Source organism: Triticum urartu, chromosome 4A (assembly GCF_056163025.1).
Source record: "Triticum urartu cultivar PI428250 chromosome 4A, HENAU_Tu73, whole genome shotgun sequence".
NCBI lineage: Eukaryota > Viridiplantae > Streptophyta > Magnoliopsida > Poales > Poaceae > Triticum > Triticum urartu.
The window spans coordinates 178,606,999-178,679,087 of record NC_141876.1 but is presented as its reverse complement, the minus strand read 5'-3'; the positions used below and the strand labels follow the sequence as shown (position 1 = coordinate 178,679,087).

The 72,089-nt window shown below is 44.2% G+C and overlaps 2 protein-coding genes across 2 annotated transcripts; one reads left to right on the top strand and one right to left on the bottom strand.

Annotated features, from left to right (window-relative positions):
- Nucleotides 1–29,798: 29,798 nt before the first annotated feature.
- Nucleotides 29,799–30,472, top strand: LOC147975301 (uncharacterized). The gene is made up of 3 exons (XM_087519639.1): nucleotides 29,799–29,849; nucleotides 29,933–30,109; nucleotides 30,194–30,472. The coding sequence occupies exons 1-3, from the start codon at nucleotides 29,799–29,801 to the stop codon at nucleotides 30,470–30,472; spliced, it is 507 nt and encodes a 168-aa protein (XP_087375765.1).
- Nucleotides 30,473–30,759: 287 nt separating this feature from the next.
- LOC125551469 (uncharacterized) lies at nucleotides 30,760–46,385 on the bottom strand. The gene is made up of 3 exons (XM_048714723.2): nucleotides 46,102–46,385; nucleotides 31,223–42,162; nucleotides 30,760–31,116 (listed from the first exon to the last, which is right to left on the bottom strand). The coding sequence occupies exons 2-3, from the start codon at nucleotides 31,747–31,749 to the stop codon at nucleotides 30,843–30,845; spliced, it is 801 nt and encodes a 266-aa protein (XP_048570680.2). The 5' UTR covers nucleotides 31,750–42,162; nucleotides 46,102–46,385; the 3' UTR covers nucleotides 30,760–30,842.
- Nucleotides 46,386–72,089: the final 25,704 nt, after the last annotated feature.

Below are 72,089 nucleotides of genomic sequence, written 5' to 3'. Positions count from 1 at the left end.
TTTAAAATCAGTTTGAATATGAGTCGAAATTTTGGGATTAAAAACAGTTCGGACCGCACCAAAATATGCAAATTTTCGTGTATTTTTTTAACCGTGGCCACAATATGTGCTGTAATGCTAACAAAAAGAATATGGGCTCCAAAAAACCTTAAGAATTAGCAAATGGGCTGTAAATTATTAGAAATAATGGCAGATGGGCTGTATGCTATTTTCCACAGATTAGAGGCTTTCCTAAAAAAAGGTTGACGCACAAGCAGTGACTGTTGGATGTCCATCGAACGGCCGTCGTGCTTCTTCAATCTCTGCTCTTCCTGCTCCAGCGCCTCAAACAAGCGTCGGCGGGACTGCCTGCTCCCTCCTCCCCGTGGTCGGCTGTGCTGCCGCGCAGGCCTCACCGCCCCAACGTACTCCCATCGCTGGCCTAGCCATCCCTCTACTCACCCACACCTGCTGTTATTCTCCGGCGACGGCAGACGAACCAGTAAACCCTCGTACAGTCGTACTCCCCTCCGCGTGGGAAACAACTGCCGAGTCTTCCCTGCCTCCATGTCATTCCCTTCCTAGGCCTCACCGTCGTCCATCGCCCTAGTGCTCTCGGCGCGGCCTGGTCAACGTGGTCAACGACCGACATGCATCTGAAGTGGACTGTACGTGGAGAGGCCGACAGCTGGGTCCACGGCCGCACGCAAGGAAATGCCTCCTTATTACACGCAAAATAATGATTCCTCCACCTAACATCAGGGACCCACCGAAAGGGCCACTGTATTTTGCGAAAAAAACGTTACCGCCGCTGACAGCTCAGACCCACCAGCTATATCTTCGCACGCAAGGAAGTGCCTCCTTATTATGCACAAAAATTGAATACTCCCCTTGTTAGCTGGGACCTAGTATAGTGGCAGGCTGACTTGTGGACCTACTAAGTTGACGGGGACGGAGGGCTTTGTCAACTTAGTCAATATGCATGATTCTAGCTCCAGTGACCGTATGATGTCCATCCAACGGCCGTAGTGCTTCTTCAACCTCTGGTCTTCTTGCTCCAGTCGCCCAAACCAGCGCCGGTCGTGCCTCATGCTCCTGTCTCCCATGGCTGGCTGCGATGCGGCGGAGGCCTCACCGCCCCCTACTACTCCCACCGCTGGCCAGGGCATCCCTCTACTCACCCACACCCCCTGTTATTCTGCGGCAATGGCAGCCTCACACCGCAGTGAACCAGTGAACCCTCGTACTCCTCTACGTGTGGGCATCCACTGCCGCGTCTTCCCCGACTCCGCATCATCCCCTTCCTAGGCCTCGACGTCGTCCACCGCCCTGGTGCTCTCGGCGCGGCGTGGTCAACATGGTCAAGGAACGGCTTCCATCGGACGTGGACTATACGTGGAGAGGCTGACAGCTGGGTCCACGGCTGCAGCAAGGAAGTGCCTCCTTATTACATGCAAAATAATTATTCCTCCACCTGACAGCAGGGACCCACCGGACGGGCCACCGTATTTCCCAAAAAAACGTTTGCCCCTGACTGCTGGGACCCACCTGCTACATCTTCGCATGAAAGGAAGTGCGTCCGGGCAAAAAAAACGGTTTGCCCCCTGACTGTTGGGACCCACCAGCTACATCCTCGCAGGCAAGGAAGTGCCTGACAGTCGGGACCCACCTGGTCGAAGCGTACGTAGATTTGTCATTCTGGTCGCGAACGTGTACGTACATATATACTGGTGGATGTAGAGGCGCGCACGTGTCGTAGTAGAGGCGCGTACGTGTCGTAGTAGAGGCGCGCATGTAGCATGTACATGTACGTCCAACGGCCAGGGTGTAAGAAAGAAAATACGGCCACGTATGTGTACATACGGGCAGGGTCTCGAACGCCTACTCGCGCATACGTACGGCCAGGGCTCGTGTACATGGCTGGGTCGGAATGAAGAAACAGTGTCATCGTCATGTTCATGGGGAGGCAACGGAATGCGTCGTGTTCATGGGGAGGCAATGAAATGCGTCATGTTCATTGGGAGGCAACGGAACGCGTGGGAGCCAACCGGCTTTGTCGGAACGGAATGCGTGGTCGTGTTCATCGGGAGGGCTTGGACGGAACAGGCGATGGAAACGAGGCCTGGCATACCGCATAACGGAGGAAACAGACCTCCTACGTTCAAAACGGGGTCCTGTTGATCGGGAGGGGTCTGGCGTACCACAAAACGGAGGAAACGGACCTCCTACGGTCGAAACGGGGGTCCTGTTGATCGGGAGGGGTGTGGACTACCGCAAAACCGATGAAACGGACCTCCTACGGTCGAAATGGGGGTCCTATTGATCGGGAGGGGTGTGGCGTACCGCAAAGCAGACGAAACGGACTTGTGTTGGAGCCCTACGGTCGAAACGGGGGTCCTATTCATTGGGAGGGGTGTGGCGTACCGCAAAACAGGACTCCACGGGATACTGTTCATCTCCACCGTCGACCTCCTCCAGCCTCCACGGGCTACCGTCGACCTCCTCCAGCCTCCACGGGCTCCTGTTCATCTAGCCTCCACCACATGCTACTCCATCGGCTACTGTTCAACTACCCCTCCACGGGCACCCCTCCACCGTCTACTGTTCATCCAGCCCTCCACACCACGGGGTCCTGTTCAACCACCCCTCCACGGGCACCCCTCCACTGTCTACTGTTCATCCAGCCCTCCACCACACCATGGGGTCCTGTTCATCCAGAGGCAACGCCACCGCTCACTGTTCATCCAACCCCCCCCCCCCCCCCCGCGCAACGCTCACTGTTCATCCCAGAGGCAGCATCGATCGGCTTCAGTTAGCAGCAGTAGCGAAGGAATCGCTCGATCGGGTTCAGTTAACAGCCATCGATCGATCGCTCGGGTTCAGTAGCGCGTAGCCTGCAGTGCAATCGCGCGGGTTCAGTTAGAGCCCAACGCCTCGCTCGGGTTCAGTTAGATCCAACGCCTCGCACACACGCACGTATGTGTACGAGAGAAACGCGCATCGCTTGGCCCCCGACCTCCCACTGTAACCGGGAACTCCCCGAAATTTTCCTCCCCCTCGCTTCTACCATGATTTTTTCCGTCATGGACGGCCCAAAGAATGTCATGCAGCTGCGTCTCCGGCCCACCCAGGAAGAAAAGCCCATTTTCTGTCATGATTGTTTGTCATAGAAGTAGGAGCCCACCTCATCTATTATGATGCCGGGTTTTGTCACAATTATCATCATAGAAGTGTCATATGTATGACAGAAAAAAATTCGTTCGGCCCAAAATGTCACGGATGTGTCATTTTTTGTAGTGTTACTTCTCGTTTCCGAGCAGGAATCACGATGGGGGAACTACAGAGCTCAGCTATTCCAAACTCGGTCATCCCTTCCAATGTCAGATTTCTTTCTTATGAAAATATGAAAAAGAGTGTTACTTGTTCTCCCGCAGCTATGCAACATCCTTGGGTGAAAGGAGCTTTAGCCATCACTGGCAAGCTCCGTAAAGAAATAATAAACCTCAAGCAGCAAGTCAATAAGCTCGAGGAAGAGAATCGTATCCTGAAGGGCATCATCACCAAGGATATCACATCACCACCCCCGAAGGAGGCATAATCACACGGGTATGGGCACTCCCCTTGGGAACTGCCAAGCTTGGGGGAGTGCCCCGGTATCGTATCACCATCACACATTTTATCTTTACCGTTTTTCATAGTTTGATCCTTTTGATAATATCTTTATCTAGTAGAATAAAGTTTTAGTATGATCTAGTTGTGAGTTTTGCTTTATGATCCTTCTATGTAATCGAGTCCGTGAGCTATATATAATAAAGATTAGTGTTGAGTCAAGGGCTTGATGATTTTGCTATGATCTTGAGGGAATAAAATAAAAGAGAAGACATAAAAATAAATAAAGTGATCATATGGATCTTATGGAGAGTAATGAGCTCACATATAAAGAGTATGATGAATAAAAGTTGTTGAGAGTTTACAAACATAGTTTTGGTCATCGTTGCAATGAATAGGAATTAATAAAGAAAGAGAGGTTCACATATAAATATACTATCTTGGACATCTTTTATGATTGTGAGCACTCATTAAAGTATGACATGCTAAGAGTTGACGTTGGACAAGGAAGACAACGTAATGGGTTATGTTTTCTTACATCTGAGATAAATTATATTGTCATGGATCGTCCAACATGTTGAGCTTGCCTTTCCCTCTCATGCTAGCCAATTTCTTTGAACCAAGTAGAGATACTACTTGTGCTTCCAAATATCCCTAAACCCAGTTTTGCCATGAGAGTCCACCATATCTACCTATGGATTGAGTAAGATCCTTCAAGTAAGTTGTCATTCGTGCAAGCAATAAAAATTGCTCTCTAAATAGGTATGACTTATTAGTGCGAAGAAAATAAGCTTCATACGATCTTGTGATATGGAAGAAATAAAAGCGACGGACTACATAATAAAGGTCCATATGACAAGTGGCATTATAAAGTGACGTTCTTTCACATTAATATTTTGTGCATCCAACCATAAAAGCGCATGACAACCTCTGCTTCCCTCTGCGAAGGGCCTATCTTTTACTTTTATCTTCTACCTTACATAAGAGTCATGGTGATCTTCATCTTTCCTTTTTTACATTTTATCCTTTGGCAAGCACAATATGTTGGAAAGATCCTGATATATATATATAGCTAATTGGATGTGAGTCTTCATGAACTATTATTGTTGACATTACCCTTGAGGTAAAATGTTGGGAGGCAAAACTATAAGGCCCTATCTTTCTCTATGTCCGATCAAAACTTCATACCCATAAATATTGCGTGAGTGTTAGCAATTGTGAAAGACTAAAAGATGGTTGAGTATGTGGACTTGCTGAAAAGCTCTTATATTGACTCTTTCCTATGTTATGATAAATTGCGATTGCCTCAATGACTGAGATTAGAGTTTGTTGGTTCTCAATGAAGTTTATGATTCATACTTGAAATTGTTATTGAATTGTTACTTTAGCATAAGAGATCATATGACAATATATATATATATATGTTGTTGCTCTAAGAATGATCATGATGCCCTCATGTTCGTATTTTATTTTTATCGACACCTCTATCTCTAAACATGTGGACATATTTTTCGATTTCGGCTTTCGCTTGAGGATAAGCGAGTTCTAAGCTTGGGGGAGTTGATACGTCCATTTTGCATCATGCTTTTATATCGATATTTATTGCATTATGGGCTGTTATTACACATTATGTCACAATACTTATGCCTATTCTCTCTTATTTTACAAGGTTTACATGAAGAGGGAGAATGCCGGCAGCTAGGATTCTGGGCTGGAAAAGGAGCAAATATTAGAGACCTATTCTGCACAGCTCCAAAAGTCCTGAAACTTCACAGAAGTTATTTCCAGAATATATAAAAAATACTGAGCGCAAGAAGTACTAGAGGGGGCCACCCACCAGCCACGAGGGTGGGGAGCGCGCCCCCCTGCCTCGTGGGCCCCCTGGTGGCCCTTCGATGCCCATCTTCTACTATATGGAGTCTTTCATCAAGGAAAAAATCATAAGCAAGCTTTCGGGACGAGACTCCGCCGCCACGAGGCGGAACCTTGGCGGAACCAATCTAGGGCTTAGGCGGAGCTGTTCCGCCGGGGAAACTTCCCTCCAGGAGGGGGAAATCATCACCATCATCATCACCAACGATCCTCTCATCGGGAGGGGGTCAATCTCCATCAACATCTTCACCAGCACCATCTCATCTCAAACCCTAGTTCATCTCTTGTATCCAATCTTTTTATCCAAACCTCAGATTGGTACCTGTGGGTTGCTAGTAGTGTTGATTACTCCTTGTAGTTGATGCTAGTTGGTTTACTTGGTGGAAGATCATATGTTCAGATCCATTATGCATATTAATACCCCTCTGATTATGAACATGAATATGCTTTGTGAGTAGTTACGTTTGTTCCCGAGGACATGGGAGAAGTCTTGCTATTAGTAGTCGTGTGAATTTGGTATTCGTTCGTTATTTTGATGAGATGTATGTTGTCATCCCTCTAGTGGTGTCATGTGAACGTCGACTACATGACACTTCACCATTGTTTGGGCCTAGAGGGAAGCATTGGGAAGTAATAAGTGGATGATGGGTTGCTAGAGTGACAGAAGCTTAAACCCTAGTTTATGTGTTGCTTCGTAAGGGGCTGATTTGGATCCATATGTTTCATGCTATGGTTAGGTTTACCTTAATACTTCTGTTGTAGTTGCGAATGCTTGCAATGGGGGTTAATCATAAGTGGGATGCTTGTCCAAGTAAGGGCAGTACCCAAGCACCGGTCCACCCACATATCAGATTATCAAAGTACCGAACATGAATCATATGAACATGATGAAAACTAGCTTGACGATAATTCCCATGGGTCCTAGGGAGCGCTTTACTTCATATAAGAGTTCGTCCAGGCTTGTCCTTTGCTACAAAAAGGATTGGGCCATCTTTCTGCACCTTATTTACTTTGATTACTTGCTACTCGTTACAAATTACCTTATCACAAAACTATCTGTTACCGATAATTTCAGTGCTTGCAGAGAATACCTTACTGAAAACCGCTTATCGTTTCCTTCTGATCCTCGTTGGGTTCGACACTCTTACTTATTGAAAGGACTACGATAGATCCCCTATACTTGTGGGTCATCACTCCACTCACCCCCGAGGAGGAATTGGAGCATCGTGCCGCCAAGATTGCATCCAAGCTCTCTACCAAGGGTCATCTCATGAAGAATGTGATTGGAAGCATTCAAAAGGGGGTAAGCACTCGTAGACAATTGGCAAACTATTCTGGACATCATGTGTTTGTCTCTTGTGTTGAACCCCAGAAGGTCTATGAGGCGCTCGAAGATCCGGATTGGCTCAATGCCATGCATGAAGAACTCAACAACTTCGAGTACAACAATGTGTGGAGATTGGTGTCAAGGCCAACTGGGAACCATATTGTCATTGGAACCAAGTGGATATTCAAGAACAAGCAAGATGCTCATGGGACCATCGTTCGCAACAAGTCAAGATTGGTAGCACAAGGGTACTCCCAAGTCCAGGGTATCGACTATGGTGAAACCTTTGCTCCCGTTGCTCGCCTTGAATCCATTCATTTGTTGATTGCTTATGATTCTCATCATAACTTTAAGTTGCAACAAATGGATGTGAAGAGTGCTTTTCTTAATGGTCCTATTAATGAGTTGGTGTATGTCAAGCAACCCCCTGGGTTTGAGGATCCCTACTTTCCCGATCATGTGTATCAACTCGATAAGGCACTCTATGGCCTTAAACAAGCCCCACGTGCGTGGTATGACCACCTTACCGAGTTGTTGCAAGATCTTGGATTTGAAGTTGGGAAAATAGACCCCACTCTTTTTACTAAGAAGGTCAAAGGGGATTTGTTTGTGTGCCAACTATATGTTGATGATATTGTCTTTGGCTCCCCTAACAAAGCTTTCAACAAGGAATTTGCCGCTCTTATGACCTCAAAGTTCAAGATGTCTTCGATGGGAGAGTTGAAGTTCTTTCTCGGGTTCGAAGTCAAGCAAAGAAGAGAAGGAACCTTCATCAACCAAGACAAATATACTCAAGACATGCTCAAGAGATTCAAGCTAAGTGATGTCAAGCCGGCTTCCACTCCAATGCCCGTCAAATGCCAACTTGACATAGATCCCAATGGTAAAGCGATGGATCAAAACGTATATCTCTCCATGATTGGCTCCTTGCTTTACCTTTGTGCATCTAGACCGGATATCATGTTGAGTGTGGGAATTTGTGCACGGTTTCAAGCCGCACCCAAGGAAAGTCACTTTGTGGCGGTCAAACGAATCTTTTGATATTTGGCTCATACCTCAAACTTTGGCTTATGGTACCCAAGAGGAGCAAACTTCAAGCTTGTAGGATATTTGGACTCTGATTGGGCAGGAGACAAAGTGGATAGGAAGTCCACTTCCGGAGGGTGCCAATTTCTTGGTTGCTCTTTGGTGAGTTGGTCTTCTAAGAAGCAAAGTTGTGTATCTCTCTCGTCCACCGAAGCGGAGTATGTGGCGGCCTGCAGTTGTTGTGCACAACTTCTATGGATGAGGCAAACTTTAAAGGATTACGGTGTCATTTTTGACAAAGGGCCTCTTTGGTGTGACAATGAAAGTGCCATAAAGATTTCTATCAACCCAGTGCAACACTTCAAGACGAAGCGTATTGAGATTCGGTGTCACTTCATCCGAGATTATATTAGGCGAGGGGAGATCGAGCTCAACTATGTCAACACTCTTGATAACCTTGCAGATATCTTCACGAAGCCCTTGGATGAAGCAAGATTTCGCGAGTTAAGGCATGAGCTAAATATCATTGATTCGAGCAATGTTGCTTGAACCCTTGCACACCCCACCATACTCAACTTGTTATCTTGTTTAGGTGTAGGCATGGATATAGGGGGAGTGTTGTTCTCTCAATGAACTCTTCCTCCCCCCATTATGCATAGATTGATCAACTCTTTCAAATTAGCCATTGTTGAGGGTACTTGTGCTTCAAAGACGAGTTTTGGACATGGGCCCAAGGATAATTCTTCGCGGTGCCAGACCAATTGACTCAAACATAGGTGGCTCCGGCCACCGCCCTCTCTTTGGAGAGGTTGTGTTGCATGTTTAGTCCTTGTTGTCTCTTGTCTCTCTTTCTTCATGCCAAGCTTGTGTGTGTTGTCTCGTGTGTCACCGTTTTGGTGCGTCCGATCGCTTGAAGGTTGCTTTGCAAAGGCCCTTTGGTCTTTTCTGTTTTGAAACATGCATTTTCTTGGGCACATGGTACTACCGCGGATTGCCACGGTACTACCGCAGGAGCTGCGCATGGTACTACCGCACCCAGCACGGCAGTAATTTTTTACTGCCGCCTGGGGGGAGCGGTACTACTGCCCTCGGTGCGGTACTTCCGCCCAGGCGGTACTACCGCGCAGTCGAGAGCGCATGGGGGTTAAGAGCGGGCAGGGGGAGTTTGAACTCCCCCATACCCATTCACTCTTTCTCCCCATGCCGTCTCTCTCTCTCCTGCCCAAGAACGGCGCCGGAGACCGTCGCCGGATCTCCGTCTCTGGTCGCTCTCCTCGGGTTCCGTCCGGTGGGATCGTTCCCCACTACTTCCTCTTTCCATGGAACAAGGTTTCTCCCCAAATCCCTCTCTCCTTGGTTCGTTCTTTTGTTTCTAGGTTTTTGGGGAGATGCATGTTGTTCTTGAGATTTTAGGCCAAATCTTTACAAGAGTAGGATTATAGGAGAGTAGTAATGCATAGAGATGGTACTTGATATGTTGCCCCGTGGTAGATTTGATCAACCATAGTATCGCTTTGTTGTCAAAGTTGTGCTCAGATCCAGTTGAGGATTCGGATATGACACCGTGCTCAGGAGCGGTACTACCGCGCGAGGCGCAGAACTAAAATTCTACTGCCACTCCGAGACACGGTATTACCATGCCACCCTAGCGCGGTACTACCGTGGCTAGGAGCAGCACTAAAATTTTAGTACCGCGCAGCCATGCGGTACTACTGTTGTAGTCAAATCTCCTAAGTGGCAATTACCAAGTGCGAGTTCTACTTGTTTCTCCTATTTTGTTGTGGTCTTTGCATTGATCCTTCTCGCTTCTCGTGCGTGTTTTTGTGTTTTGTGTCTTAGGTGGTGGCTCCGGTGCACCTGCTCGCTGTTCCAATCCCAGCCGTGACACGAGCTCCAAGCGTCTACGCAACCAAGACGAAGCTCCAGAGGGCTCCAATGCCCCCCAACGCAGGACCAAGACCACCGCCACCAAGCTCAAGGAGCCCACAATGGGCATGGATGAGATACCTCTTGTGGAGTTTGTCACTCGAAGGAAGATTAACCCCTATGTGAATCCTCGTGCCAACTTCAGAGGGAATGGTCTGTTCTGGACTAAGCAGCAGTATCTCATTTATCTGGATGTGATCATGGCCAAGCAGAACATATATGTGGACGTGCACTGGATCGACATGCATCATATGAGGCAAGATAAACATAGTGCCTACTTTGGTGAGGCTCTAGATCTGGTGGAGTAGTTTGGCATTGAGGATGTGATCTCTTTCCATCTCGATTATGACCCTGAGATTGTGGCCCAGTTCTTTGCCACGGTCCACTTCCATCCTAATGAGGAACGGACCATGACATGGATGACCAACGGAGAGCGGATGACTGCTACATGCAAGGACTTCATCGATTTGCTTCGGGTTCCTGATGAGGGGCTCAACACGCCCGTTGGTGTTCGCCCTCATGCCAATTCCGACTCAGCCAGCGAGAACAAGCTTCAGCCCTACTATGTTGAGAAGTTGCTTCCTAGTGGTAAGAAGGTGTGGGTGCTGAACTCCTTCCTTGACATCATGTATCGCATCTTCTACAACTCCCTCTTTCCACGCATTGGTGACAAGGACAAGGTGCATGCCTATCTTGTGGATATGATGCTCATTTGTGAGGAGGCGCGCCACTCTCAGTCGCAACCACTTGATGTCTCACATATCATGTGGTGCGAGCTTCGGTTTGCGGTGTTCAACCGTAAGGTACCCATCTATGGACCTTACCTATTTCTATTGATCTCAAAGACTTGGGAGAAGCCCTTTCCCGATGAGTAGTTTCTTGCCCCTGACTGGACCCGTCATGAGCCCATCAAGCTCTAGGTCAAGACCCAGTGGGCCAACACTACTACCCGTGCTGAGGCAGCGGCTGCTTAGATAGATGTGGATGAGGATGAGCTTGAGGAGGAGGACGCTACTGAGGACAGCTCTGCTGGCTACTCGCCTTCATCTTCTGAGCCCTCTTGGGCTAAGAAGCCGAAGAACAAGATGAAGGCTCTGTTCTGCATGCAGGCCAAGGGGCAGTACCAGTCTCATGTTGCTCAGAAGGAGAGTCGCCGCCGCGACAAGAGGATCTTGAGGATGTTTGGCGAGGAGATATCCAGCGGGTCTGAGAAGGTCATCACGCCAGAGGCTGACTGGATGGCGAAGCAGGGCTACAAGTGGACTGATTCTGAGGAGGACAAGGAGGAGACCATCCCCGTTGTCGAGTCTGACGAGGACCGTGACGAGTGATCACATCTTCTTGAGCCACCACTTGTGTCGTAGGTGTCCTCTCTGCCTTTTTGGTGTCTCGATGCCAAAGGGGAGAGAGTGTAGGATTTGTGAGTTGTATGTTGTGTTTCGTCTTTTGCTTTGCTTTCGTTCCGTTGAACCTCGTTTTCTTTGGTTTGGTTTGTGCTTGTGAGACTTTTCTTTCATATGGTGTAAGACATATGTACTCTAGCGTACCTTATTGAGCCAATGCTATCTTGTGATCTTTACTTTATGCTCTTAGTTATTATCTTGCTTAGTGTTAGCTTTATTGTTGCAAGATATGCCTTGTCTATAAAATATAGGGGGAGTGTTGATCCTAGTATGTGTGCCGTGCAGTCCAAAGCACTTATCTAGATAGCACACATCTAGGGGGAGCCCATCTATATTTTAGAGATGTGGGGTTTGCTCATGTTCTATGTTATCTCCCTTTGTGCAAATCTCGTATTATCATCAATCTACCAAAAAGGGGGAGATTGTAAGGGCATTTTTATCCCTTAGTTGTTTTCGTGATTGATGATAATGCTTTTGTGGATTAATCGTGTGCATTGAGTATTTCAGATATATCATGACTAGGCACAAGGCAATTTGGTGCCCCCCAAAGACTATTGAAGACAGCGTTTCTCTACGTTTCTTTTCAGTGGTTTTGAGTCGTAGGAAAGTCATACTATTAAGAGGGGTCCGCTTTGGAAAGGTTTGGGTGGAATCATCACATACACGTCTTCTCCTTTTGCACCACCTTTCCTTTGGCACTTAGGGGCATCCTTCGTCTTTTCATGTCTATGCAAAATGTCATGATTGCTGAACTTGGGCATGCGGTAGTACTGCTCCTAGGAGCGGTAGTACTGCAGGCCCTTGCGGTAGTACTGGCCTCTGGCGCGGTAGTACCACAAGTGCCCACGGTAGTACTGCTTCCTTGGAGCGGTAGTATTGTGGTATCAGACCAGGCGCTGCAGCTTTTGCGGTAGTTGGGGCGGATGTAATTTTTACATCCACGCCCTACGCGGTAGTACCGCGCTAGGGGTGCGGTAGTACCGTGCGCTCTGGCCAGGCTCAGCAGCATGCGCGGCAGTAGGGGCGGATGTAATTTTTTACATCCGCGCCCCGCGCGGTAGTACCACTCCTGGCTTATGGTACTACCATGTCGGATTTTTGCATAGATCCCAACTCAGTGGAAGTTGCCATGGATGTATTTTTATACGACCGTGCCTTCCCAAATCTAGGCTATCCCTGCCTTGCGGTAGTACCGCAAGGGGGAGCGGTAGTACCGCGCCAATGGTTCTACCGCCCTCTGCCTCATAGCTTCAGGGCTAGTCTAGATATTGTTGCATGGGCGGTACTACCGCAGTGCCTTGCAGTAGTACCGCGTCCTCGGCATGGTAGTACCGTGCTTCGCAGGCTGAGTTGGTGGATAACGGTTGGATTTGTTCTTCCACTATATAAGGGGCGTCTTCTTCTCCGAGTTGACTACCTCTTCCATCCCCAAGCTCCATTGTTGCTCCAAGCTCCATTTTCGCCCGATCTCTCTCCCTAGCCAATCAAACTTGTTGATTCTTTAGGTATTGGTTGAGAAGGCCTAGATCTACACTTCCACCAAGAGAAATTTGATTCCCCCACTCATCCCTTGTGGATCTTGTTACTCTTGGGTGTTTGAGCACCCTAGACTGTTGAGGTCACCGCGGAGCCATATTCCATTGTGGTGAAGCTTTGTGGTGTCGTTGGGAGCCTCCAATTAAGTTGTGGAGATTGCCCCAATCTTGTTTGTAAAGGTCCGGTCGCCGCCTCCAAGGGCACCAATAGTGGAATCACGGCATCTCGCATTGTGTGAGGGTGTGAGGAGAATACGGTGGCCCTAGTGGCTTCTTGGGGAGCATTGTGCCTCCACACCGCTCCAACGGAGATGTACTTCCCCTCAAAAGGAAGGAACTTCGGTAACACATCCTTGTCTTCACCGGCTCCACTCTTGGTTATCTAGTGCCTTTACTTGTGCAAGCTTATTTGTGTTATATCCCTTGCTTGCTTGTGTACTTGTTCTTGTTGCATCATATAGGTTGCTCACCTAGTTGCATATCTAGACAACCTACTTTGATGCAAAGTTTGAATTGGTAAAGAAAAGCTAGAAATTGTTAGTTGCCTATTCACCCCCCCCCTCTAGTCAACTATATCGATCCTTTCAGCGTGTTGATGTCTACTACACAACCTTCTTCTTGTAGACGTTGTTGGGTCTCCAAGTGCAAAGGTTTGTAGAACAGTAGCAAATTTCCCTCAAGTGGATGACCTAAGGTTTATCAATCCGTGGGAGGCGTAGGATGAAGATGGTCTCTCTCAAACAACCCTGCAACCAAATAACAGAGAGTCTCTTGTGTCCCCAACACACCCAATACAATGGTAAATTGTATAGATGCACTAGTTCGGCGAAGAGATGGTGATACAAGTGGTATATGGATGGTAGATAAAGGTTTTTGTAATCTGAAAATATAAAAACAGCAAGGTAACTAATCATAAAAGTGAGCGTAAACGGTATTGCAATGATAGGAAACAAGGCCTAGGGTTCATACTTTCACTAGTGCAAGTCCTCTCAACAATAATATCATAATTGGATCACATAACTATCCCTCAACATGCAACAAAGAGTCACTCCAAAGTCACTACTAGCGGAGAACAAACAAAGAGATTATGGTAGGGTACGAAACCACCTCAAAGTTATTCTTTCCAGTCAATCCGTTGGGCTATTCCTATAAGTGTCACAAACAGCCCTAGAGTTCGTACTAGAATAACACCTTAAGACACAAATCAACCAAAACCCTAATGTCACCTAGATACTCCAATGTCACCTCAAGTATCCGTGGGTATGATTATACGATATGCATCACACAATCTCAGATTCATCTATTCAACCAACACATAGAACCTCAAAGAGTGCCCCAAAGTTTCTACCGGAGAATCACGACGAAAACGTGTGCCAACCCCTATGCATAGGTTCATGGGCGGAACCCGCAAGTTGATCACCAAAACATACATCAACTGAATCACGTGATATCCCATTGTCACCACAGATACACACGGCAAGACATACATCAAGTGTTCTCAAATCTTTAAAGACTCAATCCGATAAGATAACTTCAAAGGGGAAACTCAATCCATTACAAGAGAGTAGAGGGGGGTGAGAAACATAAGATCCAACTATAATAGCAAAGCTCGTGATACATCAAGATCGTATCACCTCAAGAACACGAGAGAGAGAGAGAGATCAAACACATAGCTACTGGTACATACCCTCAGCCCCGAGGGAGAACTACTCCCTCCTCGTCATGGAGAGCACCAGGATGATGAAGATGGCCACCGGAGAAGGATTGCCCCCTCCGGCAGGGTGCCGGAACGGGTCTAGATTGACTTTCGGTGGCTACTGAGGCTTCTGGCGGCGGAACTCCCGATCTATTGTGCTCCCGGATGTTTTTAGGGTATATGGAAATATATATGCAGAAGAAATACATCAGGGGGGCCACGAGGGGCCCACCAGGGTGGAGGGCGTGCCCCCCTACCTCGTGGCCTCCTCGAAGCTTCCCTTATGTGGCCTCCAAGTCTTCTAGGCTTCTTCTGATCCGAAAATAAGTTTCGTGAAGTTTCAGGTCAATTGGACTCCGTTTGATTTTCCTTTTCTGCGATATTCTAAAACAAGGAAAAAACAGAAACTGGCATTGGGCTCTAGGTTAATAGGTTAGTCCCAAAAATCATATAAAATAGCATATAAATGCATATAAAACATCCAAGGTTGATAATATAATAGCATGGAACAATCAAAAATTATAGATACGTTGGAGACGTATCACGTGTGCGTATATATTTTTTGTTTTCCATCCAACGTTTCCCAACAAAATTCACATCCATAGATTCATTATTATTCTCAATCAAAGTGGACAAAGGCATATCATTAGGATCAATAGGAGCACTCTTACTAGCAAACAATTTCATAAGTTCATCCATCTTTCCACTCAAAGTATTAATTTCCTCAATCGCATGCACTTTTTTACTAACGGAAGATCTTTCGGTATTCCTTTGAGAGTAACTTTCCATAATATTATCTTGGAGTTTGGTAGCTTCTCATAATGTAATTTCCATAAAATTACCTCCCATGGAGGAGTCTAAAAGATTTCTAGATGCAAGATTCAATCCGGCATAAAAATTTTGTATGATCATCCATAAACATAAACCATGATTAGGGCAATTTCTTATCACAATTTCATCCTCTCCTAAGATTGGGCAACATGTTCATGATGAAGTTTCTTAAAATTCATTATATCGTTCCTAAGGGAGATGATCTTAGCGGGAGGAAAATACTTGGAAATAAAAGAATCTTTGCACTTATTCAATGAATGAATATTATTTCGGGGCAAAGATGAAAACCAAGTTTTAACACGATCTCGTAGTGAGAACGGAAATAGCTTCAATTTAACAATACCATTATCCACATCCTTTTTCTTTTGCATATCACACAACTCAACAAAAGTTTTTAGATGGGATACGGCAACTGAAGGAAATATGCCCTAGAGGCAATAATAAAGTTGTTACTTATATTTCCTCATATCATGATAAATGTTTATTATTCATGCTAGAATTGTATTAACCAGAAACTTAGTACATGTGTGAATACATAGACAAACAAAGTGTCCCTAGTATGCCTCTACTTGACCAGCTCATTAATCAAAGATGGTTATGTTTCCTGACCATAGACATGTGTTGTCATTTGATGAACGGGATCACATCATTAGAGAATGATGTGATGGACAAGACCCATCCTTTAGCTTAGCACTATGATCGCTTAGTTTATTGCTATTGCTTTCTTCATGACTTATACATGTTCCTATAACTATGAGATCATGCAACTCCCGAATACCGGAGGAACACTTAGTGTGCTATCAAATGTCACAACATAACTGGGTGATTATAAAGATGCTCTACAGGTGTCTCGGTGTTTGTTGAGTTGGCATAGATCGAGATTAGGATTTGTCACTCCGGTTGTCGGAGAGGTATCTCTGGGCCCTCTCGGTAATGCACATCACTATAAGCCTTGCAAGCAATGTGACTAAAGAGTTAGTTGCGGGATGATGCATTACAGAACGAGTAAAGAGACTTGCCGGTGAAAAGATTGAACTAGGTATGATGATATCGAAGATCAAATCTCGGGCAAGTAACATACCGATGACAAAGGGAACAACGTATATTGTTGTGCGGTTTGACCGATAAAGATCTTCGTAGAATATGTAGGAGCCAATATGAGCATCCAAGTTCCACTATTGGTTATTGACCGGAGATATGTCTCGGTCATGTCTACATAGTTCTCGAACCCGTAGGGTCCGCACGCTTAACATTCGATGACGATATGTATTATGAGTTATGTGATTTGATGTACCAAAGTTTGTTTGGAGTCCCGGTTGAGACCACGGACATGGCGAGGAGTCTCACATGGTCGAGACGTAAAAATCGATATATTGGAAGGCTATATTCGGACATCGGAAAGGTTCTGAGTGGTTCGGGTATTTTTCGGAGTACCATAGAGTTACGGGAATTCGCCGGAGGAAGTATTGGGCCTTCATGGGCCTTAGTGGAAAGGAGAGAAGGGCCACAAGGGGAGCCCCCCCCCCCACGGGCTTATCTGAATTGGACTAGGGAGGGGGCGGCGCCCCCGTCTTTCCTTCTCCCTCTCCTCTCCTTCCTTCTTCTCCTACTTGGACTAGGAAAGGGGGGAAACCTACTCCTACTAGGAGTAGGAATCCCCCCTTGGGCGCGTCCCTTGAGGTCAGCCCTCCTCCTCCCCTCCTTTATATACGGGGGAGGGAGGCACCCCATAGACACACAAGTTGATTGTTTAGCTGTGTGCAGTGCCCCCTCCCCAGAATTCCACCTCGGTCATAACGTTGTAGTGCTTAGGCGAAGCCCTGCGTCGGTAACTTCATCATCACCATCAACATGCCGTCGTGCTGACAAAACTCTCCCTCGGCCTCAGTTGGATCAAGAGTACGAGGGACGTCACCGAGCTGAACGTGTGCAGATCACGGAGGTGCCATGCGTTCGGTACTTGATCGGTTGGATCGAGAAGACGTTCGACTACATTAACCGCGTTTCATAATGCTTCCACTTTCGGTCTATGAGGGTACGTAGACATACTCTCCCCCTCTCGTTGCTATGCATCTCCTAGATAGATCTTGCGTGATCGTAGGAAAATTTTGAAATACTGCGTTCCCCAACAGTGGCATCCGAGCCAGGTCTATGCGTAGATGTTATATGCACGAGTAGAACACAAAGGACTTGCGGCGTGGGTATATACATATTGCTTGTCGTCACTAGTTGTTTCTTGATTCGGCGGTATTGTTGGATGAAGCGGCCTGGACCAACATTACATGACCGTGTTCATGAGACTGGTTCTACCGACGTGCTTTGCACACAGGTGGCTGGCGGTTGTCTATTTCTCCAACTTTAGTTGAATCGGAATCAATGAACAGGGTTCTTTCTGAAGATCAAAAATCAATCACTATACCACGTTGTGGTTTTGATACGTAGGTAAGAACGGTTCTTTCTAGAAGCCCGTAGCAGCGACGTAGAACTTGCAACAACAAAGTAGAGGACGTCTAACTTTTTTTGCAGGGTATGTTGTGATGTGATATGGTCAAGACTGATGAGATATAAATTGTTGTATGCGATGATCATGTTTTCTTGAAGTTATTGGCAACTGGCAGGAGCCTTATGGTTGTCTCTTTATTGCATAAGATGCAAGCGCCATATAATTGCTTTACTTTATCCCTATGCGATAGCAATAGTTGCAAAAGCAATAGTTGGCGAGACAACCATGTGATGACACATTGATAAAGATCAAGATGATGGAGATCATGGTGTCATGCCGGTGACGATAGAGATCATGATGGTACTTTGGAGATGGAGATCAAAGGCGCAAGATGATTATGGCCATATCATGTCACATATTTTGATTGCATGTGATGTTTATATTTTATGCATCTTATTTATCTTAGTACGACGGTAGCATTATGAGATGATCCCTTACTAACATTTCAAGGTATACGTGTTCTCCCTGAGTATGCACCGTTGCGACAGTTCTTCATGCTGAGACACCACGTGATGATCGGGTGTGATAAGCTCTACGTTCACATACAACGGGTGCAAGCCAGTTTTGCACATGCAGAATACGCAGGTGAAACTTGACGAGCCTAAAATATGCATATATGGCCTCGGAACACTGAGAGCGATAGGTCGAGCATGAATCATATAGTAGATATGATCAACATAGTGATGTTCACCATTGAAAACTACTCCATCTCACGTGATGATCGGACATGGTTTAGTTGATATGGATCACAAGATCACTTAGATAACTAGAGGGATGTCTATCTAAGTGGGAGTTCTTAAGTAATATGATTAATTGAACTTAAATTTATCATGAACTTAGTCCTGATAGTATTTGCATATCTATGTTGTAGATCAATTGCTCGCGTATAGCTTCCCCGTTTTATTTATGATATGTTCCTAGAGAAAACTATGTTGAAAGATGTTAGTAGCAATGATGTGGACCAGCTCCGTGATCTGAGGATTATCCTCATTGCTGCATAGAAGAATTATGTCCTTGATGCACCGCTAGGTGACGGACCTATTGCAGGAGCAGAGGCAGACATTATGAACGTTTGGCAAGCTCGGTATGATGACTACTTGATAGTTTAGTGCGCCATGCTTTACCGCTTAGAACCTGGACTTCAAAAACATTTTGAACACCATGGAGCATATAAGATGTTCCAAAATTTGAAATTAGTATTTCAGACGCATGCCCGTGTTGAGAGGTATGAGACCTCTGACAGTACTTTTCCTACAAGATGGAGGAGAATAGCTCAACCAGTGAGCATGTGCTCAGATTGTCTGGATAGTACAATTGCTTGAATCAAGTGGGAGTTAATCTTCCAGATAAGATAGTGATTTACAGATTTCTCTAGTCACTGTCACGAAGTTACTGGAACTTAGTGATGAACTATAATATGCAAGGGATGACATAAAACGATTCCCGAGCTCTTCACGATGCTGAAATTGGCGAAGGTAGAAATCAAGAAAAGCATCAAGTGTTGATGGTTGACAAGACCACTAGTTTCAAGTAAAAGGGCAAGGGAAAGAAAGGGAACTTCAAGAGGAATGGCAAGCAAGTTGTCACTCCCGTGAAGAAGCCCAAAGCTAGACCTAAGCCTGAAACTGAGTGCTCCTACTGCAAAGGGGATGGTCACTAGAAGCGGAACTACCCCAAATACTTGGCGGATAAGAAGGATGACAAAGTGAACAAAAGTATATTTGATATACATGTTATTGATGTGTACTTTACTAGTGTTCATAGTAACCCTAGGGTATTTGATACCGATTCAGTTGCTAAGATTAGTAACTCGAAACAAGAGTTGCAAAATGAACAGAGACTAGTTAAGGGCAAGGTGACGATGTGTGTTGCAAATGATTCCAAGGTTGATAATATCACCATCACACACTCCTTTTACCTTTGGGATTAGTGTTGAACCTAAAATAAATGTTATTTGGTGTTTGCGTTTAGCATGAATATGATTGGATCATGTTTATTGCAATACAGTTATTCATTTAAGTCAAAGAATAATTGTTGTTATGTTTACATGAATAAAACCTTCTATGGTCATACACTTAATCTAAATGGTTTATTGAATCTCGATTGTAGTGATACACATATTCATAATATTGATGCCAAAAGATGCAAAGTTGATAATGATAGTGAAACATACTTGTGGCACTGCCGTTTAGGTCATATTGGTATAAAGCGCATGAAGAAACTCCATGCGGATGGCTTTTGGAATCACTTGATTATGAATCATTTGATGTTTGCGAACCATGCCTCATGGTCAGATGACTAAGACTCCGTTCTCCGGAACAATGGAGCGAGCCACTGACTTATTGGAAATAATACATACCGATGTATGCGGTCCGATGAGTGTTGAGGCTCGCGTCGGGTATCGTTATTTTTTGACTTTCACAGATGATTTGAGCAGATATGAGTATATCTACTTAATGAAACAAAAGTCTGAAACATTTGAAAAGTTCAGAGAATTTCAGTGTGAAAGTGGAAAATCATCATAACAAGAAAATAAAGTTTATACGATATCGTGGAGGTGAATATTTGAGTTACGAGTTTTGTCTTCATTTGAAACAATGCAGAATAGTTTCGCAACTCACGCCACCTAGAACACCACAGCGTAATAGTGTGTCCGAACATCATAACCATACTTTATTAGATATGGTGCGATCTATGATGTCTCTTACCGATTTACCACTATCGTTTTGGGGATATGCATTAGAGACAGCTGCATTCACGTTAAATAGGGAACCATCTAAAAATCCATTGAGATGACACCATATGAACTGTGGTTTAGCAAGAAACCTAAGTTGTCATTTCTTAAAGTTTGGGGTTGCGATGCTTATGTGAAAAAGTTTCAGCCTGATAAGCTCAAACCCAAATCAGAGAAGTGAGTCTTCATAGGATACCCAAAAGAAATTGTTGGGTACACCTTCTATCACAGATCCGAAGGCAAGATCTTTGTTGCTAAGAGTGGATCCTTTCTAGAGAAGGAGTTTCTCTCAAAAGAAGTTAGTGGGAGGAAAGTAGAACTTCATGAGGTAATTGTACCTTCCCCCGAATTAGAAAGTAGTGCATCAAATAAATCAATTCTAGTGATGCCTACACCAACTAGAGAGGAAGTTAATGATGATGATCATGAAACTTCGGATCAAGTTACTACAGAACTTCGTAGGTCAACCAGAGCATGATCGGCACCAGAGTTGTACAGTAAGCGTGTACTGGAAGTCATGTTACTTGACCGTGATGGACTTACAAACTATGAGGAAGCGATGATGAGCCCAGATTCCACAAGATGGCTTGAGGCCATGAAATCTGAGATGGGATCCATGTATGCGAACAAAGTATGGACTTTGGTGGACTTTCCCAATGATCGGCAAGCCATAGAGAATAAATGGATCTTCAAGAGGAAGACGGACGCTAATAGTAGTGTTACTATGTACAAAGCTCGAATTGTTGAAAAACAGTTTTTGACAAGTTCAAGGTGTTGACTACGATGAGATTTTCTCATTCGTAGCGATGCTTAAGTCTGTCCGAATCATGTTAGCAAATTGCCACATTTTACGAAATCTGACAAATGGATATCAAAACTACATTCCTTAATGGATTTTTTAAAGAAGAGTTGTATATGATGCAACCAGAAGGTTTTATCAATCCTAAAGGTGCTAACAAAATGTGCAAGCTCCAGCGATCCATCTATGGACTGGTGCAAGCATCTCGGAGTTGGAATATACGTTTTGATAAGTTGATCAAAGCATATAGTTTTATATAGGCTTGCGGTGAAGTCTGTATTTACAAGAAAGTGAGTGGGAGCTCTGTAGCATTTCTGATATCATATGTGGATGACATATTGTTGATCAGAAATGATACTGAATTTCTGGATAGTATAAAAGGATACTTGAATAAGAATTTTTCAATGAAAGACCTCGGTGAAGCTTCTTACATATTGGGCATCAGGATCTATAGAGATAGATCAAGACGCTTGATAAATTTTTCAATGAGTACATACCTAGATAAGATTTTGAAGAAGTTCAAAATAGAACAGTCAAAGAAGGAGTTCTTGCCTGTGTTGCAAGATGTGAAGTTGAGTAAAGACACAAAACCGGACCACGGCAGAAAATAGAAAGAGAATGAAAATTCATTCCCTATGCCTCAGTCATAGGTTCTATAAAGTATGCTATGTTGTGTACTAGACCTATTGTATACCTTAGCATGATTTTGGCAAAGGGGGTACAATAGTGATCTAGGAGTAGATCACTGGACAACGGTCAAAATTATCCTTAGAGGACTAAGGAAATATTTCTCGATTATGGAGGCAATAAAAGAGTTCATCGTAAAGAGTTATGTCGATGCAATCTTTTGACACCGATCTAGTTGACTCTAAGCCTCGATCTAGATACATATTGAAAGTGGGAGCAATTAGCTAGAGTAGCTCTGTGCATAGTATTGTAGACATAGAAATTTGCAAAATACGTATGGATCTGAATGTTGTAGACTCGTAGACTACACTTCTCTCACAAGCAGAACATGATCACTCTTTGGGTGTTAATCACATAGCAATGTGAACTAGATTGTTGACTCTAGTAAACCCTTTGGGTATTAGTCACATGAAGATGTGAACTAATCACAAAAATATGTGAACTATTGGTGTGAAATCGCATGACAATGTAAACTAGATTATTGACTCTAGTGCAAGTGGGAGATTGAAGGAAATATGCCCTAGGGGCAATAATAAAGTTGTTATTTATATTTCCTTATATCATGATAAATGTTTATTATTCATGCTAGAATTGTATTAACCGGAAACTTGGTACATGTGAGAATACATAGACAAACAAAGTATCCCTAGTATGCCTCTACTTGACTAGCTCGTTAATCAAAGATGGTTATGTTTCCTGACCATAGACATGTGTTGTCATTTGATGAACGGGATCACATCATTAGAGAATGATGTGATGGGCAAGACCCATCCGTTAGCTTAGCACTATGATCGTTTAGTTTATTGATATTGCTTTCTTCATGACTTATACATGTTCCTATAACTATGAGATTATGCAACTCCCGAATACCGGAGAAACACTTAGTGTGCTATCAAACGTCACAACGTAAGTGGGTGATTATAAAGATGCTCTATAGGTGTCTCCGATAGTGTTTGTTGAGTTGGCATGGATCGAGATTAGGATTTGTCACTCCGATTGTCGGAGAGGTATCTCTGGGCCCTCTCGGTAATGCACATCACTATAAGCCTTGCAAGCAATGTGACTAATGAGTTAGTTGCACGATGATGCATTACAGAACGAGTAAAGAGACTTGCCGGTGACGAGATTGAACTAGGTATGATGATACCGACGATCAAATCTCGGGCAAGTAACATACCGATGACAAAGGGAACAATGTATGTTGTTGTGCGATTTGACCGACAAAGATCTTTGTAGAATATGTAGGAGCCAATATGAGCATCCAGGTTCCGCTATTGGTTATTGACCGGAGATATGTCTCGGTCATGTCTACATAGTTCTCGAACCCGTAGGGTCCGCACGCTTAACGTTTGATGATGATATGTATTATGAGTTATGTGATTTGATGTACCGAAGTTTGTTCGGAGTCCCGGATGAGATCACGGACATGACGAGGAGTCTCGAAATGGTCGAGATGTAACAAATCGTTATATTGGAAGGCTATATTCGGACATTGGAAAGGTTTCGAGTGGTTTGGGTATTTTTCAGAGTATCGCAGAGTTACGAGAATTCGCAGGGGGGAGTATTGGGCCTTCATGGGCCTTAGTGGAAAGGAAAGAAGGGCCACAATGGGAGGCCGGCCCACCCCCCATGGGCTTGTCCGAATTGGGCTAGGGAGGGGGCGGCGCCCCCCTCTTTCCTTCTCCCTCTCCTCTCATTCCTTCTTCTCCTACTTGGACTAGGAAAGAGGGGAAACGTACTCCTACTAGGAGTAGGAATCCCCCCTTGGGCGCGCCCCTTGAGGCCGGCCCTCCTCCTCCCCTCCTTTATATATGGGGGAGGGAGGCACCCTATAGACACACAAGTTGATTGTTTAGCCGTGTGTGGTGCCCCCTCCACAGAATTCCACCTTGGTCAAATCGTTGTAGTGCTTAGGCGAAGCCCTGCGTCGGTAAATTCATCATCACCGTCAACACGCCATCGTGCTGACGAAACTCTCCCCCGAGCTTAGCTAGATCAAGAGTACGAGGGACGTCATCGAGCTGAACGTGTGCAGATCACAGAGGTGTTGTGCGTTCGGTACTTGATCGGTTGGATCGCGAAGACGTTCGACTACATCAACCGCGTTTCATAATGCTACCGCTTTAGGTCTATGAGGGTACGTAGACATACTCTCCCCCTCTCGTTGCTATGCATCTCCTAGATAGATCTTGCATGATCGTAGGAAAATTTTGAAATACTGCGTTCCCCAACAGTGGCATCCGAGCCAGGTCTATGCGTTGATGTTATATGCATGAGTAGAACACAAAGGAGTTGTGGGCGTGGGTATATACATATTGCTTGCCGTCACTAGTTGTTTCTTGATTCGACAGTATTGTTGGATGAAGCAGCCCGGACCGACATTACATGACCGCGTTCATGAGACTGGTTCTACCGACGTGCTTTGCACACAAGTGACTGGCGGGTGTCTATTTCTCCAACTTTAGTTGAATCGGATTCAATGAACAGGGTTCTTTCTGAAGATCAAAAAACAATCACTATACCATGTTGTGGTTTTGATGCGTAGGTAAGAACGGTTCTCGCTAGAAGCCCGTAGCAGCGACGTAAAACTTGCAACAACAAAGTAGAGGACGCCTAACTTGTTTTTGCAGGGTATGTTGTGATGTGATATGGTCAAGATGTGATGAGATATAAATTGTTGTATGCATTGATCATGTTTTGTTAAAGTTATCGGCAACTGGCAGGAGCCTTATGGTTGTCTCTTTATTGCATAAGATGCAAGCGCCATATAATTGCTTTACTTTATCTCTATGTGATAGCAATAGTTGCAAAAGCAATAGTTGGCGAGACAACCATGTGATGACACGTTGATAAAGATCAAGATGATGGAGATCATGGTGTCATGCCGGTGACGATAGAGATCATGATGGTACTTTGGAGATCGAGATCAAAGGCGCAAGATGATGATGGCCATATCATGTCACATATTTTGATTGCATATGATGTTTATCTTTTATGCATCTTTTTTTGCTTAGTACGACGGTAGCATTATGAGATGATCCCTTCCTAAAATTTCTAGGTATAAGTGTTCTCCCTGAGTATGCACCGTTGCGACAGTTCTTCGTGCTGAGACACCATGTGATGATCGGGTGTGATAAGCTCTACGTTCACATACAACGGTTGCAAGCCAGTTTTGCACATGCAGAATACTCAGGTTAAACTTGACGAGCCTAGTATATGCATATATGGCCTCGGAACACTGAGACCGAAAGGTCGAGCGTGAATCATATAGTAGATATGATCAACATAGTGATGTTCATACATCAGTGTCACGAGTCCAAAAGACCCATCCTTATCATCAAGTTGGATTTTGCTAAGGCATTTGATACTGTTGAACATGACCTAATTCTGCTGATGTTGAAATATAAGGGATTTGATGCAAAATGGATTGGATGGATCAAGGAACTATTGTCATCTGGATCTTCTTCTATCTTATTGAATGGTGTGCCTGGCAAACAATTTGTTTGCAAACGTGGTGTTAGGCAGGGGGGATCCTCTTTCTCCTCTTCTGTTTGTCATTGCTGCTGACCTTCTCCAATCTGTGGTCAACCAAATGCTGCAACAGGGACTACTTAATCTCCCCATTCCTTCTAATGACCCAGATTTTCCAATAGTCCAGTATGCAGATGACACCTTGTTAATCACCCAAGCTGATGAAGTTCAACTTCTAGCTCTCAAGCAAATGCTGCTGGCCTTCTCCAAATCAACTGGTTTGAAAGTCAACTTTCAGAAGTCTTGCATTCTGCCAATTAATGTCTCACAGGAAGAAACTAATAGATTGGCTGCAATATTTGGATGTCAGGTTGGGTCTCTTCCTTTCACCTATCTAGGTTTACCTGTGGGCACCACAAAGCCAAGGGTGCAAGACCTAGTGCCTGTGGTAGACAGAGTGGAAAGAAGACTCTCTGCTAACTCCTCCCTCCTCTCCCAGGGGGCTAGACTACAACTGCTAGTGTATGTTCTTACCTCCTTGCCAATATATTTCCTTTGCAGTCTTAGCTTGCCAGCTGCTATCATTAATCAGCTTGAGAGAATTATGAGGCAATGTTTATGGAGGGGGAACTCTGATACACCTAAACAATCCTTAGCTGCCTGGCCAATGGTTTGTAAACCAAAAGATAAGGGAGGCATGGGTATAATAAACCTTGCACTCCAGAATAAGGCCCTGCTCACCAAACACCTACACAAGTTTTACAACAAGGCTGATATACCATGGGTTTCCTTGATCTGGGACACTTACTATAATGGAGTGGTCCCTCATGCAACAGTTCAGTGTGGATCCTTTTGGTGGAGAGATATCATGAAATTAAATGACATTTATAGAAATCACTGTATTATTACAATCAATGATGGAAACAGCTCTCTCTTTTGGCATGATACATGGATCTTAGGTGGAAGCCACCAACCAATTAAAGAGAGATTTCCTAGGTTGTTTTCATTCACACTGGATGATAAGATCTCGGTCAGAAACTTCATTGAGGATTTTGATATCTCAACCTACTTCCAATTACCATTATCCCAGGAAGCCATGGATGAACTGGTGTCTCTAAATTCTAATCTATCAACCCTGCAAAGGAGGCCTCTTGAACCTGATACCTGGTCTTGGACACTTGGTAATGGTCAATACTCTGCCAAGAGTTTTTACATTATGGCCCATGCTCACCTACCTGGCGATGATCCCTGTAAATGGATATGGAAGAGCAAGTGTGTTATGAAAATAAAAGTTTTTGCCTGGCCCATGCTTAATGATAGGCTCAATACGAGGGATATGTTTCTTAGAAGACATTGGAGGTCAGAGGAGGATGATAATTTATGCCCACTGTGTGTGGCCCATTTGCATGAAGACAGAGACCATCTTTTTTTCCAATGCTCTTTCAGCACCAGAGTTTGGAATTATCTGCAGATTAACTGGTATGCTGGGCTAGCTCCTCGTGAATGCATCCTGGCTGCCAAGAGAAGCTTCAACCACCCCTTCTTCTTTGAAGTAGTTTACCTTGCTGCCTGGAGTATTTGGATCACGAGGAATGACAAGATCTTCAGGAATATTAGGCCAACCTTTGGCAGATGGAAAGCCAAATTCATCCATGACATTACTCTGCACTCTTATAGGATGAAGGCCTCGGTCAAGCAATCTCTCCTGGACTGGATTCATGCTTTGCCTTAATCATGTGTCACATGCTGTTGTATATTTGTATATTTGTACAGGTATAGGTAGGTTTCCTGTCTCTTAGTTAGTCTTACCTTTGAACTCCTTTGTACTTGTTTTTTGGGCCAAGTTTTAATAAAAGGCTGTGGGGCTGTTGCCTCACAGTGTTCAGTCAAAAAAACATAGTGATGTTCACCATTGAAAACTACTCCATCTCACGTGATGATCGGACATCGTTTAGTTGATATGGATCACATGATCACTTATATGACTAGAGGGATGTCGATCTAAGTGGGAGTTCTTAAGTAATATGATTAATTGAACTTAAATTTATCATGAACTTAGTCCTGATAGTATTTGCATATCTATGTTGTAGATCAATTGCTCGCGTATAGCTTCCCTGTTTTATTTATGATATGTTCCTACAGAAAACTATGTTGAAAGATGTTAGTAGCAATGATGCGGACTAGCTCCGTGATCTGAGGATTATCCTCATTGCTACACAGAAGAATTATGTCCTTGATGCACCGCTAGGTGACGGACCTATTGCAGGAGCAGAGGCAGACGTTATGAACGTTTGGCAAGCTCGGTATGATGACTACTTGATAGTTTAGTGCGCCATGCTTTACGGCTTAGAACCGGGACTTCAAAAATGTTTTGAATGCCACGGAGCATAAAAGATGTTCCAAAAGTTGAAATTAGTATTTTAGACTCATGCCCGTGTTGAGAGGTATGAGACCTCTAACAGTACTTTGCCTACAAGATGGAGGAGAATAGCTCAACCAGTGAGCATGTGCTCAGATTGTCTGGGTACTACAATTGCTTGAATCAAGTGGGAATTAATCTTCCAGATAAGATAGTGATTGACAGAGTTCTCTAGTCACTATCACCAAGTTACTGGAACTTAGTGATGAACTATAATATGCAAGGGATGATGTAAAACGATTCCGGAGCACTTCGCGATGCTGAAATTGGCGAAGGTAGAAATCAAGAAAAGCATCAAGTGTTGATGGTTGACAAGACCACTAGTTTCAAGTAAAAGGGCAAGGGAAAGAAAGGGAACTTCAAGAGGAAAGGCAAGCAAGTTGTCACTCCCGTGAAGAAGCCCAAAGCTAGACCTAAGCCTGAAACTAAGTGCTTATACTTCAAAGGGAATGGTCACTGGAAGCGGAACTACCCCAAAAAAATGGCAGACAAGAAGGATGACAAAGTGAACAAAATTATATTTGATATACATGTTATTGATGTGTACTTTACTAGTGTTCATAGTAACCCCAGGGTATTTGATACCGATTCAGTTGCTAAGATTAGTAACTAGAAACTGGAGTTGCAAAATGAACAGAGACTACTTAAGGGCAAGGTGACGATGTGTGTTGGAAATGATTCCAAGGTTGATAAGATCACCATCGCACACTCCTTTTACCTTCGGGATTAGTGTTGAACCTAAAATAAATGTTATTTGGTGTTTGCATTGAGCATGAATATGATTGGATCATGTTTATTGCAATAAAATTATTTATTTAAGTCAAAGAATAATTGTTGTTATGTTTACATGAATAAAACCTTCTATGGTCATACACTTAATATAAATGGTTTATTGAATCTCGATCGTAGTAATACACATATTCATAATATTGATGCCAAAATATGCAAGCATCTCAGAGTTGGAATATACGCTTTGATAATTTGATCAAAGCTTATAGTTTTATACAGACTTGCGGTGAAGCCTGTATTTACAAGAAAGTGAGTGGGAGCTCTGTTGCATTTTTGATATTATATGTGGATGACATATTGTTGATCGGAAATGATACTGAATTTCTGGATAGCATAAAAGGATACTTGAATAAGAATTTTTCAATGAAAGACCTCGGTGAAGCTGCTTACATATTGGGCATCAAGATCTATAGAGATAGATCAAGACGCTTGATAAATTTTTCAATGAGTACATACCTTGATAAGATTTTGAAGAAGTTCAAAATAGAATAGTCAAAGAAGGAGTTCTTCCTATGTTGCAAGATGTGAAGTTGAGTAAAGACTCAAAACCCGACCACAGCAGAAAATAGAAAGATAATGAAAAGTCATTCCCTATGTCTCAGTCATAGGTTCTATAAAGTATGCTATGCTCTGTACCAGACCTATTGTATACCTTAGCGTGATTTTGGCAAAGGGAGTACAATAGTGATCTAGGAGTAGATCACTAGACAACGGTGAAAATTATCCTTAGAGGACTAAGGAAATATTTGTCGATTATGGAGGTAATAAAAGAGTTCGTCGTAAAGAGTTACGTCGATGCAAAGATTTTGACACCGATCTAGATACATATTGAAAGTGGGAGCAATTAGCTAGAGTAGCTCTGTGCAGAGTATTGTAGACATAGAAATTTGCAAAGGGCCAATTCCATTCTTGCCCCTAGTTGGTTCCCACCCCCGGGTTTTGCCCTTACTTTTCGGGCATGCTCAGTTTTGCCCTTAGTTTTTCCCCTCTGTCAGCTCGAATGCCCTTCTGTCACAGCTCCGCTTGGTTAGCGCTGTTTGACCGTGACGGCTCGACGTTTTGGACACATTTGCCCCTGGGTTTGATACCCCCACCCGTTTAGTCATCTTCTAGCTCCCGCTGCACAAGAAAACAGAGAAGCGGCTGGGAAGAGAGGTGTGACATCGTGGTGTGGGGAGAGGTGGGAAGGACCATGGCGACGTCGGCCATCTCGTCGGAGAACTCATCGCGGGCAGCCGAACAGGTTTGATAGCTCATCTGGTCCCCTGCTTTTTTCTAGGGTTTGCTAGATTTGGGGATTAATTTCTGGATCTTGGCCTGATTTAGGTGGATGGGGTAGGAATTATTCAGCACAGCTCCAAGTTCTACTTGGCAGACTCGACATACTGTGGCTTGGAGTCGTGCTCGAAGCATCGTTGTCCGGGGCACTGGCTAATCCCGGCTCGTCGTGTCGCCTGGGGAGGCGCAAGCACTGGACGTCGTTTTTTGGGTTGCCCTCTGGATGTATGATTTCATTTGCATTGCATTTTTGTTTCCATTTTCTTATTTAACTTTCAAGGATAATTTTAATCAGTATTCTTGATTCAGTTGCCAGATGAATGTGAATGGGCAGTTTGGGTTGACCCGCCACCTCCAGAACGTGTTGGTCTTGCCTTTGAAGAACTGCACGAAGTGATCGAACATAGCTGGATCAAAAGTCACCACCTGGAGAAGAGATCAATTGATCTTGCGAAGAAGAATCATGCATTGAACAAGGAGTTGAAGAAAATGAAAGAAATGATGCGCATAGGGACAATGTTGTTTGCTAGCATTTTCATTTGTTTTCTAGCAATCTCAATGGCTGTCTGTGCACAGAATGCACATTAGTTTATGATCTATGTAGCTCAAATGCACTTGCTATGTTATGAAGCTGTAATGAACATGTGAAGTTGTATGAACCTAGCAGTTGTTATGTTATGTTATGAAGCTTTATGGACGCAACAATTTGCCAAATGCATGTATTGTGAAAAGAAAGATCAAACATGAATCTTGCTGGAACATAAGTAGCATTTGATATTCTTCAACAACCAAAAGAACATAGTTCACAACCAATCTTGCTGCAACTAGACATAGTTCACAAGTAGCATTTGATATTCTTCAACAACCAAAAGAACATAATTCAGAACCAATCTTGCTGCAACCAAAAGAACACATTACAACAATCTAACAGTTTCAAACTTGCACAACACATTAGTACTCATTTTCCAGATTTTTCCTTCTTGCTCCTTGTGTTGCTAGCTGGGATTGTCATCTCCCTAGCCCTGCTCCTAGTCAGTTTCACAGGGATTTGGGGAACAACTGGAGGGAGAACTTGCTCTTCACATGCAGCAACTCTTGCATCTACATTGCTGCCAGTAATTGAGCAAGGTTCTTCTTCTGGACTTGTAGAAGTGTTAAGCTTCCTCTTCTTGCTGATAGCCATTGGAGATGCTTCTCTCTCTGCTGCCTTCTTGTAGTTCTTACTTGGTGTGCTAACAAATAGGGAAGAAATAGTTGGTTAGTAACAGTAGAAGAGATATTTGCAGGTAAAAGCACATAAATATGGCACATAAATAAATCAAAGAGGAAAAATATTACCTTTGAACTTCATCTGCAACTATGGAAGCTTGTGTTGCTGCCTCATTTGTTTCATTATGGGGCTCTACTGGAGCATCATCTGCACCTGCAGGCTGCACTGGAGCTTCATCTTCACCTGCAGGCTGCACTAGAGCATCATCTGCACCTGCAGGCTGCACTGGAGCTTCATCTTCACTGTATGGCTCCTCTCCTTCTTGTTGTTCATCATGTAGGTCTGCATTTTGGTTATGAGGGTCTTCTTCAGCATTGTCAGCTCCCCAGTGTGCATCTTCTTCACCAAATGCTGGATCAATGGCTTTTTTGCAGGTTTTCAGTAAGTGACCCAAGCCACCACACCTCTTGCATTTTCTCTTCCTAGGACCAAGTCCTTTTCCTTCACTTGCTGGCTTAATTCTTGTCTTCCTTGGCCTGCCAGGTGCAGCTTTGTTCTGTACAGGTGGACTTAGTTTGAAACCAGGGTCTACAATATCCCACTGCTGTTTTCCTTCAAGTGCGGGCAGGTTCTCAGCATATGTTTTTTTAAACATTTCAACTAAGAAGTACTTGTGAACATACTGGTCTATTTCTTCAGCTTCCTAAGGGAGTCCTGGATTAGGGGGTGTCCGGATGGCCGGACTGTACCTTCAGCCGGACTCCTAGATTATGAAGATACAAGATTGAAGACTTCGTCCCGTGTCCGGGAGGGACTTTCCTTGGCGTGGAAGGCAAGCTTGGCGATACGGATATGCAGATCTCCTACCATTGTAACCGACTCTATGTAACCCTAACCCTACCCGGTGTCTATATAAACCGGAGGGTTTCAGTCCGTAGGACAGCATACACATCAACAATCATACCATAGGCTAGCTTCTAGGGTTTAGCCTCTTTGATCTCGTGGTAGATCTACTCTTGTACTACCCATATCATCAATATTAATCAAGCAGGACGTAGGGTTTTACCTCCATCGAGAGGGCCCGAACCTGGGTAAAACTTCGTGTCCCTTGTCTCCTGTTACCATCCGGCCTAGACACATAGTTCGGGACCCCCTACCCGAGATCCGCCGGTTTTGACACCGACATTGGTGCTTTCATTGAGAGTTCCTCTGTGTCGTCGCTGTCAGGCTCGATGGCTCCTACGATCATCGATAGCGATGCAGTCCAGGGTGAGACCTTCCTCCCCGGATAGATCTTCGTCTTCGGCGGCTTCACACTGCGGGCCAGTTCACTTGGCCGTCTGGAGCAGATCGAAAGCTACGCCCCTGGCCGTCAGGTCAGATTTGGAAGTTTAAACTACACGGCTGACATCCGCGGAGACTTGATCTTTGACGGATTCGAGCCACTGCCAAGCGCGCCGCACTGTCACGACGAGCATGATCTAGCTCTGCCGCCGAACAGTGCCCTGGAGGCCGCACCCGCATCGGCTCCGACCCTTAATTCGGAGCCAACTGCGCCGATCGAGGACGGGCTGTTGGACGCCACCTCGGGGGCTGCGACCCCAACGGCGATTGAGCCAAGCACCAGCCCTGTACTCTGCGAGACTCGTGACTCCAAGGAGACGGACTCCTCTCCGGACTCCGAACCCTCCGCGCCCCTGCCAATTGAATCCGATTGGGCGCCGATCATGGAGTTCACTGCCGCGGACATCTTTCAGCACTCGCCTTTCGGCGATATTCTGAAGTCACTAAAGTCTCTCTTTATCTGGAGAACCCTGGCCGGACTACGGTCAGCAAGGTTGGGATACGAACGGTGAAGAAATTCAAATCCCACCCACCACCCACTTTGTAGCCATTGTCGACGACTTAACCGACATGCTTGACTTCGACTCCGAAGATATCAACGGTATGGACGCCGATGAAGGAGATGATGAAGAACCAGCGCCTACTAGGCCCTGGAAAGCCACCTCGTCATATGACATATACATGGTGGACACCCCAAAAGAGGGAGATGGCGATGGAACAGCGGAGGATGACCCCTCCAAGAAACAGCCTAAGCGCCGGCGTCAACGGCGCCGCTCAAAATCCCGCCAAAACAAACGCGGCGATTCCAGCACGGGAGATAATAATACTCCGGAAAGCACCGAAGAAAACCCCCTCCAACAAGATTTAGCACAGGAGGATGGAGAAACCAGACCTCACGAGAGAGCGGCAGATAGAGAGGTCGAGGACGATAATTATATGCCTCCCTCCGAAGACGAGGCAAGCCTCGATGATGACGAATTCGTCGTGCCAGAGGATCCCATCGAGCAAAAGCGTTTTCAACGCAGGCTTATGGCCACGACAAGAAGCCTCAAGAAAAAACAGCAAAAGGTTAGGGCTGATCAAGATTTGCTAGTCGACAGATGGACTGAAGTCCTTGCGGCCGAAGAGCATAAACTCGAACGCCCCTCCAAGAGCTACCCAAAGCGCAGGTTGCTACCCCAATTAGAGGAGGAAGCACTTGATGCGGCCGACCGGCCACCTCGTGGTCGCGACAGAGAGGCCTCTCGACCCTCCACTCAAGCCGCACCCCGTACCAAGGCACGTGAATACGCGCCGGACTTACGAGACATGCTGGAGGACAAGGCAAGGCAAAAAAGATCGATCTACGGATCGCGTGGGCGCCCCACGGCTCGAGACGGTAACCGTCACGCCGGCCACAAATTCGGCGGGGCCAAACACAATAGACAAGGCTCATTGGAGCTACGTCACGATAGAGCCCAGTATAGAGGCGTCGCACACCCACTTTGCTTTACAGACGAAATAATGGATCATCAAATCCCCGAGGGTTTCAAACCCATAAACATCGAATCATATGATGGCACAACGGATCCTGCGGTATGGATCGAGGATTATCTCCTTCATATCCACATGGCCCGCGGCGATGATTTTCACGCCATCAAATACCTCCCACTCAAGCTTAAAGGACCAGCTCAGCATTGGCTTAACAGCTTGCCAACAGGATCAATCAGTTGTTGGGAGGACCTGGAAGCCGCATTCCTCGACAATTTTCAGGGCACTTACGTGCGACCCCCAGACACTGATGACCTAAGTCACGTAATTCCGCAGCCAGAGGAATCGGCCAGGCAATTCTGGACACGGTTCCTGACAAAGAAAAATCAAATAGTCGACCGTCCGGACGCGGAGGCCCTAGCAGCCTTCAAACACAATATCCGTGACGAGTGGCTGGCCCGGCACCTTGGACAGGAAAAGCCGAAATCTATGGCAGCACTCACGACACTCATGACCCGCTTTTGCGCGGGAGAAGACAGTTGGCTTGCTCGTAGCAACAATATGACCAAGAACCCCGGTAACTGGACACCAGGGACAGCAGTGGCAAGTCGCGTCGCAACAAGCAGAAGCGCCACATTAACAGCGACAATACTGAGGATATAGCAGTTAATGCCGGATTCAGAGGCTCTAAATCCGGTCAGCGGAAAAAGGCATTCAAAAGGAATCCTAGGGGCCCGTCCAGTTTGGACCGAATACTCGACCGCTCGTGCCAGATACATGGCACCCCGGAAAAGCCAGCCAATCACACCAATAGGGATTGTTGGGTGTTCAAGCAGGCAGGCAAGTTAAACGCCGAAAATGAAGACAAGGGGCTGCATAGCAATGACGACGAGGAGCCCTGGCCGCCGAACAACAATGGACATAAGGGTTTTCCCCCACAAGTGCGGACGATGAACATGATATACGCAACCCACGTCCCCAAAAGGGAGCGGAAGCGTGCGTTAAGGGATGTATACGCGGTAGAGCCAGTCGCCCCAAAGTTTAACCCATGGTCCTCCTGCCCGATCACCTTTGATCGAAGGGACCATCCCACTAGCATCCGTCATGGCGGATTCGCCGCATTGGTTCTAGACCCAATTATTGACGGATTTCATCTCACTAGAGTCCTTATGGACGGCGGTAGCAGCCTGAACCTGCTTTACCAGGATAAAGTGAGGAAAATGGGCATAGATCCCTCGAGGATTAAGCCCACCAAAACGACCTTTAAAGGCGTAATACCAGGTGTAGAGGACAACTGTACAGGCTCAGTCACACTTGAAGTGGTCTTCGGATCTCCGGATAATTTCCGAAGCGAGGAGTTAATCTTCGACATAGTCCCGTTTCGCAGTGGCTATCACGCACTGCTCGGGCGAACCGCGTTTGCTAAGTTTAATGAGGTACCGCATTACGCATACCTTAAGCTCAAGATGCCAGGCCCTCGAGGAGTAATTACGGTCAATGGAAACACCGAACGCTCCCTCCGAATGGAGGAGCACACGGCGGCCCTTGCAGCGGAAGTTCAAAGCAGCCTCTCCAGGCAGTTCTCCCGTCTGGCCACTAAACGACCGGACACCGTCAAGCGCGCCCGGAGTAACCTACAACAAGACCGCCTGGCATGATCCGAGCAGGCGTAGCAATGCGGCCCCAACCCCAACCCTCGCAAAAAGGCGACGCCAGTACTTCGCGTACATAACTACGCTCTAGAGATACCATGGGCACAGGGGGAGGGGCACCATCACGGCACGCCCAAAACACGGCTTAAACCGTACTAGGGGCTGCCGATTTTTTAATTTTCTCTTACTTTCAGGACTTCATCCTTCGGAAGGCCTATTCGGCAGTTCAATTGTCGCACAAAACGATGCAAGAACCAGGGAAGCATACAAGCCACGCCGCACTACGGAACTCCCAGGTGGTCTCTATCACGAGCAGTATACCCGTTCCGCATACTATTCCGCAGCTTGCCCCTGGAACGGACATGTTAACTAGTCCAACCTCCCACTTATCGCATTATTTGTATCGTTCTGCTTTGATCGTAGCCCTTTTTAATAAACAATGCATAACTTTCGTCTATTTCTGCATTACCTTTTTTTATATGTTCCTTAACGACATGTTGCACCCGTACACGTTGGTACGGCCAAAATACGCCAGGGGCTTTAATACCCCTCAATATGGTGTGAGAAGTCCGAACACTTTAACAAGTGCGGCACCCCGAACTTATAGCATTATATGCATCGGCTCCGAATCATGTCTTGGGTCAATAGTTGGGTTTGCCCGGCTCCTATGTTTTGGTGCCTTACGTTCCGCTATATCGGCTAAGGTAGCACTAGGAGAACCACTGCGATTGTGCCCCGGTTGAGCTGGGTCGAGCACCTCAATGGAGAAAGCTAAAACTGACTGTCATGATGAAGCGAGAGCTGGTCGCTGTTCGAGAGGTTTTTCGAGTCCCTAACGACTTATGCCGCTTAGGGCGAGGAGCCGGCTCTGTCCGGCCAAGGCGTGGATAGCGCCCCGAACTCGGTCTTCCGAATACCAGGGGCTTTGCCGACATTTAAAATTATAGAATTCTATGGCTAAGTGAGAGTGTTCACGCATTATAGTCCGATTGCCTTGTTCGTTGGGCTGAGCGCCTCCCTCGAAGGACCCAAACATGGGAAAAAGAGCGCTCAGTTTTATCCCCGAACACCCCAGCACTAGCGGCACGGGGGCAGAAGCCGACGACTCGCCATCTCTCAGAATTGATAAACAGCCGCACAGAAGGTAATATTTTAAATTCAAACAGCATTGCTTAGCGCATATGAACAAGTTTTCAGCGCACAGGACAAAACGAGCGAGTTTTACTAAAAAATTACATCCATAGAACATTCATCTGCCACAAGGCGGGCACCCTTCAGAACATCCTTATAGTAACTCTCGGGCTTGCGATGCTCCTTCCCCGGCGGTGGCCCATCCTTCACAAGCTTCTCAGCATCCAGCTTGCCCCAGTGCACCTTCGCACGGGCAATGGCCCTACGGGCACCTTCAATGCAGACGGAGCGCTTGATGACTTCGAGCCTTGGACAGGCCTCCACCAGCCACCGCACCAGCCCGAAATAGCTCCCAGGCTGAGCCTCTCCGGGCCACAGCCGAACTACAAGGGCCTTCATGGCCTGTTCCGCCGCCTTGTGGAGCTCAACCAGTTGCTTCAGCTGGTCGCTTAGGGGCACGGGGTGTCCGGCCTCGGCGTACTGAGACCAGAACACCTTCTCCGTCGAGCTGCCCTCCTCGGCTCAATAGAATGCGGCGGCATCGGATACACTCCGGGGAAGATCTGCGAACGCTCCTGGAGAGCTCCGGATTCGGGTAAGTAACAGGTAACTCACGTTTATGTGTTTGCTTTGCATAAAGAATGCCTTACCCGCCGCTATCTTCTTCACCTCATCCAACTCCTGGAGGGTCTTCTGGGATTCGGCCTTGGTAGATTTGGCATTTTCAATAGCCACCGCAAGCTCGGACGCTTGCGTCTTCGAGTCACGCTCCAAACTCTCATGTTTTTCCATGAGAGCCTGGAGCTCTTGCCGCACCTTGCCAACCTCGGCCTAATACTTCTCCCGCTCGGTGCGCTCCGAGGCCGACTTCTTCTCGGCCTCGTCCAGCGCTTGCTTAAGGGTCGCCACCTCAGACGTGGCCCCTACAATAGCCATGATAATCCTGTCATTTTTTGCAATTGCACCTTTTTTATATATATATTTTTAACAAGGTATTTCTTACCTTCATTGTCCTCGAGCTGCTTCTTGGCACGCTCGAGCTCTTGCTCGGACCTTTCGAGGTCCTGCTTTAGCGTGTCCACTTCCGCAGTCAGTGCACCAGACGCAAGCAGGGTAGCCTGCACATGCATATTGACTCATTTTTGTTAGACTCCTGTGAATTCTATTTGATCCTCTATTCGGCTTTTCTTCCCGAACGCCAAACAGAGCATCAGGGGCTACTGTCTATGCGGTACTATTATTTACACTTTCTTTACTTACCTCGAAGCCTGTCAAAAGGCTAGTACAAGCTTCAGTCAGTCCGTTTTTTGCGGACTGAACCTTCTGGACCACCGCACTCATAATAGCGCGGTGCTCCTCGTCGATGGAGGCGCCTTGGAGCGCCTCCAGCATATTGTCCGGCGCCTTCAGTTGGACGGAGGCCGCCAGCACGGTGGACTTGCTCCTCTTGGAAGGAGGTCCCCCGCCGGACTCTAGAACCTTTGAAGGTTCTGGAGCGGTGTCCGGCCTCGAGCCAGACTTGGAGCCCTGGGAGGTTTCATCCCCTTTACTCCTGGAGTCCGGGAGGTCGCCTTGCGGCGTCTCCAGGACCACCTCCTCCCGGCTTGGAACCTGTTGGGACAACACTTCGGTGTCGTCCGTAGGGCGGGGGGAGGAAGCCGTCGGAAGTGAGTTCACATCCGACGAGTCCAGTGAGCCGCTCGACGACGCGTCAAGCCGGTCTTTGGGTGGGCTGCATAAACATGTTCGACATGAGGGAAAGCTGTGCAATAAACGAATATTATGAATTACTCTGGTATCCGGATATTACGATTTGGCCAGGGGCTTGGCCCTAGGCGCCCACTCCTCTCCGCCGCTGTCGGCGTCGGTGGAGCATTCCGGAGGAAGGGTTTTCCCCTTCTTGGACCCTTCGGCCTCCCCAGTTGAGGCGGCCTTTCTTTTCTTCCCTTCCCCCGCGGTAGGGGGAGGGGTCTCTTCTTCTTCCTCCTCCTCATCTTCACAGGAGGAGTGCGTCTTGGATTCGTCGGATGATAAATCCGACACCTCCGGGCGTCGGGCACTCTTTCGAGTCCCCGCGGCCTTCTTCTTGACCTTCTTCTCCGGCACCACATAGGGTGCCGGAACCAGCAGCCTCGCCAAGCGAGCGTCCGCTGGGCCTTCGGGCAGAGGGGCCGGACAGTTGATCTGTCCGGACGTCACCTGCCAATCCTGTCAGAGGAAAGGGAGCTTAGATCCAGCATAGAGTCAAACTATGGAAAACTGATACCCTGTAAAAGGAAAAAACAGCTTACCGCGAGCGCGTGACGCTGCACACTGAATCCGCGATCCTCAGTAGCGGATGCGGGAGCCTCGGCGCCCTTGAAAAGCACCTTCCAGACATCTTCGTACATCGTGTCGAAGAGCCTGCTCAGAGTTTGGGCCGCGCCGGGTCGAACTCCCACAGGTTGAAAGCCCGTCGTTGGCACGGGAGGATCAAGCGGATGAGCATAACCTAGACTACGTTGACGAGTTTGAGCTTCTTGTCCGCCAGGGTTTTGACGCATGTTTGGAGTCCGGTCAACTCTCCTTTTTACCCCACGACTGGCCCGTCTCTTTCCAGGACGTGAGCCGCATTGGGGGTCCGGACCGGAACTCAGGGGGTGTGACCCATTCGGCGTCGCGCGGCTCGGTGATGTAAAACCACCCCGATTGCCACCCCTTCAGGGTCTCCACAAAGGAGCCCTCGAGCCATAGGACATTGGCCATCTTGCCCACCATGGCGCCTCCGCACTCCGCCTGGCTGCCGTGCACCACCTTCGGCTTGACGTTGAAAGTCTTGAGCCAGAGCCCGAAATGGGGGCGGATGCGGAGGAAGGCCTCGCACACGACGATAAACGCCGAGATGTTGAGGACGAAGTTCGGGGCCAGATCGTGGAAATCCAGGCTGTAGTAGAACATGAGCCCCTGGACAAATGGGTGGAGAGGGAAGCCCAGTCCGCAGAGGAAATGGGGGAGAAACACCACCCTCTCATGGGGCCTAGGGGTGGGGATGAGCTGCCCCTTCTCGGGGAGCCGGTACGCGATGTCGTTAGACAGGTATCCGGCCTTCCTCAGCTTTTTGATGTGTCCCTCCGTGACGGAGGAGACCATCCACTTGCCTCCCGCTCCGGACATGGCTGGAGAAGATTGAGGTGGGGAGTGCGGACTTGGGCGCTGGAGCTCGAGTGCGCAAGAATGGATAGGCGAAGGAGGAAGAAGGCGTAGGTGAAAAGGTGGATCTTTATCCCCTTATATGGGTGGACGCAGCTACATGTCCCCACCAGCCTGGTAAAACTCGCTTATCTCCAAGCGCCATAATCGATGGCGCGGTTGGGTTACCCACGCCCGTATTGATGAGAATCCCGGAATAAGGGGACACGATCTCTGCTTTAACAAGACGTGCCAAGGAAATCGCCTCGCATAACGCGCTGAGATGGGACAGTAAAACGGTTCGAATAAAAGCTTGGCCGTGGTGTGATGTCACGCTATGGAATACGTCAGCAGATTAGATTTGTGTAAATATCATTCTCTCTATGGAAATATGTGAAAACTTATTTTTCAGAACCGGACACTATCTTTGTGTTCAAAATCTTCTAATGAAGTACTTGGAGGAGGAACCCGCCTTGCAATGCCAAAGACAATATGCGCGCCGAACTCGCCGTCATTGAAGCCTGGTTCAGGGGCTACTGAGGGAGTCCTGGATTAGGGGGTGTCCGGATGGCCGGACTATACCTTCAGCCGGACTCCTGGATTATGAAGATACAAGATTGAAGACTTCGTCCTGTGTCCGAGAAGGACTTTCCTTGGCGTGGAAGGCAAGCTTGGCGATACGGATATGCAGATCTCCTACCATTATAACCGACTCTATGTAACCCTAACCCTACCCGGTGTATATATAAACCGGAGGGTTTTAGTCCGTAGGACAGCATACACATCAACAATCATACCATAGGCTAGCTTCTAGGGTTTAGCCTCTTCGATCTCGTGGTAGATCTACTCTTGTACTACCCATATCATCAATATTAATCAAGCAGGACGTAGGGTTTTACCTCCATCGAGAGGGCCCGAACCTGGGTAAAACTTCGTGTCCCTTGTCTCCTGTTACCATCCGGCCTAGACGCACAGTTCGGGACCCCCTACCCGAGATCCGCCGGTTTTGACACCGACACTTCCCCTCTCAATGATGTTATGAAGAATAGACCATGTATGCATGGCTGGCCTATAACTTGCCACTTTCTGCAACTGCATGTTCTTTTCTCTACATCCATAGGGTATCTCCACTCCCTCTTCTCCTTGTATATAGCAGTCACCTCTGCTTCAGTTGGACTTCTCCTAACTAAAGCCATGTCCAAGCCTTTGGATCTTGCCATCAAAATCTTCATAACTCTGGGAATTATGATATGCCCATTGAATTTTTGTAGTTCTATGCTATTCCTAAGGCCAAATTTTTGCATTAAGTACTGCCTGATCTTATCCAACAAGTCCACAATGTGGAGACCCTTGAACTTTTTAATTTTGGAATTGAATGATTCTGCAAGGTTGTTATTGACATAGTCAACCTTGCAGATATCATTGAATTGTGCCCTCGCCCAGATTTTTGTGTGGTGCTCTTCCAGATAAGCATGCACCTTGGGTTTTGTGAACAACTGTCTCAGGTGATAGTTGTGCTTCTTAATGCTATAAGTCAATGAACAAGGCCACAAATGCTGGTCATAGAACTTCCCCCTGAATTTCTTAGAAAAATTCTGAGCCAGATGTCTCATGCACTCTCTGTGCTCTACCCCAAGGTAAATGTCATCTACAGCTGTCTCAAGACCCTTGCATGCATCAGTATGAATTACTAGTCCTTCAGGATGACCTATCACCTTCTTCAAATTTTGGAAAAACCAACCCCAGCTCTCTTTAGACTCAGCCTCCAAAACACCATATGCAACTGGAAAAATCCAGTTATGTGCATCAATTGCACATGCAGCAACCAACTGACCTCTGAACCTACCATTTACTGCAGTAGCATCAACAGCAAGGTAGGGCCTACATCCAGCTAAAAATCCCTGCCAGCAAGCTTTGAAACTGACAAAAACTCTCCTAAAACACTGCTTCTCATACCTCTTTCCTCTTAGCTGGAAAGGAACTTTGTGTGTGTCAATTTCTACTACACTACCTGGAGAAGCCCTCTCAACCTCAGCTTTGAATGTGTACAAAAGCTAAAAACTATCCTCATATTTACCATACAAGTTGTCAATTGCCATTTGTTTACCATAAAACACTCTCATGTATGGCAATTCTATACCATATTTTTTCTTCAAATTAGTTACCAACTCACCAGGACCAATGTTGGAGTTTTCTCTGACCCAATTTTGCACAGCATCAGCTATCCACCTCCTCTTGGCTGCTCTGAGCCTCTCAGTTCTGTTCACACTTGGGCAGTGGTGCTCATAGGGATTTACTTTAATCTGTAAATTGAAACAAAGCAAAACATTAAGGCAAACTGTGTGGCTCAATGAAACTGAATATGCAAACTAAATATGCAAGATACTGTCAATGAGATTAGTTAGTTAGTACTGTTACTACCTGAAACAAAGTACTATTTCTCATTAAAGAGGCATGTAGCCTCCATCTACACCTTGAAAATGCACAATAAACAGTGAACCTTGATGGATCACTCTTCTCTATTTTGTACTCTACTTCATGTTGAATTAAGAATGTGGCAACTGCATTCCTGCAGTCAACAGCAGAAGGAAAAACAACTCCTTCAGCTAAACTAGGATTTTCCCTGTCATACATCATCTCAGGCCTGTCCTCATCATCATTCTCAAAATGTCCCATGTCAATGTTCTCTTGTTCCTCCTCTGAATCTGTATCTGAAAACTCAGCAGGAATAAAATCCTCATCTATCTCTTCATTTGTCTTCTACACAAGATCTGGAAACATCCTCTCATCCTCCTCATCTGAGCCTAGCACATCATCAGGCTCAGCCTCCTCAATCATAGGCTCTAAAGGAATTTCAGTGTCTTTGCAGCCAGGTTGCCTTGGTACATTTGCAGTAGGAGTTGCAGGTGGATTGCAAGTACTACTAGGGGGTGCTGACCTGCTCCTAGAAGTACTTCCTGCAACATATGTTTTAGATGTTGCTTTAGAGGCAGGGGGCTTTGCTACTATAGTTGCTGCTTCCGCTCTACATCTCTGAATTACAGTAGTTTCAACATTTGTAGTTTTGGAATCAGCATATGTAGCAAACATTACACCTAACTCATCATCACACTGTAGAGGATTCCAAGTAGCTTTCTCTACATCCCAGAATCTGAACTCAACTGCATCATGCATACCCCAAGGATATTTCCTATAGATTGCAGACCTAAAATCATTGAAAGAGCTTGTGCAGTCCACCACTAGAGGGAAACTGAAGCTTGCATACTGTCCCTTACTACCACCCTTTGCTAAAAGAGTGGTCTCCATTCTAATTGTCAGAAAGAACGCACGTGATGGATCCATCCTACGATTGTGAACAAAACCGAAGTCATGGAATGCACCTTTCTAATCATGGTAACAGATGAGTAAGTACTGGATCTGGAAACTTACCCTGCCGGGATCTCCTGCCTTGAATCTGCCGTGCAGCCACTCCTCATGGCATCGTCGCCGCCGCCACCACCGCCGCGCGAAGAGCGTGTCTCCACCATCACCGCCGCGCGATGTAGATCCGGTGATGAGGACTTCACGACATCGAGGCCACAGTTTCTGTGGGAGCCTGCGTCGCCGCCGAGTGCTAGGGTTTGGGTCGCCTTTGTCGTCGCCGATCTAGGGTTCGGGGTTGGGATAAGACAGAGGGAGGGGAAATGGCAACTACACTGTCTAATGTGTGTGGACCCACCTGTAAGGAAGGCCCAGGGGCAACCGGTGTCCAAAACGTCGAGCCGTCATGGTCAAACGGCGCTGACCAAGCGGAGCTGTGACAGAAGGGCATTCGAGCTAACGGAGGGGAAAAACTAAGGGCAAAACTGAGCATGCCCGAAAAGTAAGGGCAAAACCCAGGGGTGGGAACCAACTAGGGGCAAAGATGCAATTGTCCCATTTGCAAAATACATACGGATCTGAATGTTGCAGACCCGTAGACTAAACTTCTCTCACAAGCAAAACATGGTCACTCTTTGGGTGTTAATCACATAGCGATGTGAACTAGATTATTGACTCTAGTAAACCCTTTGGGTATTAGTCACATGCAGATGTGAACTAATCACATAAAGATGTGAACTATTGGTGTGAAATCGCATGATAGTGTAAACTAGATTATTGACTCTAGTGCAAGTGGGAGATTAAAGAAAATATGCCCTAGAGGCAATAATAAAGTTGTTATTTATACTTCCTTATATCATGATAAATGTTTATTATTCATGCTAGAATTATATTAACCGAAAACTTAGTACATGTGTGAATACATAGACAAACAAAGTGTCCCTGGTATGCCTCTACTTGACTTGCCCGTTAATTAAAGATGGTCATGTTTCTTGACCATAGACATGTGTTGTCATTTGAAGAATGGGATCACCTCATTAGAGAATGATGTGATGGACAAGACCCATCTGTTAGCTTAGCACTATGATCATTTAGTTTATTACTATTGCTTTCTTCATGACTTATACATGTTCCTGTAACTATGAGATTATGCAACTCCCGAATACCGGAGGAACACTTGGTGTGCTATCAAACATCCCAACGTAACTGGTTGATTATAAAGATGCTCTACAGGTGTCTCCGATGGTGTTTGTTGAGTTGTCATAGATCGAGATTAGGAATTGTCACTCCGATTGTCGGACAGGTATCTCTGGGCCCTCTCGGTAATGCACATCACTATAAGCCTTCCAAGCAATGTGACTAATGAGTTAGTTGCGGGATGATGCATTACAAAACAAGTAAAGAGATTTGCCGGTGATAAGATTGAACTAGGTATGATGATACCGACGATCAAATCTCGGGCAAGTAACATACCAATGACAAAGGGAACAACGTATGTTGTCGTGCGGTTTGACCGATAAAGATCTTCATAGAATATGTAGGAGCCAATATGAGCATCCAGGTTCCACTATTGGTTATTGACCGGAGATATGTCTCGGTCACGTCTACATAGTTCCCGAACCCGTAAGGTCCGCACGCTTAACGTTCGATGATGATACGTATTATGAGTTATGTGATTTGATGTATTGAAGTTTGTTCAGAGTCCCGGATGAGATCACGGACATGGCGAGGAGTCTCAAAATGGTCGAGATGTAAAAATTGATATATTGGAAGGCCATATTCGGACATCGGAAAGGTTCTGAGTGGTTCGGGCATTTTTCGGAGTACCGGAGAGTTACGGGAATTCGCCGGGGGAAGTATTGGGCCTTCATGGGCCTTAGTGGAAAGGAGAGAAGGGCCACATGGGGAGGCCACCCCCCATGGGCTTGTCCGAATTGGACTAGGGAGGGGGCGGCGCCCCCGTCTTTCCTTCTCCCTCTCCTCTCCTTCCTTCTTCTCCTACTTGGACTAGGAAAGGGGGGAAACCTACTCCTACTAGGAGTAGGAATCCCCCCTTGGGCGCCCCCCTTGAGGCCGGCCCTCCTCCTCCTCCCCTCCTTTATATACGGGGGAGGGAGGCACCCCATAGACACACAAGTTGATTGTTTAGCCGTGTGCGGTGCCCCCCTCCATAGAATTCCACCTCGGTCATATCATTGTAGTGCTTAGGCGAAGCCCTGCGTCGGTAACTTCATCATCACCGTCAACACGCCGTCGTGCTGACGGAACTCTCCCTCGGCCTCATCTGGATCAAGAGTATGAGGTACGTCACTGAGCTGAACGTGTGCAGATCGCGGAGGTGCTGTGCGTTCGGTACTTGATCGGTTGGATCGTGAAGACATTCGACTGCATCAACCGTGTTTCATAATGCTTCCGCTTCGGTCTATGAGGGTACGTAGACATACTCTCCCCCTCTCGTTGCTATGCATCTCCTATATAGATCTTGCCTGATCGTAGGAAAATTTTGAAATACCGTGTTCCCCAACAGCATCTTCACTAGGAAGAACGGAAAATTGTTCTTTCATAACAAATTCAACAAAGCGGCATTAATTTCATAAGATTCCGCACTAGTGGCGGGAGCAATTGGAGTACTAATAAAATCATTATTATTAGTGTTGGAAAAGTCACACAACTTGGTACATTCTTGAGGCAGCGGGCAGAGTAGGGGCTACAGGAGCGCGGCCTCGCGCAGCAGGCGTGCTCGAGGCACGCGCGCGGTCGACGGTGGTCACAGTTAGGCAGGCAGTGCACGTGCGGGAGGAAAGGGCTCGGGCCAGGTGGGCAGCAGCGTCTACGGCGACGAAATTAAGAGAATGACAGATGGGGAGGAGGCGGCAGCTCACAGGGGCCCTGTAGAGGTGCATAACGAGCTCAGGGGAGGCCCGGTGACAACGAATTCGATGGAGGTCTCCGGCGGGTGCAAGGTCGAGGACGACACGGATCCGGCGAGGCAGGGGGCTCCGGCCCCAGTTCCTTGCCGTGGGTGAAACAGCGGAGTACGTTGGAGCAAACGAGCATGGCCCTAGGGCGCAGGGTGGCCGGGGAGCGCGCGGGGAGGCAGCCTGTGGCGATGATAGCGGCGGGTGCGCGCTGTGGGGAGGAGAGGGACGAGAGGAGGGGGATTGAGAGCGCTAGGGTTCGAGGGAGGGAGGCGCGGCGTCTTGTTGGAGTCCAGGGGTAGCCGGATGGCCGACACGTAGCCAGGCGCGGCCGTGGCGCCGCCGGATGCCTGCCACGGTGTCCCGGTGAACAGAGAAAGAAGATGAGGACGGGGAAGTCGGGTTGGGCCGGCTATGGTGCTGGATGGGCTAACACTTTCACCAGATCAGCGTCCTTACTTTTATCTTTCTTTCTTTAAAAATCATATTTCTGTCTATTTGTTTCTGTTTTGCATTTTATTTCTGTAGTAAAAGACTTTTGTTCGCATCGAGACTTGGCACATAAATCAAATGCAATACTTTGAAGAAGCACCCAAAGTTTGAGGGCATTTGGAAATATATAACCATTTGTTTATTTTTGAGAATGTTAATTTTGTTATTTTGGACCATTTATAATTTCCTAGGGATTTATCTGTGAGCCAAATGATGTTGGATTCTACATCATACTGGTTGGTGGAAGTTTTAGAATAATATGAACATTTTAGTTTTTTTCCTATTTGAGGAATTAATAATTTGACTTTATTTTAAATTTGAATTTGAGGTCGGTTTGGGGACAAAGTGATGATTAGCAAATTTTAATTATGATGATGTGGCATCATTAAAAGGAGTTTACTGTAGCATGTCACCCGGGGTGTTACAGAGCTAGTGTGCTTGACACGCCAGCTGTGGACTGTAGCCGACTCACCTTCTTGCGTAAGCCATAGGCGTACTATACTCTGATGCTGCTACAAGATATTTTGTACTGCATCTCACATGGTTGGTGATACTAAAACTGTGTGTGATCTACTTGAGTTTTCATCTTGATTTGAATTACATAATGAGGTCACACAGGCAATGGAGGGTGTTTGAATTGCTAGAACTTTTATCTGCAGTGAACATGCAACTATATGTGTGTCGTAAAAAAATTGAAGTTATTCAGGGTTCGTTTGGACATTTTATACATTAACTTGGTTTTCTAGCCATTTCAGGTGCACAATTCAAAATTAAACTAGATGCACATGCTCCGGTGCACCAACATGGGTTGTAAAATCATATATGTGTCCATGGGTTTATGCTTATGTCCCATGCAAGAAATTGGGATGAATTTCAAACACCATGACACCGTGCCTCTCCGACAAACGTTGAGGTACTTGCTTTTGTAATTCTAGTAAATCCAAACCCGTCTGAAATTCATGAACCTTGGCATGCTATCATGGAATGCATCAAAATGTTGGGGTAAAAATATTGTCCCATTTGGGGCAGGTTATGGTATAAGTTTCTCACAAATCAGAGCTTCTCATAAGAAGCCTCATTGTTTCGTTCGGGAAACATTTCACCTTTGTGGACAAAATGATATTCGTCGCCTCTTCTTACTTTCAATTTTTACCTGGTGTCAACATAGAATAACAAGAGTGTCATGTTAAATTTTGGAATTTTTGGGGATCGTTTGGACATTTTTATACATTACTGAGTTTTCTAGGCATTTATGTGCATAATTCAAAATTGAACTACATGCACATACTCCAGTGCATAAAACCAGGTTGGAAAATCAAATATGTGTCCTTGGTTGCAAGCTTAGGTCACATGCAAGAAATGAGAATGAATATCAAACACCTTGACACTGTCGCTCGGCCGCTAACATTGAGATACATGGTTTTAAAATTTTAGTAGTCCGAAATTCATGAAACTTGCCATCATATCATGGAATGGCATCGACATGTTGTGGTAAAAATATTTTACTATTTGGGGCAGGTTTGGGTATAAGCTTCTCGCAAACCAGAGATTCTCTCACAACAAGCCTGATGGTTTCGGTAGGGAACGTGCCACCTTGGGGGACGAAACGATATTTGTTGCCCCTTCTTACTTTAATTTTTTTTGTCAACATAGAACAACAAGAGTGTTGTGTCAATTTTTTGAATTTTTCGGGGTTCGCTTGGACATTTTTATACATTAACTGAGTTTTCTATGCATTTATGTGCATAATTCAAATTTGAACTACATGCACATGCTCCAGTGCATATAAATGGGTTCATAATTGAAATTTGTGTCCTTGGTTACATGCTTAAGTCCCATGCAAGAAATGAGAATGAATGTCAAACACCTTGCCACTGCCGCGTGGCCGCTAACATTGAGATACATGGTTTTTAAATTCTAGTAAATCGAAAGCACGTCTGAAATTTATGAAACTTGACATGCTAGCATAGAACGTCATCAACATGTCATGGTAAAAAAAAATTCCCATTTGGGACAGGTTGGGGTATAAGCTTCTCACAAACCAAAACTTCTCACAACAAGCCTCATGGTTATGCACTACAAGAAACCTGTTAATCTATGATGGATTTCTAGTGATGGTTTCAGAAACCGTCATCAATGGTACTCCATCGGTGACAGGTAGCCCAAATCCATCATGGATCATCAAGAGGACGACGACCCTTCAAAACAGGTGATGATTTTATGACAAACCTTGTCTCGCCGTCATAATCCTAACATGTAAATCATCATGGATTTACCAGCGGGTTTTTGTTCTTTTTTTACTCCAATTTTGAACAAGTCATTGATGTTTACCCCTAATGTGCCATGCTCAAGATAGTCCACATTATTGAAATGATTCGGGCCCAACCTGTCAAGTTGATATGGGATGCAGAGATCTCAGGTTATCATATAGGACTCGAACGATCGGCTCGCATTAGACCCCAGCCGTCATGATAACGTGGGTCACTCCTCTTTGACATGACTGTTGCTATTGGACCCACCAGCCCAATGTTATTCTTTTTATGTGCTTAGGGGGCCCTATAGCTTGGCCCATGTTCACGCACCCACAAATCATGCAACTCAATATCCAAAAATACTATTTCAGGTTTTTTTGAAAAATTCTTTGTCTTTTCAATTTTTGTTCCAAATCTGAAGAAAAAAAATCTGTTTTTTCAAATTTGTTCACAATTTTTTGTTCCAATTTTTTTTAAAAATCGTGCTTTAAAAATAGTTTGCAAATTTTAAAAGCATCCCATTTCAAAAATAAATTCATAAAATAAAAAATTGTTTTGAAATTTTCAAAAGTTGTTTGCATTTTTAAAAAAATGTTTGGAATTTTAAAATAATATTTCTAGTCTTGAAAAATATAGAATACAATGGTTGGAAATGTTCAAAACGTGTTCACATTTTCATAAAATGTTCCCAGTTTTAAAAAATATTTGTATTTTTGAAAAAAATTGTGTTTTATAAAATGTCCATAAAATGTTCCGAGTATTAGAAAATATTTGTATATTTTAATTATTTCACAATTTGTTTTTCAAAATATCAAAAAATATTCGTGCTTAATTTTTTTGCCAATTTTAAAAAAGGTTCATCAAATCAGAAATTGTTCGGAAAATTACAAAGTTGTTCGCATTTTCAAAAAATGTTCCCAGTAAAAAATATACAAATTATAAAATGTTCGTAAATGTTTCAAACTCGTTCACGTTTTAAATAAATGTTCCCATTTTAAGAAAATATTTGTGTTTTTCAAATAATGTTCAGAAATTTTATAAACTGTTTGTGCTTTCAAAAATATTCGCTTTTCATTAAATTTTGAAATTTTTTAAAATAAAAAACCGTTGCTATAGTCATGCCAAATGGGGCAATCGCTACAACATGTTAAATGGGCCGGCTCACTGGCAACTCTGGTGCGATGGAGATTCCATCATGCAGCAGATATGCTCTAACCCGTCAAAAGAAAAAACAGACCAACACTATGTGCTCAAAGCTAGGCTTTTACGATATTTATTAGCAATTAAATCATTAGAAAAATAAGAGAATTTGCTTTCACTAATGAGTAGTGAGTTTATACACCATGCCATCTAAGTATTCGATTATGTAAAGCTTGTTGACCTATTTTCGATCAATTTCATCCAGAATTTGAAATATATAAATATGGATTCACATGAACAATTTATGTAGAATAGGAACACGCTGTAACTAACAATCACAACCAGAAAAGAATTATATGAGACTAGGTCTCACGGGTTAGCATGTGAGACCCACCCTGATGGATGACACGTGGCATTTACAAATCACAACCAAGGTAACAAAACGCCAAATCTGGATCAATATCAGCCATAGCTCAAATAATTCATCAATCGGCAAAAATTCATCATACATAGCGGTCATAAATTCAAAGAAAGGCTAGCTTAAGTTTCTAAATTGCTAGAACACTTGAATCAGCATATACAATCAGCTATAGCATTAGACCACGTATCAACTAGAGTTGCTAGACCAAAACACCTAAGCACTACTGGATGCATCACAGTTTTCTTTTGTTTACAACAGTTCACCCAACTTGCACTTCATCCCAGGTTTAGTCGATAGATCCTCAGTAATGTCATCAGTGGCATGTGCACATGATGAAGAAGCTGTCGATTTTTCTCCCCCTTACTGTTAATCTGTTCCTCCACCGAAGCAGACCATCTAGATAAAACCATTCTGTCAGGCTCTTTCTCCTCGTCAAACTCTTCCCTGCATGGATCATAGAAGAACTAAAGCTCTAGTCATTGACAGAGTGCTGAAGTGAAAATGTGGATAGGACAGAAATGCAGTGTTCCGTTTGCCTCTACAACAAAGCGACCTACCAATGTATTTGAGGTATGATATTACCATGGAACGTGTGAAAAAAACACATGATAAAACTAATCTGTATGTGAAAACATTTTATAAAACAACAGTAGTTTCAGTATCATGCTACTACTATGGGACATTGGGAAATCATCTGCTAATTTTAATTAGCAAAATTGTATATAAAGTTTTTTAATGTGTATTATAAGCTAGTAAGTAACTAGAATCATCTATGACCACCTAGTTTTTTATTGTGCAAGAGTCATCATAACTACTAATATTCTATAAAGGCTGTTGGAAGGCAAGGGGAACCAAAAAAAACTATTTCCTGCAAACATCAAGCTGAGGTATAGTTTTAGAAGACATTACTGGCCCATAAGAAGCCAAATATTTTTTTAGCAAAGCATCAATATATGGAAAACACAGATGAACCTGTGCTTGATGTTAATGCTGCATGACAATTCCTGCCGAAAATCCTTTGTGCCATTAATACTGGAGCTAGCAGTTCAGTCAAGACCTGTAATAGTTGATCAACACTAAGCTGGCAATAAATATATTGTAATCGACAATATGGAAACACAAGGGCAGTCTAAAAATGAGAAAAATGGCATTGGGGTGCATTGTTCCATTGGCCCTTGCCTTGAACAAGGAACATTATGAGTCTATCAGGATAGTAAATTCTCAAGGTTTAAAGCATAGTTTGCAGCCTTGTCTTCCTCTAAGCCATCACCATCCTTAAAAACAAGCGTAGAGCCAATCATTACCAACGGTATAGTTTTAGAAGACATTACTGGCCCATAAGAAGCCAAATATTTTTTTAGCAAAGCATCAATATATGGAAAACACAGATGAACCTGTGCTTGATGTTAATGCTGCATGACAACTCCTGCCAGAAATCCTTTGTGCCATTAATACTGGAGCTAGCAGTTCAGTCAAGACCTGTAATAGTTGATCAACACTAAGTTGGCAATAAATACATTGTAATCGACAATATGGAAACACAAGGACAGTCTAAAAATGAGAAAAATGGCATTGCGGTGCATTGTTCCATTGGCCCTTGCCTTGAACAAGGAACATTATGAGTCTATCAGGATAGTACATTCTCAAGGTTTAAAGCATAGTTTGCAGCCTCATCTTCCTCTATGCCATCACCATCCTTAAAAACAAGCGTAGAGCCAATCATTACCAACGGTAGGATCATTCCAAGTTTGCTTCTTATAATCTTGTCGATGACCTCCCTAAGCTGCGTGGCCTTAGTGTTAACATCCAGTAGAAGAGGGGTCTGATGCATTCAGTTTCATTTTCATGTCAGATACAAAAAGAGAGGAATAACATATAAGAACATGGTATCTTAAGACACTCCAAAATACCTCAGAGCAGACATAGCATGATTTATTCGGTTCAAAAGAGTTCTACAGGCATCAGGAGCAACTTCCTTGTAGAATGTTCAAGACAATATGTCATTCTGTAGCATCCCAAAAAACAAAGTTACAGTGCTTTACTGTATTGCCAGTGAGGAAGGCACATAAACGCATAAATAACATATGATACCATGTAAAAAAGGGATGCGAGAAAAGTGGCAACAGCAGCAGTCTTTTCAAATTACCATATCTAGAAAGCAGGTACACTGAACTATAAACTTTAGGAAGAGTTCACTAAAGTGAAGGTTGCAGAAGTTATCTCGATTAAAGGTGAAACGGTAAATATTTTATCAGCAGACAATCTTTCACTAATATAAGCTTTCCTATTTCCATTACTTGTCTGGTGTGTGCAGAAGTATATTAAACATAAAAAATGTTAATGCCAAGCAAGATAGCCCGAATATCGATGCCCGGCACCACAGAATCATGCTTCTGACATGTTTGGGCACCTTCTATACTTTTAGAGATGATGCTCAGTATAATTAATGATGAAACGTTGAGACATGCTAATCGTTATGTCAAAGCAGGTGAATAACCCACATCATATTAGTAAATGATTTTTAAAAAGTCTGAAATATTTGTAAATGTATGTGTTGTTTCAGAAACTTCTGAAGGGCTAAAAGAGTAAGCACCATACATAATGACAGGAGGACTATTCTTGCTTGGATAGACAATAACTGAGGAATGTAGAAATCTTACAATAGAGAAATCCTTCACTAATATTCCTTCCCTCTTGCGGCAGTCTGGTAATGGTATATGAAACTTGGCACACACAACAATATCACATGCACGTCACCACATACATCAACTCTCACCTCAAGGAAGATGGCACCAGTGAAGTGCCCAAAATATGTAATCCAATCAAGAACCTGCAAATAAAAAAGAGGTAGTGATTTCAGAGAAGAGCGACAAAAGCCCCAAAACAGAGCATGAAGATCGGTCATCTACTCCATTTAGTGTTATGTAAGAACAAATGTAAACATTTATTTAAAGCTTCAAGAGACCTACAATGAACCAACAATAAGTAGCCTATATCATCAGAACAATATGTAGAAATACTTGGGCATGCAGCAGAAATAATGCCTTGATTGGCACTATGAGATACTAATTTACTGAAATGATTTCCAGTAGAAATAAGTTCACACATGTCAATAGCAGTAAGTTTACTACAAATATATCAACTTCTAAACAAAAAAGTGCCTCACTGAAAGGATCGAGATGGACCTAGAGGGGGGTGAATAGGCACAATTACAAATTTTAATTATTACTTAGCAATTTTAGGCAATAGTGTGGAATATGAAAGTGAGCCTAACAATTGCAAGTGATGGTAAGAGCTAAGCAAGATAACCAAGTAACACAAGTATGTAAGTAAGTAAGAATATGATATAAGTGCTAAGAGACAAGTAACCACAAGTAGAGAGTTAGGGTTGGGAATAACCGCAACTCCGGGAGACGAGGATATATGCCGATGTTCACTTCCTTGGAGGGAAGCTACGTCACCGTTAGAGAGGTGGATGTTACCACGAAGGTACACCAACGCCACAAAGGCTCACCCTATTCTCCCTTTGAGACAACACCATGAAGGCGTTTCTCAACCACTAGTGGTAGACCTTGGGGTGGTCTCCGAACCTTCACAAACTTTCCGGGGGTAATCACAATGGTTGATTCCTCTCCAAATGACTCCTACAGCCTAGGAGTCTCCAACCTCCAAGAGTAACAAGAACTATGGAGAAAAGCTCAACACTTGCTCAAATCACAAATTCCTTTGGTGCAAAGGTGGGGAAGGAGTGGATCTATCACTTGATCGGACAACTTCTCTCAAGTGCTCTCAAATCCCTTGGGGATCTAAGATTTGGTGTGGAGGAGTGAGAGAGAGAGTGAAATGTGTTCTTAGCAAGCTCAAAGTGAATGGTCAACCCTATCCTGTGGGAGGGAGAAGGCTATATATAGTGTGAGTGCAAAACAGACCGTTGAGCCACTTAGTGCATACGGGCTGATGGACGTCCGGTGGGTACCGGACGACCGGTGACTCAGATTGGACCGGACGTCCGGCAGGGCCTCCGGTCGTCCGGTCGCTAGAGCATCTACCAGGGGCACAGACGGGGTATGAGTATCACAGTGAGCGGACGTCCGGAAGGCGCCGGTCGTCCGAAGTCCGGATGTCCGGTGTGGTCGGAAATCCGCTAATAAGTATTCTGTTGAAGTGCACCAGATTTCCGGAGGTGAGCGGACGTCCGGTGACCGAACATCCGGTGGGATCGGACATCCGCTAATATCGATTCTGTGGAGATGCACCGGACAACCGGGGAGAGCCGGAAGCCCGGTTGGCTGAGAGAGGCCGGACGTTCGTAGACTTTCGGTCATCTGGTGATAGTTGAACCCATTATCTTAGAGTCCACCAATATTTGTGCATAAGTTTAGAGGAAGAATTTTGAGATGATATGTGAGGGAATTTTGTGTGTTTGAGCAAGTTCTTTCACGAAATCCAAGGATCCCCTTGGGATCCCTATACTCAAGAACAAACCGAAAAAGGAGCCAAAGCTTTCTGTCTTTGTCTTGTGTCTCTGCTCTTGAGTGATATATGTATATATGTTTATGTCCGTAATCATGATCCACACACAGCCCTTGCGACATAATCCTGAGATATACTTGATAAACATGATTAGTCCCAGCATGCAGGTTGTCATCAACATCAAAATATGATTAACAGCATGATTGCACTTTCACTCACCCTGAAGTTGCATAGTTACTTCAGAAAACTGTAGCAACACACATCTTACATCAATTTCAAATCATATACAGAGATTATCAAACAAACATTCACAAGCAACCATCACAAGAATTGTGAAGGCACAATTAGGTATAAGGAACACAAAATTAAGTTTTTTGTTCAGCTAGCATGACTGACTCAAAATGAAAGCATCAATGTGATGCCATTGGATTAGAGGAAACTGGAAGGCCTTAAGAGTGCTTGCCTTCACTGCCCCTTACTAAGTAGAGGAAATTTTTCAGAAAGATAAAACCTTTTAGTTCGGCCAACTGTGAGCTTGAGCCTCGGAGTGACACTTGCGTAGGATCTGTTCCTGTTCATGCTCAGGTACACAACGTCTAATAACACCATCTACTCCTTCTTTATAAAGATGTGGATCATCCCAGAAGTAATGTCTTAAATCATAGAAAAACTTTTTCTTTTGCTGGTATGTGAAACTAGGTGGTATAAATTTAGCAACAATGTAATTAGTATAATCAGCATACCATGGAGCAGTATGAGAAGCATTTATGACATTTAATTGTTCATCAGGAAAGCTATCATCAATAGGTAGTGGGTCATCAAGAACATTTACTAACCTAGACAAGTTGTCTACAACTGGGTTCTCAGCTCCCTTTCTATCAATAATATGCAAATCAAATTCTTGTAGCAAGAGAACCCATCTAATAAGTCTAGGTTTAGCATCTTTCTTTTCCATAAGATATTTAATAGCAGCATGATCAGTGTGAATAGTTACTTTAGAATCAACAATATAAGGTCTAAACTCATCACAAGCAAATACAACTGCTAAGAATTCTTTTTCAGTAGTAGCATAATTTCTCTGAGCATTGTCTAGAGTTTTACTAGCATATTGAATAACATTTAGTTTCTTATCTACTCTTTGCCCTAGAACAACACCTACAGCATAATCACTAGCATCACACATAATTTCAAAAGGTAAATTCCAATCCGGTGGCTGAACAATAGGTGCAGAGATCAATGCTTTCTTAAGTATTTCAAATTCTTCTACGCAATCATCATCAAAAACAAATGGTATATCTTTTTGTAATAAATTAGTCAGAGGCCGAGAAATTTTTCAGAAGTCCTTAATGAACCTCCTATAAAAACCGGCGTGACCAAGGAAACTTCTTATACCTTTGATGTCCTTGGGATATGGCATCTTTTCAATAGCATCAACCTTAGCTTTATCAACTTCAATACCTCTTTAAGAAACTTTATGCCCCAAGACAATACCTTCATTAACCATAAAGTGGCACTTCTCCCAATTCAAGACAAGGTTAGTTTCTTCACATGTCTGTAAAACTCGATCAAGGTTGCTTAAGCAATCATCAAAAGAGGATCCATAGACGGAGAAATCGTCCATGAAAACCTCACAAATATTTTCACAAAAGTCAGAGAATATAGCCATCATGCATGTTTGGAAGGTAGCGGGTGCATTACATAAACCAAAAGGCATACGTCTATAAGCAAAAGTACTGAACGGGCAAGTAAAAGTGGTCTTAGATTGATCATCAGCTGACACAGGTATTTGAGAAAAACCAGAATAACCATCTAGAAAGCAAAAATGTGTATGTTTGGATAATCTTTCTAGCATTTGATCAATAAAAGGTAAGGGGTAATGATCCTTTTTAGTAGCCTTATTTAATTTGCGGAAATCAATTACCATCCTATAGCCTGTAATAATTCTTTTCGGAATCAATTCATCTTTATCATTAGGAACGACAGTAATACCTCCCTTTTTAGGGACACAATGGACAGGACTTACCCACTGACTATCAGCAATGGGATAAATTATACCTGCCTCAAGGAGCTTTAGTATTTCCTTTCTTACCACTTCTTTCATCTTAGGATTCAGCCGTCGTTGGTGATCACGAACTGGTTTGGCATCTTTCTCCAAAAAAAATTGTGTTGACATAGTGTGGGACTAATGCCCTTAAGATCATCGAGAGTATATCCAATAGCAGCACGGTGCTTCTTCAGAGTTTTCAATAATCTCTCTTCTTCATGCTCTGAAAGGTTAGCACTAATAATAATAGGATATATCTTTTTCTCATCAAGATAAGCATATTTAAGAGTATCATGTAACGGTTTGAGCTCAAACACAGGATAACCCTTGGGTGGAGGAGGATCCCCTGGGATTTCGACAGGCAAATTGTGTTTCAGGATGGGTTCCTGTTTAAAGAATACTTCATCTATTTCCCTTCTTTCATTCATAAACATATCATTTTCATGGTCTAGCAAATACTGTTCTAAAGGATCACTAGGAGGCACGACAATAGAAGCAAGACCAATAATTTCATCTTTACTAGGCAATTCCTCTTCATGGTGTTGTCTACGGAATTTAGAAAAATTAAATTCATGAGACATATCACCTAAACCAACAGTAACAACATCCTTTTCGCAATCTATCTTAGCATTAACTGTGTTCAAGAAGGGTCTACCAAATATAATGGGACAAAAGCTATCTTGTGGGGAACCAGGAACAAGAAAATCAGCAGGATATTTAGTTTTCCCACACAATACTTCAACATCTCTAACAATTCCAATTGGTGAAATAGTATCTCTATTGGCAAGTTTAATTGTGACATCAATATCTTCTATCTCAGCAGGTGCAATATCATGCATAATTTCTTTGTATAAGTCATGAGGTATAGCACTAGCACTGGCACCCATATCACATAAGCCATGATAACAATGATCTCCTATTTTAACAGAAATAACAAGCATGCCTACCACGGGTATATGTTTATCTTTAGCACAAGTTTTAGCAATTCTAGCAGTCTCATTACAGAAATGAATAACATGCCCATCAATATAATCGACAAGAGATCCTTAACAATAGCAATATTAGGTTCTACTTTAACTTGCTCAGGAGGTATATAAGTTCTAATATTGCTCTTACGAACCACAGTTGAAGCTTTAGCATGATCTTTTATCCTAACAGGAAAAGGTGGTTTTTCAACATAAGCAGTAGGAACAATAGGATCATTATAAGTGACAGTCTTTTCTTCAACTTTAATAGGTGCAGCTACTTTTACTTCTATGGGAGGATGATATTTAAACCACTTCTCACTAGGGAGATCAACATGAGTAGCAAAAGATTCACAGAAAGAAGCTACTATTTCAGAGTCAAGTCCATATTTAGTGCTAAATTTATGGAAAACATCGGTATCCATAAAAGATTTAACACAATCAAACATAGGTGTCATACCTGACCCCTTACCTTTGTCGAGGTCCCAATCTTCAGAGCTGCGTTTAATTCTTTCCAATAAATCGCATTTGAATTCAATAGTCTTCATCATAAAAGAGGCAGCACAAGAAGTATCAAGCATGGTGTGATTATTATCAGAAAGCCGAGCATAAATTTTTTGAATAATTATTTCTCTTGGAAGCTCATGATTTGGGCATGAATATAACATTGATTTAAGCCTCCCCCAAGCTTGAGCGATGCTTTCTCCTTCGTGAGGCCAAAAATTATATATATATATAATTGCGATCACGATGATAAAGATGCATAGGATAAAACTTCTGATGAAATTCCAATTTCAATCGTTTGTAGTTCCATGATCCCATATCATCACATAGCCTATATCATATCAATGCATCTCCCTTCAAAGATAAAGGGGAGACCTTCTTCTTAATAACATCATTGAGCACACCTGCAAGCTTAAATAATCCACAAACTTCATCCACATATATTAGGTGCTCATCAGGATGCATTGTACCGTCTCCTGCAAAAGGATAGCTAGCAGTTTTTCTATCATACCCGAAGGAATCTCAAAGTAGACATTTTCATTTTCAGTAGGTTTAATAGGTTGAGGAGCAACTCTTTGCTCTACTGGTCGGGGTGAAGATACCCCGAACAAGCCCCTCATAGGATTACTTTCCATAGTAACAAGTGACAGTAAATTTCAGCACACTATATAAATTTTTCCTTACCAAATTCCACCTACCAAAGGCTCTTCACTCCCCGGCAACGGCGCCAGAAAAGAGTCTTGATGACCCACAAGTATAGGGGATCTACCGTAGTCCTTTCGATAAGTAAGAGTGTCGAACCCAACGAGGATTAGAAGGAAATGATAAGCGGTTTTCAGCAAGGTATTCTCTGCAAGCACTAAAATTATAGGTAACAGATAGTTTTGTGATAAGATAATTTGTAACGAGCAACAAGTAACAAAAGTAAATAGAGTGCAGCAAGGTGGCCCAATCCTTTTTGTAGCAAGGACAAGCCTGGACAAATTCTTATATAGAGAAAAGCGCTCCCGAGGACACATGGGAATTATCGTCAAGTTAGGTTTCATCACGTTCATATGATTCGCGTTCGGTACTTTGATAATCTGATATGTGGGTGGACCAATGCTTGGGTACTATCCTTACTTGGACAAGCATCCCACTTATTATTAACCTCTATTCCGAGCATCCACAACTACAACAAAAGTATTAAGGTAAACCTAACCATAGCATGAAACATATGTATCCAAATCAGCCCCTTACGAAGCAACACATAAACTAGGGTTTAAGCTTCTGTCACTCTAGAAACCCATCATCTACTTAATACTTCCCAATGCCTTCCTCTAGGCCCAAATAATGGTGAAGTGTCATGTAGTCGACATTCACATAACACCACTAGAGGAGAGACAACATACATCTCATCAAAATATCGAACGAATACCAAATTCACATGACTACTAATAGCAAGACTTCTCCCATGTCCTCAGGAACAAACATAACTACTCACAAAGCATATTCATGTTCATAATCAGAGGGGTATTAATATGCATATAGGATCTGAACATATGATCTTCCACCAAATAAACCAACTAGCATCAACTACAAGGAGTAATTAACACTAATAGCAACCCACAGGTACCAATCCCAGACTTGGAGACAAGAATTGGATACAAGAGATGAACTAGGGTTTGAGAGGAGATGGTGCTGGTGAAGATGTTGATGGAAATTGACCCCTCCCGATGAGAGGATCGTTGGTGATGACGATGGCGATGATTTCCCCCTCCCGAAGGGAAGTTTCCCCGGCAGAACAGCTCCGCCAGAGCCCTAGATTGGTTCCACCAAGGTTCCGCCTCTTGGCGGTGGAGTCTCGTCCCGGAAGCTTGCTTATGATTTTTTCCTCATCGAAAGACTCCATATAGCATAAGATGGGCATCGGAGGGCCACCAGGGGGCCCACGAGGCAGGGGGCATGCCCCCCACCCTCGTGGGCAGGGTGTGGCCCCCCTCTGGAACTTCTTGCGCTCAGTATTTTTTTATATATTCTGAAAATGACTTCCGCGAAGTTTCAGGACTTTTGGAGCTGTGCAGAATAGGTCTCTAATATTTGCTCCTTTTTCAGCCCAGAATCCCAGCTGCCAACATTCTCTCTCTTTATGTAAACCTTGTAAAATAAGAAAGAATAGGCATAAATATTGTGAAATAATGTGTAATAACATCCCATAATGCAATAAATATCGATATAAAAGCATGATGCAAAATGGACGTATCAAGCGCCGGCGAGCACACCGGTGAGCACACCGGCGAGCACACCGGTGAGCACGCCGGTGAGCTCCAGTTGTCGCCATCGGAGATACAACGGTTGCCACGGAAGCTTAAGCTCTTGCTACTCCTTATTCCATAGTCCATCGAATCTTTACCCAAAACTTGAAAACTTCACAACACAAAACTTAGCAGAAAACTCGTAAGCTCCGTTAGCGAAAGAAAACAAAACACCACTTCAAGGTACTGTAATGAACTCATTCTTTATTTATATTGGTGGTAAACCTACTGTATTCCAACTTCTCTATGGTTTATAAACTATTTTACTAGCCATAGATTCATCAAAATAAGTAAACAACACATGAAAAAACAGAATCTGTCAAAAACAGAACAGTCGGTAGTAATCTGTAACTAACGCAAACTTCTCGAACCCCAAAAATTGTAAAATAAATTGCTGGATGTGAGGAATTTATCTATTAATCATCTTCAAAAATAATTAACTAAATAGCACTCTCCAATAAAAAATGGCAGCAATTCTCGTGAGCGCTAAAGTTTCTATTTTTTACAGTAAGATCAACAAGACTTTCCCCAAGTCTTCCCAACGGTTCTACTTGCCACAAACACTAATTGAAACATGAAAACTCAATCATAACAGAGGCTAGATAAATTATTTATTACTAAACAGGAGCAAGAAGCAAGGAACAAAAATAAAGTTGGGTTGCCTCCCAACAAGCGCTATCGTTTAACGCCCCTAGCTAGGCATGATGATTTCAATGATGCTCACATAAAAGATAAGAATTGAAACATAAAGAGAGCATCATGAAGAATATGACTATCACATCCTATGCATAGGGATTTTGTGAGAAAACAACTTGTGGGAACAAGAATCAATTTGCATAGGAAAGCAAAACAAGCATAACTTCAAGATTTTAAGCACATAGAGAGGAAACTTGATATTATTGCAATTCCTACAAGCATATTTTCCTCCCTCATAATAATTTTCAGTACGATCATGATTGAATTCAATAATATAACCAGCACCTAAAGCATTCTTTTCATGATCTACAAGCATAGAATTTTTGTTACTCTCCACATAAGCAAACTTCTTCTCATGAATAGTAGTCGGAGCAATCTCAACAAAATAACTATCATGTGAGGCATAATCCAATTGAAAGTTAAAATCATGATGAAAAATTTCATGGATATCATTATTCTTTATAGCATACGTGTCATAACAATAATCATCATATATAGGAGGGATGCTTTCATCACAATAAATTTGCTCATCAAAACTTGGGGGACAAAAAATATCATCTTCATCAAACATAGCTTCCCCAAGTTTGTGGCTTTGCATATCATTAGCATCATGGATATTCAAGGAATTCATACTAACAACATTGCAATCATGCTCATCATTCAAATATTTAGTGCCAAACATTTTAATGCATTCTTCTTCTAACACTTTGGCACAATTTTCCTTTCCATCATACTCACGGAAGATATAAAAAAGATGAAGTGTATGACGCAAACTCAATTCCATAATTTTTTGTAGTTTTATTTTATAAACTAAACTAGTGCTAAAACAAGAAACAAAAAGATTCGATTGCAAGATCTAAAGATATACCTTCAAGCGCTAACCTCCTCGGCAACGGTGCCAGAAAAAAGCCTGATGTCTACTACACAACCTTCTTCTTGTAGACGTTGTTGGGCCTCCAAGTGCAGAGGTTTGTAGGACAGTAGCAAATTTCCCTTAAGTGGATGACCTAAGGTTTATCAATCCGTAGGAGGCGTAGGATGAAGATGGTCTCTCTCAAGCAACCCTGCAACCGAATAATAAAGAGTCTCTTGTGTCCCCAACACACCCAGTACAATGGTAAATTGTATAGGTGCACTAGTTCGGCGAAGAGATGGTGATACAAGTAGTATATGGATAGTAGATAAAGGTTTTGTAATCTGAAAATATAAAAAGAGCAAGGTAACACTACTGGAATTAGCTAATTTTCCGTCTGCCAAGTCTTTGTTGTCCGCTAGCTGACGGCAAAGATGGTCTTTGCCGTCCGCTTGCAGAAAATGAACGACAATGAACTGGCTGATGGCACAGAACGGTCTTTGCCATCTGCCTACTCTTTGTCGTCAGCTAGCGGACGGCAAAGAATCTTTGCTGTCAGCTAGCAGACGGCAAAGAGGGTGGTGGTCCCCACTAACGGGCTGATTAATCCAAACTTAACGGCCCCCTCTTTGCCGTCAGCAAAAAAGCTGACGACAAAGGTTTGGCGGACGGCAAAGACCTAACCTACCTAACGGAGAGACCCACCCTGCCCTGGATCCATCTCTCTTTCTCTCCCCTCTCCTCCCCGAGCCACCACGCCGCCGCCCCCGCCGCCCGCTGCCGCCCCCACCGCCCGCCGCCGCCCCCACCCCCTGCCGCCGCCCCCACCCCGTGCCGCCGCCCCCGCCACCCGCCGCCACCCCCACCAGCCGCCCCCACCCCGTGCCGCCGACACCCCTACCAGCCGCCCGCCGCCGCCCCCACCCCCTGCCGCCGCCCCGCCACTCGCCGCCGCCCCCACACCATGCCGCCACCCCCACCAGCCGCCCCCACCCCGTGTCGTCGCCCCACCAGCCCGCCGCCCCACCACCCCAGCATCGCCGCCGCCCCCGTGGTCCGGTGAGTTATTTTTTTCCTTTTTTGTTGTTTAATTGTTAGTGTTAGGTTTAGTGCTAGTATATGTGTTAGTGTTAGATTTAGTGCATGGGTTTTAGATAATTAGTCATATAATTAAAAGAAGTAGAAAAAAGATGAAAAAAGAAGAAGAAGAAGAAGAAGAAGAAGAAGAAGAAGAAGGGGAAGAAGAAGAAGAAGAAGAGGGGAGAAGAAGAAGAAGAAGAAGCAAGTGTAGGTGTAGGAGAAGAAGAGGAGGGGAGAAGAAGAAGAAGAGAATAATATGTAGAAGGTGCTCTTTGGCCTTCCAGAGGCCAGCGGGGTCATATATTTGTGAATTATGAGTTAGGTCGTATATTTTTTGATTTTGTTATGCAAAACATCATACATATTTGTGTTTATCGGGTGGATTCAAATGTGCAGTTGTTTCGTCGCTGCGAGGGTGTGGTGTTTGACGACCTCCCCGTGCGTTCGACGAGCTCCGCCCCTGCGTTCGTTGGTGAGCACAAATGACATCTCCTCCTCCCCCTTCATTTGCTCTGTTCCGGTCTTCGTGCCGATGAAACTTGCTAGCTATAGGTGTCAATCATTAGTATGCGTAACCACTATGCGTCTCCCGTTCGAAAGGGTTACATCTATAAATATGCATGCATTTGCATATTTATAACCGTGATTCTTTCGAATTGTCCAATGCTATCCATGGACAGCCCGAGTATGTGTAGATTGGGTTTATTTTCCCATATGCTTTGCTTTGGATCCGACGCATAAATTTCGTCAGTGTCTCCCCTGTTGTTCTCTGGGTACACATCCTCTCTGTTTATTGCAGAGACATGTATCAGGAGAATAGCGGGGAGGTGCTGCCGAAATTTTGCGTCGGATCCGGAGCATAGCATGGGAAAAGGAACCCAATCTACACATACTCTGGTGGGATTAGGACCTATCATTACCTATTAGAGTGTAGGTTGCATGGACGTAATAAAATTGACAAACTAGATCAACTGATGAATATATACATGGTGAATTATATATATATATATAGGACTCATTTTCTGTACTCTTGGGAGTATGTACTCCCATCTTCAATATACCTCGTATATGCATTGATTATACACCTTATCATTCTCAATATACTTCATTAAATATTCTAAGATACCTCAATACAAGTTTTGTTGAAAAAAAGTATCATTTACGACCTACTTTTTGCAATATACCTTTTTCACGTACAAACAAATCAGTATATATGTAAACCTTTGAAAATATGAGGCACACATGATTTTTTTCATGAAATCCATTTTAGGGTATCTAGTAATTATTAATGAAGTATATTAAAAATAATAATAAGCTATAAAAGATTCATCTATGTGGTATATGAGGAGCGAGAGTACGTACTCCCAGGAGTACACAACCATTTTCCTATATATATATATATATATATATTTGTTGTGTGTCCAGTAGCTCTGTAAGTCAAGATGAGTGATCGTGCGTGGATGTACACCGGTCACACTGGTCAGAACAAATGGAGCACTGAATGGTTCACAAAAACCAAGGCGTTTGTGCAAGCCGCATTTGCAAATGGCCAGAGGAAAACCTGGTGCCCCTGTCCCCGGTGCGACAATTGGGAAAAGAGGACAGAGGCTAAAATGGGTAAACACCTGCAGAAGAGTGGTTTTACGCCCAATTATACGGTGTGGACATTTCATGGTGAGTCTGCCCAACGTGACCGAGCTGAGGTGGTTCGTCCTCGCACCGACGAGCATGGTACCGGGATGGAAAACATGGTGCAAGACTTGGATGATGCTTGGGATTCGGACGAGGAGATGTAGGAATCTGCAAAGGCCTTCAATGAAATGTTGGAGTCTTCAAAACGTCCGCTCCACGAGCACACTGAGCTTTGTCAATTGGATGCCATCTCACAAGTAATGGCTCTGAAGGCTCAGTTCAACTTGGGCAGAGAATGCTACGACGCAATTATGACAGTATTTGGACGCTTTCTACCCAAAGGCCATGTAATGCCTGCAAACCTATACCAGTCGGACAAAATCCTCCGTGCACTGAAGATGCCCTATGAGAAGATACATGCATGTGAGAAAGGATGTGCCTTATTTAGGCTTGAATATGCGAACTTGAACTATTGTCCCATTTGCAAGTCTTCCAGGTATGCTGTGGTAGACAACGATATGGGTGACAAGACGCAGACCAAAATCCCCGTTAGTGTTCTTCGGTATATGCCAATCGTACCAAGACTTCAACGTCTTTTCGTGGTTGAAGAGACGGCCAGACAGATGACATGGCACAAAACGGGCAAAAGAACCGAACTAGATGCAGATGGGAATCTGATGATGGTACACACATCGGATGGTGTTGCGTGGAAGAAGTTTGATGAATTACATGATGACAAAGCGGCAGATCCGAGGCATCCTCGAGTCGGCGTAAGCACGGATTGGTTCAGTGTGTTTGGTCTGACGGCAACCCAATACAGTTGCTGGCCCGTATTTGTCTTTCCACTAAATCTCCCCCTGGACAGATTATGCAAAGAAAGAACATTTTCCTGACGTTGATAATTCCAGGGCCCAACTATCCGGGGAAAATATGAATGTGTACATGCAGCCGCTTAAGGAAGAATTGCAAGAAGCCTAGGATAATGGGTTCAAGACATACGACGCCTATAGCAAACGGAACTTCATAATGCGTGTTTGGTACATGTACTCGACGCATGACTTGGCAGCGTATGCGCTATTCATTGGCTGGTGTCTGCATGGAAGCTTCCCGTGCCCCACATGCAAGGGAGCTCTTGAGTTTCATTGGCTTCAGGTTGGTCGCAAGTTTTCTTGCTTCGACATGCATAGATAGTTCCTGGATCCTCGCCATAAGTTCAGGAAAGACAAGAAGAACTTCATCAAAGGTAGAGTTGTCAAAAACTCTGCACCACCTGCGTTGACAGGCCAACGGACCCTGGATCAGTTAAATGCTCTCGAGCCAGATTCAGAGCATCTAGGGTACTTCAAGGGGTATAATTCTAAACACGCTTGGACTCACAAGACATGCTTATGGGATCTGCCTTACTTCAAAGACCTCCTTTGCCCACATAACATCGACGTGATGCACACTGAGAAGAATATCGCCGAGGCACTTTTTGGTACATTGTCCGGCATAGATGGGAAGTCAAAGGATAATACTAAGGCTAGAGTCGATCTGGAGGCGCTATGTGATAGGCCATTACAAAACATGAAAGAATCGAAAGGAAAGCAGAACTGGACGAAGCCAAAGGCATGGTTCAATATTGGAAGGCCAGCTATGAGGGAAATTATCTTGTGGGTGCAACAGCAGTTGATGTTCCCCGATGGGTATGCAGCGAATCTAAAGAGGGGAGCGAATCTTGATAAATTGAAGTTATTTGGTCTCAAGAGTCATGATTGGCACATATGGATTGAGCGGGTAATGCTGGTGATGTTGCGTGGCTTCATCCCTGAGGATGAATGGCTAGTACCGGCAGAACTCAGCTATTTCTTCTGTGTTCTTTGTGCGAAAGAACTATCACCTGACGTGCTAGAAGAAATGGAAGAGTTTGCGCCGGAGTTGATCTGCAAGTTAGAGAAGATCTTTCCACCGGGCTTCTTTAATCCAATGCAGCATTTGATTTTGCATCTCCCGACCGAGGCAAGATTGGGGGGCCCGTGCAAAATCGTTGGTGCTACCCAACTGAGAGGATGCATAAGACGCTTCGACAAAAATGCAAAAATAAATGTAGAATTGAAGCATCGATGGCTGAGGCATTCATCATTGAGGAGGCGGCAAACTTCGTGACAGCACACTACAAAGCCAAAAATCGTCATTTGCATAATCCTAAACCTCGGTACAATGCTGACGAACCTCAAAAGGGTGGATCCAACCTCAGCCTATTCAAAGGGAATCTCGCACCAGCCAGTGGTTCGAAACCAATATCTTTGGATAACGAAGAACGGCGGACCATTACGTTGTATATCTTCAACAACCTGACAGAAGTGTGGACATACATCGAGTAAGTTCTCGGTACATTGTTTCGCAACTTCTATTTCCTTTGAACTGCTCTTATTCCTAGATATTTCATACAGTCGATACGTCGCCATATTCTCGTATGGAGCGGTAATCCAAAAGGATTTCGTCGAAGAGTATGAGCTTCTCGCAAAGCAAGGAGGCGGCTATCCCGGTTTCATCTCTTGGTTCAAACAAACGGCAATTTCTATTAGACCATTTCATTTCATTCGCTAATTTCTGCCTAATGCAACAATCCTTTCGTATTAAACTTGTAGGCTAATTCAGAGTCTATGGACGCCGAATTGAGACAAGTCGCTAATGGTTTTGACTATATGGTCCGTTCATTTGACAAATACGACATCAACGGGTATCGCTTTCCTACCTATGGCAAAGAGCTATCTATGGCCGACCAAAAGTCTACAAATTGTTGTGTATCTGCTATCGGCGAAGGAGGTACCGAGTATTATGGGAGAGTTGAAGCAATTTATGAACTTCTATTCTATGGTGACAACCCACCGAATGTCGTACTCTTCAAATGTTATTGGTTTCAGCCGAAGGAGACTATAAGGACTCATGAACATATAGGGCTAGTTGAAATCAAACAAAGCACCCATTTAGATGTTCCTGATGTCTATATTACGGCTAAACAGGCGACCCAAGTATTCTATCTACCGTGGGCCTGCCAAACTAATCCAAATCTGAAAGGTTGGGATGTCGTTTATGAAGTGCCGCCACGTGCTAGACTATCTCCCCCAAAGGAAGAGGATTATGAACCTCACATTAACCCAGACACATATGAAGGAGAATTCTTCCAAGAGACACGTCTTTCGAAAAAACGTTTCAAGAATCGATATACTTCACCCCAAAACATTGAAGTAGACAGCGACAGTGAATCTGGCATCACCCCAGAGGAGGAACAAGAAGAGCCGGAACAAGAAGAGGTTACTACTGCGCATGACCTGTCAATGCTTGACCGATTACGTCAAGGTGGTCTTCCACATTTTGATGCCGCTGAACCCTATGAGCACGTCATTGATGATAGTGATCATGATGATTATGCATTTATTGCCATCGGGTTTCTTTGCCGTCCGCCGTGGATGGCAAAGTTCCCTTTGCCGTCCGCTTCCGAAAGCAGACGGCAAAGAAGCTCTTTACCGATCCTTTCTTTGTCGGTGCATTTTGCCATCCGCGGCAGACGGCAAAGGCCTTTGCCGTCCGCCGTCCGTGCCTTTGTCGTCCGCCTTGGCGGACGGCAAATTAGCTGATTCCTGTAGTGTAACTAATGATAAAAGTGAGCACAAACGGTATTGCAATGCTAGGAAACAAGGCCTAGGGTTCATACTTTCACTAGTGCAAATTCTCTCAACAATAATAACATAATTGGATCACATAACTATCCCTCAACATGCAACAAAGAGTCACTCCAAAGTCACTAATAGCGGAGAAGAAACGAAGAGATTATGGTAGGGTACGAAACCACCTCAAAGTTATTCTTTCCAATCAATCCGTTGGGCTATTCCTATAAGTGTCACAAACAGCCCTAGAGTTCGTACTAGAATAACACCTTAAGACACAAATCAACCAAAACCCTAATGTCACCTAGATACTCCAATGTCACCTCAAGTATTCGTGGGTATGATTATACGATATGCATCACACAATCTCAGATTCATCTATTCAACCAACACATAGAACATCAAAGAGTGCCCCAAAGTTTCTACCGGAGAGTCAAGACGAAAACGTGTGCCAACCCCAATGCATAGGTTCATGGGCGGAACCCGCACGTTGATCACCAAAACATACATCAAGTGGATCAATAGAATACCCCATTGTCACCACGGGTATCCCACGCAAGACATACATCAAGTGTTCTGATACGTCTCCGTCGTATCTATTTTTCCAAACACTTTTGCCCTTGTTTTGGGCTCTAACTTGCAAGATTTGAATGGAACTAACCCGGACTGACGCCGTTTTCAGCAGAATTACCATGGAGTTATTTATGTGCATAAACAAAAGTTCTCGGAATGACCTGAAACTTCACGGAGCAACTTTTTGGAAAATATAAAAATAGCTGCAAAAGATGAAGGCCAGGGGGCCCACCACCTGTCCACGAGGGTGGGGGGCGCGCCTGCCCCCCTAAGGCATGCCCCCTACCTCGTGGGCCCCCTGGAGCTCCTCCGACTCCAACTCCAACTCTATATATTGTGTTTCGGGGAGAAAAAAACCAGAGAGAAGAATTCATCACGTTTTACGATACGGAGCTGCCGCCAAGCCCTAAAACCTCTCGAGAGGGCTGATCTGGAGTCCGTTCGGGGCTCCGGAGAGGGGAATCCGTCGCCATCATCATCATCAACCATCCTCCATCACCAATTTCATGATGCTCACCGCCGTGCGTGAGTAATTCCATCGTAGGCTTGCTGGATGGTGATGGGTTGGATGGGATCTATCATGTAATCGAGTTAGTTTTGTTAGGGTTTGATCCCTAGTGTCCACTATGTTCTGAGATTGATGTTGCTATGACTTTGCTATGCTTAATGCTTGTCACTAGAGCCCGAGTGCCATGATTTCAGATCTGAACCTATTATGTTTTCATCAATATATGAGAGTTCTAGATCCTATCTTGCAAGTATATAGTCACCTATTATGTGTTATGATCCGTTAACCCCGAAGTGACAATAATCGGGATACTTACTGGTGATGACCGTAGTTTGAGGAGTTCATGTATTCACTATGTGTTAATGCTTTGTTCCAGTACTCTATTAAAAGGAGGCCTTAATATCCCTTAGTTTCCGTAAGGACCCCGCTGCCGCGGGAGGGTAGGACAAAAGATGTTATGCAAGTTCTTTTCCATAAGCACGTATGACTATATTCGGAATACATGCCTACATTACATTGATGAACTGGAGCTAGTTCTGTGTCACCCTAGGTTATGACTGTTACATGATGAACCGCATCCGGCATAATTCTCCATCAACGATCCATTGCCTACGAGCTTTCCATATATTGTTCTTCGCTTATTTACTTTTCCGTTGCTATTGCTATCATCACTACAAAATACCAAAAACATTACTTTTACTACTGTTACCTTTTATTATCATTGCCACTACTATCATATTACTTTGCTACTAAACACTTTGCTGCAGATACTAAGTTTCCAGGTGCGGTTGAATTGACAACTCAGCTGCTAATACTTGAGAATATTATTTGGATCCCCTTGTGTCGAATCAATAAATTTGGGTTGAATACTCTACCCTCGAAAATTGTTGCGATCCCCTATACTTGTGGGTCATCAAGACTATTTTCTGGCGCCGTTGCCGGGGAGCATAGCTCTATTCTTTGAGTCACTTGGGATTTATATCTGCTTATCATTATGAAGAACTTGAAAGATCCAAGAACCAAGATTTATCCCTCAACTACGAGGGGAGGTAAGGAACTGCCATCTAGCTCTGCACTTGATTCACCTTCTGTTATGAGTAAGCTTGCGACACTTAAACCTGCTTCTGCTATTCGTTCTGATATGTCGCATGTTATTGATGATGCCACTTCTGCTATACATGATACTTATGATGAAACTACTTCTATGCTTGATACTACTGTGCCACTTGGTGAATTTCTTGACGAACAACTTGCTAGGGCTAGAGAGATTGAAAATATTGAATCTCATAATACTGATGAAATTGATGATGAAGACTTGCCTGTTATTCCTAAGGGTTATGTTTTTGATAAAGAAGCTTCTTTAGCTATTTTAGCTTGCAAATATAGATACGAACTCAAGAGGTTATTAGCTAAATGGAATCAACAATCTCTAAATGCTAGAATGAAACCTGACCCTGCTTTTGCTACTTCACCTATCTGTGTTACCGATAAGGATTATGAATTCTCTGTTGATCCTGATATAATTACTTTGGTTGAATCTGATCCTTTTCATGGCTATGAATCTGAAACTCTTGTGGCACATCTTACTAAATTAAATGATATTGCCACCCTGTTCACTAAAGATGAGAGAACTTGCTACTTTTATATCCTTAAAATATTTCCGTTCTCATTAAAGGGTGATGCTAAGATATGGTTTAATTCTCTTGATCCTGGTTGTGTGCGTAGTCCCCAGGATATGATTTATTACTTCTCTGCTAAATATTTCCCTGTTCATAAGAAACAAGCTGCTTTAAGGGATATAAATAATTTTGCGCAAATTGAAGAAGAGAGTCTCCCACAAGCTTGGGGGAGGCTTCTCCAATTACTTAATGCTTTGCCTGATCATCCTCTTAAGAAAAATGAAATACTTGATATCTTTTATAATGGACTAACCGATGCCTCCAGAGATTACCTGGATAGTTGTGCTGGATTTGTTTTCAGGGAAAGAACACCGGATGAAGCTGAAATTCTATTGAATAATATGTTGACAAATGAAAATATTTGGACACCTCCGGAGCCAATTCCTGAGCCTTTTCCAAACCAACTCCGAAGAAGAGGGGTATTCTATTTCTCAGTCCTGAAGATATGCAAGAGGCAAAGAAATCTATGAAAGAAAAAGGTATTAAAGCTGAAGATGTTAAGAACTTACCTCCTATTGAAGAAATACATGCTCTTAATTTACCGCCTGTTGAAGAAACATATGATCTTAATCCTTCACCTATTGAAGAAACTCATGGTCTTGATAACCCGACACAGGTAGTAAAGGTAAATTCTCTCTATAGATATGATAAAGCTGAAATCCCATTTACTAAGTTTGCTAGCCCATGCTTAGATGA

What these genes read in the sequence shown, in the direction of transcription:
- LOC125551469 (XM_048714723.2), bottom strand. Translation starts at nt 31,749, where the DNA reads ATGTTTAAAAAAACATATGCTGAGAACCTGCCCGCACTTGAAGGAAAA. An exon ending in GTTGCAGATGAAGTTCAAAG is followed by an intron (nt 31,117 to 31,222) that starts GTAATATTTTTC and finishes CCTATTTGTTAG; the next exon opens with CACACCAAGTAAGAACTACA.
- LOC147975301 (XM_087519639.1), top strand. Translation starts at nt 29,799, where the DNA reads ATGGCGACGTCGGCCATCTCGTCGGAGAACTCATCGCGGGCAGCCGAA. An exon ending in CATCGCGGGCAGCCGAACAG is followed by an intron (nt 29,850 to 29,932) that starts GTTTGATAGCTC and finishes GGCCTGATTTAG; the next exon opens with GTGGATGGGGTAGGAATTAT. An exon ending in TTTTGGGTTGCCCTCTGGAT is followed by an intron (nt 30,110 to 30,193) that starts GTATGATTTCAT and finishes TTCTTGATTCAG; the next exon opens with TTGCCAGATGAATGTGAATG.